At 63.9% G+C, this 67772-nt stretch overlaps 2 protein-coding genes across 4 annotated transcripts; one reads left to right on the forward strand and one right to left on the reverse strand.

The window, feature by feature from the left end:
• The first annotated feature begins 6064 nt into the window (after positions 1-6064).
• ENGASE (endo-beta-N-acetylglucosaminidase) lies at positions 6065-16201 on the forward strand. 3 transcript variants are annotated; one of them, XM_037158002.2, is made up of 14 exons: positions 6065-6291; positions 7897-7964; positions 8114-8315; positions 9043-9191; positions 9655-9812; positions 10312-10460; positions 10543-10708; positions 11204-11307; positions 11586-11694; positions 11895-12085; positions 12610-12755; positions 13179-13284; positions 13617-13731; positions 13873-16201. In XM_037158002.2, exons 1-14 carry the CDS (start codon positions 6173-6175, stop codon positions 14290-14292), a joined length of 2202 nt encoding a protein of 733 aa, XP_037013897.2. In that variant the 5' UTR covers positions 6065-6172; the 3' UTR covers positions 14293-16201. The 3 variants fall into 3 exon arrangements, with proteins under 3 accessions (XP_037013897.2, XP_037013895.2, XP_037013898.2); XM_037158000.2 differs by having other exon boundaries at positions 13176-13284; positions 13873-16200; XM_037158003.2 differs by lacking the exon at positions 6065-6291 and having other exon boundaries at positions 7894-7964; positions 8118-8315; positions 13176-13284.
• A 1487-nt stretch (positions 16202-17688) lies between these two features.
• On the reverse strand, positions 17689-35038 carry RBFOX3 (RNA binding fox-1 homolog 3). The gene is made up of 13 exons (XM_037158055.2): positions 34817-35038; positions 29347-29484; positions 27748-27801; positions 26880-26972; positions 25346-25406; positions 23520-23573; positions 23217-23349; positions 22641-22680; positions 22209-22273; positions 21082-21160; positions 20060-20248; positions 19116-19409; positions 17689-17923 (listed from the first exon to the last, which is right to left on the reverse strand). Exons 1-11 carry the CDS (start codon positions 35036-35038, stop codon positions 20210-20212), a joined length of 978 nt encoding a protein of 325 aa, XP_037013950.1. The 3' UTR covers positions 17689-17923; positions 19116-19409; positions 20060-20209.
• Between the last annotated feature and the right edge of the window lie 32734 nt (positions 35039-67772).

Consider the following 67772-nt stretch of genomic DNA (forward strand, 5'->3'; position numbering starts at 1 on the left):
CGTTAAGCCATTCTGAAAAGAAAGGAGAGAAACCAGAGTACAGACTAAGGAACAAAACCAGAAAACACTGAGGAAAACAATACATTTAAAACCCAATCTACCAGCGATTGCATTCAGTGTAAATGGATGGACTAACTGCTCCAATTAAAAGGCAAAGACTATTATACAAAAGTAAAAACAGCCCTGGCTGGTGTGGCTCAGTGGATTGAGCGCGGGCCTGCGAACCAGAGGATCGCGGTTCGATTCCCAGTCGGGGCACATGCCTGGGTTGCAGGCCAGTTCTCGCCAGGGTAGCATGAGAGGCAACCATTGATATTTCTCAATGGTTAAAATACATTGAGAAATGGAGGTGAAATACCTTGATGTTTCTCTCCCTCTCTCCTTCCCTTCCCCTCTAAAGATAAATAAGTAAAATCTTAAAAAAAAAACAAACAAAACCCAATGGTCGCACATAGAACACTGACCGAAGAATTCACGATCTTTAGGTGATCGTGGATTATTTCTTAAAAACTGACGACATCTTAACCATATGGAGAGTTTTACTTTCAAAGGGTGGAATGACACAGCATTTATTCTCTGAATACATGCAATTATGCTAAAAATCAGTGACAGAAATTAAATTAAGGTTTGGAAGTTAAGAAATATACTCCTCAATAACACAGGGATTAAAAAAATCAATCACAAGACACCCTGGCTGGTGGGGCTCAGTGGACTGAGTGCCAGCCTGCGAACCAAAGGGTCACAGGTTCGATTCCCAGTCAGGGCACATGCCTGGGTTGTGGGCCAGGTCCCCAGTAGGGAGCGTGAGAGGCAACCACACGTGGATGGTTCCTCTCCCTCTCTTTCTCTCTCCCTTCCCCACTCTCTAAAAATAAATAAATAAAATCGTTAAAAAAAAGACAACTTACAGTATTAATTTAGGAGGAAAGGGAGGATCCAAATAGTCTTAAAAGTATAAAATAGAATCTGGCATTAAAAAGCTTTCTGTAAAATAAACTTCCAGGCTCAGCTCATTTGATGAGTAAACTTTACCCAATATTTGTGGAAAAAATAACCCTGATCTTGTACACACTCTTCTAGAAAGAGAAAAAGGGAACATTTACCGACTTGTTTTTGCCACAATCTCATCCAACACCCGATGAGAAGATGGGAAAAAGGAAAACTGGAGGCCACCTCACTTGGGAACATGGAAAAAAGTCCTACACGCCGCATGGGCAATGACGGGAAAATCTTTCCAAAAACTACAGAATGACCGAGGTCCATGTGATCAAATAAAGCCGGACCCTGACCCTGGAAACAAAAATAACTCCGGTGAGCTGCGGATCGGAAGGCCAAAGGCACCCCAACTCTGAAGCCAGAGGACGGAATATTCCGTATTTTCCTGACTTCGCAGTAAGAAAAGACATTTTGAAAAAGATACACAAGTACTAACCCTCAGAGAAAAGGCTGGTGAATTCGACTGCAGACACACTGCGGACTGTTTGGGTTTGAGAGGAGCCAACAGCAATTACGGGCCTAGTGGAAGTGCCCCTTCTCGAAACCTGGGGGGCACAGTGGGTGATGCAGCCCCTCAGCGGCCTTCAGAACAACACAACAGAGGGTTAAATGTAAGAGCACCAAACGGCCCGCTTTTGAGACCAGGAAAAGGACAGCAAAACATTGTACATCCAAAGAAAATAAGGGGAGAGAAAATGAAAGCCATAGAAAGACACAGGAAACACACAAAACCCAACAGAGTCCGGCCCTGGTGTTTTGAAAAGGACAATAAGACAGACAGTCCTTCACCAAAAAAGCATCAAGAAGAAAAGAAAGAAGACACAAATAAACAGCTCAGAATCGAAGGGAGGCAGACTCACGAGATTAGACACAACCAAAGACCTCAACGAAACAGACACTCCTGTAGGAAAACACTCATTAGCGACTTTGGCCCTGGAAGAAAGGCAGAAAATCTGGAGGCGTCATGAGCCCAGAAGGAAGGTGGAATATTGAAGATCTACCCTCAAATGGCCTCTGGAAGTTGTATAGGTAAAAACAACAGGGAAATAAAAGAAAGAAAAGCAAAGACAACTGAGCAATTCTTCGCTAGAAACACAGGCGAATAGCTTCATAACCACAAAGTGGGCACAGCTGTCGTAGACAGGCGAGAAGAGCAAACCCGGAGAGGGCGCTGTCCGTAACCTTGGCCCCGTCAGAACCTGTCTCGCCTGCACCGCCCAGGGCCTCAGGAGAGGGTCCCCAGGTGCACAGCACGCGTGCCGATTTCACGTGAGGAGGTGCGAGGCGAGACCCAGGGCGCAATCCCACACACTTCAGTGAGAACCGGCAACACCGCAGAACAAAAGCCCCGGAAGGGTTGTCGCAGAAGAAATAAGCCATTTCCACGTGGCTGAACAACACGTTCCAACAGCAGCGAGACACCTCTGTGCACCTCGCAGGCGGGGGCAAGGTCGTACAGCTTGGTGACGTCCGCACTGACGCCGAGCTGGGGAGCACATCCGGGGAGCCCCCTTGGCTGACAGTTAGTGGCAATTGAAACTGAAAATGTGGGGGTGATAACTGTTAGCCACTCTACTCCTGTCTCTCCGTAAAAGAAAAAAACATGTACCCAAAGAGGTTCATACAAAGATGTCTGCTTTAACATTTGAAAAACAAATGTTTGCTATCTAAATGTCTCCGGTAGGTCGATGGGTAAGTAGACTGTGATGTGTTAAAATGATAGCGTATTAAATAACAGTAAAAATAAACAAATTGTAGCCATATAAATCAATGTGTCATTTTTTAAAAAGTTAATTAATTTTTAAAAAAACTTCCTGGCTGGCATAGCTCAGTGGATTGAGCGCGGGCCTGCGAACCAGAGTATCACGGTTCGATTCCCAGTCAGGGCACATGCCTGGGTTGCAGGCCAGTTCCCAACAGAGGACGCATGAGAGGCAACCATACATTGATATTTCTCTCCCACTCTTTCTCCTTCCCTTCCCCTCTCTCGAAAAATAAATAAATATTAAAAAATAAATAAATAAAAAAACTTTACTCATTTATCTTTAGAGGGGAAGGGAAGGAGAGAGGGAGAGAAACATCAGTGTATGGTTGCCTCTCATGCGTCCATACACTGGATGGGAACTGGCCTGCAACCCAGGCATGTGCCCTGACTGGGAATCGAACTGCAATCTTTTGGTTCCCAGGACCGCACTCAATCCACGGAGCTACACCAGCCAGGGCTGTGTCTTCATGTTGAAAAATATTGCTGGGCAAAAAGCAAGACACAGAATAATTTGAACAATATGATACCTTTTTTTAAAACAAGTTTTTTAAAAAGATTTTATTTATTTACTTTTCAGAGAGAGTCGAAGGGAGGGAGAAAGAGAGGGAGAGAAACATCAGTGTGTGAGAGACACATCGATTGGTTGCCTCTCGCAGGCACCCATTTGGGGAACTTGGCCCGCAACCCAGGCATGTGCCCTGCCTGGGAACTACACCTGCGACCCTTTGGTTTGGAGGCCGGCACTCAGCCCACTGAGCCACACCAGGCAGGGCGATACTGTTTTTATAAAAGCAAACAAGGCCGAGCATTTCCAGGTACACACATGTGTGTAAAGCACTCTAAAACACTGGAGGGGCACAGGCCAAACCGCCGGCGTCGGGGTGATTGACTGGTCTCTGAGGACGGGGCGGAGGCAAGGAAACCAAGAGGGAGGTGGGTAAGACACCCCCTGTGTCTGTGGTGCTTTAAATAATCGAAAGGAGGAAATGAGTGTGGTGCTTGTGCAGTTAAAGCAGTAATACAGGGGCCCAGCAAGGGCGGGCATCCTGGGCTTGCCATTTGTCATGGAGGTCTGGCCTTTATCGGGAGGTTCACCAGCTGTCGTGGTGGTTTGGCATTTACTGGGGAGGTTCGCCACTTACCGTGAAGGAGCAGGTCCGCGGTCCCAGGTGGAGGCGCCAAGCAGGCCCCGGGAGGCTGCCACTGTGCAGCGGGTCGGGCAGGTGCCGGGCACAGCCTCACGTGGGTGTGCAGGGGAGGCCGCGGGAGCCCACGGCCAGCCCAGCACCCTTTCCTTCATGAGGCCTTTGCGGAGCACTTACGAAGATTCCATAAAAGGAAGCCCCATTTCAAAAGTCTTAGAAATGATGTCTGCTCACCCCCTAGCCGGTCTGAGGCATCTGTTTGAGGGAAAGAAAAGAGAGCTGTATCGAAGGAGGAATGCACCAAGAGAGAGTACGCTACGAAGATTGTGCCCCAAATGATAGCAGGCCATTGTTTGGAGAAGTTTTTCTAAACCCCCGTATTCCCCGTCATAGCTAGATGAGCACCCAGACAGCACTGGCTTAAATCAGACCAGAGGCTAGTTTCCTTACGTTAGAGGCTGCACACAGTCCAGGGCAGCACAGGGATCTGTGCTCTTGGGAACCCGGGCCTCTTCTCCCTTGTTGCCCAGTGATCTCCCCATGTGGCTTCCACCTAAGAACCTCAGATGGCTGCTGTGGTTCCCACCATCACATCCTCACTCCCACCTGGCAGCCAGCAGGAAGCAGGGAACACAAAGTGGAGGGCACGTCCTTCTGTTCTGCAGGCACACCCAGACTCACTCATGTCACTGCCATTCTTGTCTGGCACAGAAGGGCAGGCTACCACGTCAGTTCTCAGCTGCCAGGGCTGCTGGGGACGTTGTCATCTGGGCAGCCGGCAGGGGCCATAGGGCCCAACTCCTCCCCGCCCGGGAGGGTGTGCAGGGTGACCTGTGTCTCCCTGCTCTCCTAGGCCAGAGGCCAGACTTCTGAGAGGATCAAAGGACGGAGGCCCTGGCCTATTTTTCCCCTGCAGAGACCAAGCCTGCCCTGAGGGCCACTTAAGTGTAAGAACGTTTTCGTTCTGAGGACAAAATGTTTACTTATTTTTACCTCCAAGCTGCCTGCAAGTGTCCCGACCACCTGGTTGGATGCAGACCAGGTGACGATGACTCCACACCCTCTGTGCCCCACCGAGCGCCGCCGGCGTGGGCGTGGGACCCAGGTCTTCGAGACCTCTGTCCTCCCTGGTGTCACTGTCTTCTGCTCCTCCCTGACCCTGACCAGTGTTCCCGGCAGCGCGGCAGGGCGCCATTCCACAGCCTTAGTCATCTTCCCACCCTCGGGGTTTATGGAAGCTTGGGGCCTCGTAAGTCTCAAAGCCTACAACGATAATAAAGACACCCACTCCACTCAGCTTGGACGACAGCTGCAGGCCAGCTGGGACGCTCCCGGAGGCACAGAGAGGCGTTGGGTGAGGAGAGAGTGGGCTGGCCCACACTTGGCTCTGTGGGGCCCAGCCTGAGTCTGGCCTCCCAGGCCCTGTCCTCCTGGCTGCTTAGGCCACCTTCTGTCACCTTCACTGTGTCCAAGATGCCAGAGAGGTGCCATCTTTGAGACACCTCCAGGCCTGGGGCCCTTGGGGGCCCTGCAGAGCACAGGTTTGGAGGTGTAGAAAAATGGGCGCTGCAGTGGAAAGCTATGCATGGTAGACTCACCGCACACCCTTGCTGGTCTGTGTTCTGGCCACTCAGCATCGTTCTCACAGTGTGCAAACTGACCTGTCCAGGGGTTTGGGCCCCTCCGCGACCCCACCCTGTGGAAAAACGAGCTCTGCCTCTAGTTACGTAATTATTTCAATGCTTTTGATCTCTAATTGGGTCACTTTATCGATGGTCTTTTGAACAGGTTATGACACGACTGGGTTCTTTGCTAATGAATAGGATAAAATCTTCAACACTCGTCCACATGCGCACCTAAATGAGAACCATGACTTCACCTTTTCTGAGAGTGATCTGTGACTAGGGGTTGGAAGAATGAGTTTTGATCTAACTTCTAGGGCTTACAGACCTCGTGACCTTCGGGAGAACCTCGTCTGAAAACGGAAACTGGTGAGGGCTGAAGAGGTCTTAGAACAAGCTCAGCAGTACCCTGGGCTGAGACTCCGCCCCGCCACGCCCCCTCCGTCCCACTCCACGACGCCCCGCCCCTCCCCACGGCCCCGCCCCCCGATACAAAGTCCGGGCTGCGAGTGCACTGTCCCACACCGCCAGCTCCCCCACGGCCTGGGCCCAGTAGGAACCAGGCGTCCGCGCCGCGCCGTCTCATTGGCTGGTTGCAAGCGGTCCCCAGGACTGCGATTGGCTGTCGGGCGGCCGGCGGCGTCATGGAGGCGCCTGGGGCTCAGCGTGATCCCCGGCGTGAGCCTCGGCCTCGGCGTGAGCCCCGGTCCCGGGAGCCTGCGATCAGCGAGGAGCTTCGGAAAGGGCGGCGGCGGAAGAGGAGGTGTGCGGGGGCGGGGAAGGCGAGCCTGGTGGCCCTGTTTTGCCGGGACCGGAGGGCGGGTAGGGAGGCGAGGGTGCAAGACTGGGCCCCGCACCCCACACCACACCGCCTGTCCGCCGCAGTCGCCGCCTCAGCAGCCAGCCCTCCACGAGAGAGACCGCCCTGTGCAGCAGCAGGCGCCCACAGGGTCTCGGAACCCAGGCGTGACCCCCGAGGCAGCCGGACCCTCAGCGGTCTCCTCTGTGCAATGACTTGTAAAGCCAGCCTCCCCGGGCGCGGGTCTAGGCAGAGAATCCTAGTGTGGCAGTTGAAATCGGGGTGGCCGGTGCCACTAGGATTGTTGATACGGGGATGCGCACGCCGGGCTGGGAGAGGTGGTCCGGGGAGCGGGGACTGTGACCTGGATCTCTGGGGAGGAAGGGGTGGTGCCCAGAGTGGAGGCTGTGACCTGGATCTCTGGGGAGGGAGGGAGATTTCCGTGGGTGGAGAGGGAGACCGGGTGTTCTAGTTTGAGGGACTGGCACAGAGGTCCCTCAAAGGGCAAAGGCACCAAGACCTGAAACACGTGAGATGGTGGCCGTTCCCCGTTGGGGCATTCGCTTACCTGGGCTGTAAGGCGTGAGTGCGAAGGTGGCCGCCTTCTGGAAACAGCACCTGCAGCTTTGATTTTAAACCCCACGAAGTGAGACGGGTGGGTGTTTCAGATGCGACAGCGGTGGAAAGCCAGTGGTCACTGGCTGGTGGGCACGAGGAGGTCTGTGCCCTGAAACTGGAAAAGGAGCCATGTGGGCTGGTGGCATTTCCACAGGAATCTGTCCGCTGGGGGCCCGGAGCCCCGGAAGGTCCGGCTCCGTGTTCTGGCACAGCAGACCCTGGAGGGGGAGCTCCGCCCACAGAAACGGAAAGTGGAAGTGGGGTGTCCACAGACCATCCACTTCTGCTAACAGACAGGTGGCTTTGGGGGGGGGGGTTAGAGACTTGCACCTCTGCAGCCTGGGGCCAGTGAATGGCAGCTTCTTACTGCTGCTCTAAAAATAATAGCCATCACTTTTAAAAATGAAAGCGGTTTAATTTTTTATCCAGCTTTTCCCAACTTAACATCCCAAAGGCATTCTTTTTCCTAAAGGGACCCTCCACGACAGCCCCGTGTTGTGCCCACAGCCACCCTCCCCTGGGGAGTCAGGGCTCCGCAGAACACACCAGGGAAGCGAGGGCGGGGCAGGGAGGGCGCCCCTGCTCTCTTAGGCCCTTAAACTGCCTGGTTCTTTGCGTCGGGCTGCTCCTGGGCTACACCAAAGCCAGTGAGGTGTAGATCAGGTCTCTCCGGGGCAATGTTTGGGTGGCTGTTTTAGAGGCCTCAGTGTTCGTCCCCAGCGGGAGGGGTAGCAGCCATGTGACGGTCCAGGCAGAGGCCGAGCCTGTCGCTCGCACAAGCTGCCATGTGTACTTGGCCTGCCGCACATTCCCATGGTCTGCATTAAAAAGTGTAAGCCAGAGAATGTCTGCCTCCATATGTGTGGATGGGGCCTGGTCCATTTGCTTCCACCTGTTCTTTCTCTTTACCCTGTTCTTTAGAAAAAAAATTAAAACTCCCTCTTTGCTTAGAATCCAGGAGGAGCAAGAGGAAGCCATCTTTCATGAAGTAGTCAGTCTCACCCCGGATCCTTTGCCGGGTAAGAGGCCGAGGCGCTTGGCACTGTCCCGAGTTCACTCTGGGGGCTTCCTGGCTGCACTACCCACTTCCTGTCTCAAGTTCTCTCACAGCTATTGTTACAGCGTCATTCATTATCCCATACTTGTCGCCGCTTCCTTTTCTGACCAGTTAGATACTATGACAAGGACACCACCACTCCCGTCAGCTTTTACTTGTCCTCACTGGAGGAACTCTTGGCCTGGACACCCCAGGTGGAGGACGGCTTTAACGTGGCCACAGGCCCCGCCCAGTGTCGGCAGCCCCCCCTGAGCAGCCAGCGGCCCCGGACCTTGCTGTGCCATGACATGATGGGCGGGTACCTGGATGACAGGTGAGGACAAGGGGGACATCACCTGCTTTTATTTTGTGCTTGTTTTCCTTGGGTGGAGTGGGGGTGCCGCATGGCTGAAAGGGCCCTGGGTGCCTCATCTGGAAAATGAGGGGGTGAGCCCTGCCAGCTCTGAGACCCTCGGATTCCGCCTGCGCCTGAATCTGGAGGGTTCGTCAAAACACAGCAGCAGGCTCCAGAAACTCGGCTCTTCAATTTCCTGCTCCTTCTTCCTTACTGGAACTCTGATTGCACCTCAGCACGCCCGTCCCACTCCCCCGCCAGGGGCATTTCCCCCAGGGTTGCTGCTGAATCAGCTCACAGATCTCCGATGACCGGTGAACGCCCTTGGACACAGCAGCTGTAGGAAGGCTTGTGTCACATGGCTGATGAGATCTCCAAGCCCTACGTGCAGGGATGCTACCCTGCGGGAGTTGCGCACTCAGAGCACAGCCCGTTGCCCGGAGCCTGTGCAGGAGCCCTGCTCCTCTTTCTGCGGGTTCCTCTGGGCACCGGCTCCAACAGAGGGCCTGCCGGGCCAGGTGGACACATTGCCCTGGAGACTGAGCCTCCCGGTGACAGCACGGTGGTGCAGCCTGCCTCTTGCCCCAGTATCTGTGTGGCGCCTGGCGTATGCAGGCATTTGGTTGGTGTGGATGGACGGGATGTGGAGGTCACCATGGCTTCTTGCTGCTTCACGGGCCCTGACCTGGCTGTGTTTCTCCATCAGGTTCGTTCAGGGCTCCGCGGCCCCGAGTGCCTATGTCTTCTACCACTGGCAGTACATTGACATCTTTGTGTACTTCAGCCACCACATGGTCACCGTCCCCCCGGTGGGCTGGACCAATGCCGCGCACAGGCACGGGGTCTGCGTGCTGGGTAAGGGCCAAGGGTGTGTCTCTGGCCCAGCCAGACTCCTGAGTGTACCTGTCAGGTGACTCAGCAATGACAGGGCTGGGCTCCGCTTCCAGTGAGCGTTACCTGGGAGCCGCCTTGGTAGGTTAGGACGGGTGAAGGCAGCCCTGCCCTGGAAAGGACAGTGACTGTCTTCAGCTTTGTGGGCCACGTGTCGCTGCTGAGCTGCTGATAAGACAGCAGCCTCCATAGGCAACAGGGAAGCAAGCCAGCAACGGCCGTGTTGCAGGACAGTCACGTTGACACAAAGGGGTGGTGGCCGACCCCTCCAGCCTTCGCCTGCACCCGGCCCTCCGCTGGCCCCTGTGCTGCCTGCAGCTGGGCCCTGCCCCAGGGGTCTGACTCACAGCCGGTCACAGGGATGCAGCTGGCGATGCTGGTCGGAGCGGGGAGCCCACGCCGGACCTCGCCGCTGTCCCTCCCTCAGGCACTTTCATCACCGAGTGGAAGCCAGGCGGACAGCAGTGCGAAGCCTTCCTGGCCGGAGATGACCACGCGTACCAGGCAGTAGCGGACCAGCTGGTCCTGATGGCCCAGTTTTTGCACTTCGATGGCTGGCTGGTCAACATTGAGAACACTCTGAGTGTGAGCACGGCCTTTCTTGTGGTGCTAGTCATGCCCAGGCCCTGCCACTGTGGGCTGTCCCTCCACTGTGTCCTTGTCCTCCTCGCCCGCACCCTGGCCCGCTTCCTGTGGCGGCAACTGGAGCTGCCCCTCGCTGCCCGGGCAGAGCCGGCTCCTGTCTGCGTCGCTAGGGGATGGAAGCTTCCCCAGCGCTGTGTCCGGAAACAGCATGGCTGAGCTCTGCCTCTGGCTCCTTCCTCCTCCTCTGTGTTGCTTGGCTTGGGCGGCCTGTGGGGCTTCCTCTCAAGACACCTTCCCTTCTCGTGGCGAGTGATCTTTTCCTGACCACTGCGTCTGTGCCCTTCCAGCTTTAGAAAGGGCATCTGGCTGGAACTTGCCTCAGTGGCCGTGGTCGAGGGGCTTCCAGGGCCCCGGCTGTTTTGGTGGGATCGGGTGTCCTGTCCGCCCGCCAGGCACCCCTGGGCCTCACCGAGGGTCCCGTCTCTGTGTCTGTCTGCAGCCAGCCGCCGTGGGGAACATGCCCCGGTTCCTTCGGTACCTGACCACTCAGCTACACCGGCAGGTCCCGGGCGGCCTGGTGCTCTGGTACGACAGCGTGGTGACCACCGGGCAGCTCAAATGGCAGGACGAGCTGAACGAACGCAACAGGTGAGCCCACAGGGCGGGCAGCGCCGCCTCCGCGGCTGCCCCGGGTGAGGGGCAGGCCCTCACGCGCCCTTGCCGCCCGCAGGGTCTTCTTCGATTCCTGCGACGGCATCTTCACCAACTACAACTGGGGGGAGGAGCACCTGGAGCGCATGCGGGGCCAGGCCGGGGAGCGCCTGGCCGACGTCTACGTGGGTGTGGACGTGTTCGCCCGGGGGAACGTCGTGGGGGGCCGCTTTGACACCAACAAGGTGGGCGGCGGCCTCGGCGCCTCCTGCGAGGCCCTGTTTGCTGTGGGTCTTGCGTTCCCGTGGCAGCTGGAGGGAAAGGCAGGCGGCAGTTACTCTTCCCAGGGTGGGGAAACCGAGGCACCAAGCGACATCGGTGACCCGAGGCCAAGCTGCTCCCTAACGTCCTGACTTGCACCCATTTCTTCGGTCAGGCGGTACTGTCTGTGGGGGTGCTAACACTTCCTTTTACTGGCAGCTCGGGCGAAGGACTGAAGTGAAGCGCCCCCCAGCGCAGGGGCCGCTGGTATGAAATCCAGTGAGGTTTCGCCAGAGGGGTCACGTGGGAGGCGACAAGAGACGGGGGCGGGGCACCGGCTATGTAGCGCCCACTTCTGGTCGTCTGTGGCACTACAGGGCACGAACTTGAAAGCTGAGTAGGGCTGGGCGGGAGAGGACAGCTCCAGCCCCTCCCTGGCCTCCCGAAGCGCCCAGCATCCCCGCCCGCTGTCTCCCCAGTCGCTGGAGCTGATCCGGAAGCACGGGCTCTCAGTGGCCCTGTTTGCGCCCGGCTGGGTGTACGAGTGTCTGGAGAAGGCGGACTTCTTCCAGAACCAGGACCGGTGAGTCCGGCTCCGCGCAGGGCTGCGCGGCGAGGGGTCTCGGGCGCCTCTGCAGGCCTTGCTGTCCAGGGACTGGGCAAGGCCGGACGCGGGGCCCCCCGACCTTGGCTGACCCCGGGGGAGGGTCCCAGACACCAGACCCTGCCTCGCGTCCAGGGCCCAGGGGCTGCAGTTGTTCTAGAAGGGGTGTGCACGAGCCCCTCGGCTGGGGGTGAGCCCTGGGCGACAGGTGTCCCCACCCTGGACTTCAGCTGCGGCTTCCACGTGTGTCTCTGCAGGTTCTGGAGTTTGCTGGCTCGCTATCTGCCCACGCACAGCATCTGCTCCTTGCCCTTCGTCACTTCCTTCTGCCTGGGCATGGGGACTCGCAGAGTCCGCTATGGGCAGGTGTGCGTGTCCCCACACCGGGCGACTGGGGCTGTGGGGCTCCTGACAGGGCCACATGGTGGTGAAGGGCTGCCCTTTCCCTCATCTTGGGGTCTTGGCTGGGAGAGGTGGCAGGGGCCTGAGTGTCTTTGAGGGGACCGTGGTGGTTCCGCTCCTCCTGTCAGGTCGTGCTCGCCTCCAACCCGGCGTTTGTTCTCCAGGAGGAGGCCGTGGGGCCCTGGTACCACCCAGGTGCCCAGAAACTCCAGCCCTTGTTTGGAGAGCACAGGCTGGAAGGGGACGGCCGGGGCTGGGTGAAGACTCAGGTCTGCTTGGCCGATGCCTGGAATGGGGGCAGCTCCCTGCTCATCCGGGGGGCGATCCCGCCCGAGGTCGGACACGTGGCTGTGAGGTGGGTGCGTGAGCGAGGAGGAGCCGGGTGGGAGGGTCCCAGCTCCCCCCATTGTCAGAGCCGACCCGGTAACCGGGTAGAGGGGCTCAGAGACCAGAGGAGGAAGGGACGGAACCGAGGCTCGGTATTGCTGTAAAGAGCACATAACACACTTCGCCAGGTGAACCGGTTTTGCGTGTACCTTGCACGCTGGTGTGCAAACATTTTCTAGCCCTCCGTCTCGCAGGCCCGGGGCACGGCCCTGTTGGGGGCCGCCCACATCCACTTTCCGTTTCTGTGGTTCTGACGAGGGCAGCTTCCTCGTGCGGGCAGGATTTCGGAACCGAGACTTTTGGCCACGAGGGGATCAGGCCTTGGGGGAAGGCCGTCCCCAGCGCGGGCAGGACCTGGGTGGGGTTAGCCACTGCTGCCTACGCACCTTTTCCTGGAGGGAGAGCGTGGCCGTGCAGCCCGGAGCCCCCCCGCTGCCTGGGGGTTTCTCTGCAGTTTCTGTGTGGCCTCATCACGGGACCTTCCTCCTCCAGGTTATTCTCCCTGCAGGTCCCCATGCCGCCCAAAATCTTCCTGTCCCTGGTGTATAAGCTGGAGGGGACAGCCAAGGTCAGCGTTGCTCTGGAGCTCACCACAGGGGACGTGGGCAGCTGTGACGTCGGCATCTCCATGTTGAATGGTAAGGGTCGGGTGTGGCTCCTGCCTGCCTCCTAGGCCTCCCCCTTCACGGGACACCTCGTGGAGGAAGAGTCTCGACCAGGGCCCAGGGTGTGCGGGGTGATCACTGAGGCCAAAACCTCTGCCCCATGGCCCCCTTGGGGAGAGCGCCTCCTGCCGGCCATGGCATTGACAGAGAGGACATCCCCCAGGTCAGGGAGAGGCCAGGAGGCCGAGGCGGTGGCCCTTCTCGGGCATCCGTCTGCATTCTCGCGCTCCTCTCCTCCACCCCGGTCTTCTTCCCCTGAGGCCTCCGCCTGCCCTGGCAGGTCACAGTGCCTGCGGCCACAGCGAGTCTTGCCCAGACCCTGGGCCCCGGCCCCCTGCTCCCTGCCCCGCTGTGGGTTGTCCTCTCCCTCAAGTCCTGTGTCTCCTCCCCCAGCAGAAACAAGCTCCAGGCACAGTCCCCGACCTCTCCGGGTGCCCCCCGCCAAGCTGGCCAGATGGACGACCCGCTGTGGCCAGCAGCTCCCCGGGGGCTGGGTCCAGCGGTGAGTCCCTGTTCTTTGCATGGAGCCCCCCAACAGGGACAGCCATAGTGTGGTGGGGGCTTGTGGAGTGAGGGATCCTCTGCTGAGAACCCCAGAACTGGAGGATTGGAAGGGGCCCGGACTGGCCACCCAAGTTGCAGGCAGCTCCCTGAAGCAAGCCCAGGACACCCCCTGGCGGCGGTCATGGGTGTGCCTCAGGTCCAGGGTCCCCACTGACTCCGGGGCCCATTCGGGGATGGGTCTGCCTTCCCGCTGTGGCTCCGGGCCCCCGAACGCCCAGCTCGGACGGCTCGACGCCACAACGGCCCCGTGACCGGCCTGTTTGCCTCCAGCTGCTATGAGCTGAGTCTGCGGGGCTGCCTCCTGAGGGACCTCTTCATGAGCTTTGCCCGGCTTCCGGGCAGCCAGGACGAGGAGAGCTTCGTCTGCCGCCTCGGAGAGATCCAGGTCAGGCGTCCACAGGACACCTCGTGGGGGCTCAGCTGCGGCGTCCGTCCTGTCTCCTCCGGCTCAGGGAGGGGGCGGGGGTGCCAGGGCGCCACCTTGACCCCCTGTGGGCTCCTTGCCGAGCCTCCTCTCTCCCGCCAGGTGGTGGACGCGTACAGCCTGCTGAGCCCTCTGCCCCGGGTGCAGGGCGTCTCCGTGTCTCGGACCTGCTGGCAGCGGGCGGCCCCTGAGGGGACGGGCCCACGGCCCGGGCTGCGGCTCAGCTGTACTCTGCACTGGTCTTACCCCCTGACCCACGTCCAGTGCTTTCGGATCCACTGTTGCCGAGGGACAGGAGGTGGCCCCTCTGGTGGGGGGCCACCGGGACCGGAGAAGCCCACGTTCCTGGGCCTGGCTTTTGTCAACCAGTACCGCGTGGTGGACCTGGTGGTGGCAGAGGCTGGGCCTGGCCAGGAGGGCCGAGTGGAGTTCCTGGTGGAGCCTGACCCCAGGGAGGGGTTCCTGGTGCCCCAGGCCGAGTGGGGCAGGGCGGCCGTGCTATACTCCTTGCCCAGCACCTGAGCGCACATTCAGGCCGGCTCCCCCACTCGGCAGAGGCCTGGGGCTCTGGGGTGCTGTGGCTTTTGGGGCGGGGGTCACTGGGTACAGGGGAGCCGAGGAGTCAGTTTGCTGGCCGATGATCCCCCGAGGTGCGTGGACCCCCCCCCCCCCGCCTCTGTCCAGTCCCTCTCTGTAGTACACAGTTCCCAGGGAGAGGTGAAAGGGTTTGGGGAAGTTGAGTCCAGAAAATTCCATAAAGGGCATTTCCTCGTAGGCTCATGCTGAGAATGGTGACCTTTCATTCCACAGATGGAACAGTTATAGGAACAAGTTTAAATGAGTGGGGAGGCTTCGGAGCAGCCCCAGGGACATTTCTGAGGGTGCAGGCTCCCAGCAGAGGCCTGGGTGGGGTGCAGGGGCTGGGGGCGGGGGCAGGGTGCTCCCTGGAGATGGTGCCCGGGGACCCGCCTGCTTCCCCTTCGCAGTGGGGTCCCAGAGCCGGGCTGGCAGGGGGTGGGCACCACCCTCCAGACCGCCTTGTGTTGCGCCCTGTTTACTGTCCCCTGGGCCGGGCCCACGTCCCGATGGGTCTCTCTGGGCTGGTGGCAATGGGTGGAGCTGGCATGGGTCCAGGCTTGGAGAGCAGCAGGCCCAGTAAGGCCTAGGGGCACCCCAGCGCCCCTCCCCGCTCTGGGGGGCTCCCTGGGTGGGCGCTTGCAGGCGCCTCCTGTGTGCCAGCAACAGCCTCTCCAATGGCAGCCCCTCCCCTCCTCCCAGCACCTTCCTCGCTCTCTCTGAGTGCTGGGGGTGGCTTCTCCAGCCACACTGCCCCCCTGGGGACAGCTGGGCCACTGCGGTGGCCCCCTGGGGAGCCACGCCCCTCAACCTGCTTCTTTCCAGTGCCTGGGGGGGGGGGGACAAAGGCCTTGCGTCCCTTGTTCTTGGGACCTCTCACCCAGGACTTCCAGGCTAGTGACCCCTATTGTCCTGGACTTCTGCTACAAGATGGTGGGTGGTGCTAGGGGCCAGGACACTGTGGTCACCTCCCAGCGGCCATGGGTCCCCGCTCTCGGTCGGTAGACTGGACTCTGTGCTGTAGTGAGGGGGAGAGGCCACCAGGTGGCAGTGCAGTTGCCGCTCCGCCAACGGGCTTTGGAACAAGTGGCGGGTAGGCTTGCAAGATCAGCCTTGGGGACGTACGTGGAGGGGCTTCCAGGGCGACACTGGCCTCCACCTCCGCCTTCCCTACCTTCCCAGGTGCCCACGCTCCTCTTCCACAGCGCAACACGGCAACCTCAGGTTCCACGTCTTTCCTAATCGGGAACGTTGACTTTTCACGCCCCGAGTGGGTGGCCCCGCCAGCTGGGGAGCAGGGAGAGCTCCAGCAGCCCGGGGAGCTGCCGCAGCGGCAGCCCGGCTTCTGGAGGCCCTGCCGGCCCTGCCGCGCTTCCAGCCTGCCCCTGGTCCTGACCCGTCCTGGGCTCCTGGCCTGTGGGCGTCGGCACGTGGGCCGGCCAAAGTGGGCAACACAGCTGGAACTTAATTCACGAAGGCCTCCCCCCTCCTCTTTAAATTGCTGGTTGCCCCGGATATTTTATGCAGAGGAGGGGAAATTTATAGTGGCAATTATTTTCTCATAGTCTAGTGAGCAAGCAATTAGAAGGGAGCTCGGCAGAGCAGGGCGTGGCAGAGGCAGGCCAACCTGCTCCCCGGGAGTGGGGTCCCCAGTCCCACTGCCAGTCAGGGCTCGTGTGCGGCGGAATTAATACGTCGGCATTTAAGCCCGTGTCCCCTCCGCCCCGCAGGTGTAATCGCTCTGAAATAAATTACCCGACCCTGTGAAAATAAACTGAAGTCTGAGGCTCTGTCCCAGCCCCGAGCCCAAGGCTTTTATGTTTTTAGTTCGCAGTCTGCTGCTTCCCCCCCTGCTTCTCCCCCTCTGGGGCGGTGGGATGGCGGACACGCTCCTCCATGCCAGCCCTGCAGGAACGGGGCTTCCCAGCGGCTGGAGCAGAGGGCTCGCCCCGAGGCAGCTCCTCAGATCACAGCTTGGGGGTCACACCTGTGGAGCTGGTGCTGCGGGCTGGGTGGTGCCCCCAGCACAGCGACAGCGGCCCCTGCTGCCACCTACTCCCAGGTCATCCGGCGCCGAGGCCAGGCAGGGCTGTGGGAGCACAGGCCCCGCTCAGGTTCCCCGGGCCAGGCTGGCCCAGGCAGGAGAGGATGGAGCGTTAGAATCTGTCCAGAGTCCCCTCTGGTGCCCTCCACCCTCTGTGCCCAGGGGGCTACCAAATCAGAGAGCTGTCCTGGTTTGAAGAAAGAAATCTTTATTAATAATCTTAATAATACTGTCGATTTGAATGGTCACACCTGGGAAGCATACAGAATGGTAAGAAAGGAAGGCAGAGCCAGGCTGCAGTCCTGGGGGGCCGGGGTGGGGCGGAGGGGCGGCGTGGGCGGGCTCTGTACACCGGACATAGAAAAGGAGACTCGCTTCGGGAGCTGATGCAGAGTACAAAGTGAGGTGTCGGCCTTTCCTGTCTGGGTTTCCGGAGACAGTGGTGCGCCACGTCGGGAACCTGGGTTTTTCTGGTATTTTTTGCTGCTGTCCAGACTGCGGCTACGGGCCTGGCCGGGGGCTTTCCCTGTTACCTGCGGCCGCAGCCCCTCCCCCAAGGCTGTCCTGCTCTCCGCACTCAGGCCTGGCCTCCAGACCCCCAGGCTCTGACTCCCAACCCCGAGGTGCAGGGGGGCACTGGACTGCCCCCCGGCTCCCTCCCTTGCAGGCCTGGGCTCTCTGCAGGGCAGCAGCAGGGAGGGCTCAACCCAGCAGGTCCCCTGAGGTCAGCTGTCCCTCCCACAGACCAGGCTCAGGGCACCCTCCGGACAGGGAACCGGAAACCGCCAGTCAGAGACCAAGTCCTCGGCCTCGAGTCCTTCACTGTCACATTCTCCGGCCCAGGAGTTCTCAGGTCCTGGCTGGGTAGCCCGGGGCCCCCTCACATGGAGGGAGGGGTGCCTGGGGGCCCGCTAGTTCTGGAACCACATCAGCCCTTGGTGTTGGGGTCGGACCCCGGGGCTGCCGGCTGCAGTCTCAGTGGCCCGCGAAGCCTTCCCCAGGCGTGCAGGGCGCGGGCGTTGGAGGCGTGGCATGAGGGGAGCTGGGGCCCGGGGAGCGCGGCACAGGGTGACTGGGCACGGCCGAAGCCAGAGCCCCGGGAATGAGAAGCTGCCCCCTCCCCCTGCCCGCCCCGCCCCGCCGCCCTCCACTGGCACAGTTGGCTGGCAACAGAGGTCAAGTCCTGCTGGCCCGCGCTCCCCCGCGAGGCCGGCGGCCCTCCTCGGGCCCCACACTGCCTTGGGAGTGGGGGCCAGGAAAGGAAGACTGAAGAGAACACGGAGGCCCCCCCCCCCCCCGCCCGCCCCTGCCCCATCGGGAGGGGCGCGGCGGCTGTCCCAGCCGGGCGGGGGCTCCTCACTGCGGCTCCGGGCGCGTGAGACCTGGAGGTGGTGGATGCGTCTTGGTTCGGTTGGTTTTGTGTTGCTTGGATCTTAACATCTTTTTTTGTTGGGTTTTTTGTTTTGTGATTTTTTTGTTTGTTTTTTTGTTTTTGCCCTTCGCGGTCCGAGCCGGAGACGGCAGAAGCTCTCACTACGACAGAAACAGAAAAGCACGTGCAGTGTTGAGGAAGCCCCTGCAGGTGGGGGTGGCACGCACCCTGCAGTCCCAGCACGCCCCCCCTGCACTGTCCCCCCTTAGCTCTCAGGACCCATCCTCTCGAGTGAGCTGTAGTTACAGGGGATGCGTGTCCTCTAGGGCCGAGGGTGGCGGGCACAGAGGGGCCGCAGGGAGCCCGGTGGCAGACAAGGTCTGGCAGGTGGAAGGCAGAGGTCAGGACGGGGTGGAGTGAGGCTCTGGGCAGTGGGTGGATCCGCCCGCCCCAGCAGCGTGGAACCGATGCCCTGGCTGGCAGGCACCTGCCCCTGCTGGCTCTTGGCCCCTGGACGCCCAGCTCTGGCACCTGTAGTAGCCCGCTTGGGCTTCTTGGCCCATGCCACTGTTCCCTGTAACGAAGGTGCTGGTGGCCAGGGCCTGGTCTGTCTGGGCGGGCCCTTCCAGAGGCTCCCTGGGCTGCAGCCCCCCAGCCAGCACCTCCTCCCAGAGCCCGTCTGTCCTGGAAGCATGTGAGCTCCTGGGGGCCGAGCTGAGCACGGCAGCACCCTGTAGGTGAGCGGGTGACACAGGCCACTGTCCCACCCTCTCGGTCAGGGCTGGGCCTCACCCCACTCCTGCCCTGCCTGCCGTTCAGCCAGGCCTCCTCCCTGAGACAGGCCCCAGCTCCGGAGGGGAAGGAGGTGTCTTGGCTCCGGCACAAATACCAGGGCCGGGCCGGCCGGGACCCTGCCTCAGGGGGCCCCCATGGGACACTGCAGGGGGCACAGATGTCCGGCCACCAGGCCGCCTAGTGGGGACATTTCTTCCTGCACTTTGGTTTCTTACAACAGGCTGGTGTGACCCTGCAGACGGGCAGGAAACGTCAATAACATTTAATCAGCAAAGTTAGTTTCAGCGGGACTGCCAAACGGCATGGACGCCACTGCTGTGACCGGCTGTGTGACAGCAGCCCTGTGGATGCCGTGACCCTGCCTACGGCGGGGAGACCCTGGCTCCGAGCACCCCGGGGGAGGCCGGCTGGGAGGCTGGCTGGGGCCAGACTGCTTCTGTGGCTCTGCAGACCCCAGGGACGGCGGACGGGCCGCCTGCGGGAGTGCGGCCCTAGCGCTAGCTCTCGGGGAGACTCCTCTGCCCGGCCTAGCCCCTGCCCCCTAGGCGCATACCGTACCTGAAATGGCTTAGGGGTGGGGCGGGCACAACGTCAACAAAGCCAAAATGGGGACTGAGGTTTCAGACACACGGGGGTAACCAGGGTCAGAGACACGCGCGCCATCGGGAGGGGGGCCCCGCTGGCTGGAGGTAAAGCCTATGGACTTCGGCGGCGCCCTGTGCTCCTGGCCGCCGTGCCTGGCTTTGGGCTGCTGGGTTTGGTGTGTGCTAGACAGTCTGTGAATGCTGTTAGGGGCCGGGCCTCTTGCTAGTAGGGGGTGAAGCGGCTGTACCCTCCTCGGCAGAGGCTAGCCTGCAACATCAAAGTCGAAAAACAGCCAATCAGTACCGCCTTTGTGCAGGGGGGAAACGCAAAAAGAAAAAAATAAGGAAAACCGAAAAGAGAAACAGCTAAGCCTGTTGTTTCTGCCCCCGCCAGGGTTTGCCCCCGGGGAGAACGGGTGTGCTGGGCGTGCCCACGGGAGGGGCCGGGTGGGCTCCGGGCTGGGCGCTGGGGTCTGCGGCCCCCCTGCTTCTGCATGACCGGCTGTCAGAGGTCTCCTGGGGCCTCTTTCGGCTCAGGCCTGGCCTGTCACCGCCCCTTTCTTCTTCCTCTGGGGAGGAGTGAGCAAGAGACCTGCCTCCTGGGCGCCCTGGGGCTGCCGTGGGGCAGGGCTGAGTGCCTCCGAGCACAGAGGTCCCCCGGCCTTGGCTCCATCAGGATGGGCTGTGCCTGCCCACCCGGCTCTGGGAGCTTTCTGTGGCCACCGGGTCCACTCCTCTGTCCCTCAGGGGGAACAGCTCCTGGGCACTCCTGCTCCCCCTCTGGCCCTGGGTCGGGGAGGCCCTGGCAGGAACCTCCCACCCCACCCACCAGTTTTGCCAGAAAAGGCAAGAGGACAGCTAGCACCAGAGAAAAAAGTTTGGGGGAAAATAGAGAATCTTAAAAATAATAAAACATACGAGGGAACCCTCTGTGCATTAAAGCAAGCCTTCAGCTATCAGCTGCGTGGACGGCGGAGCTGATCCCGGAGCCAAGGGGCCTGTAAGCCGCAGGTTTGCGGCCTCCATCTGGGAGGGGTTGTGGGGCCCCGAGAGGCCTGCTCCCTGTGGCTACCAGCGGTTACCATGGGCTGCTTGGGATATCTGAGGCTTGTTAAAAATCAAAAAAGACAGAACCAAAATTAGGAGGGAGGAAGCAAAACCAAAGGAAACGGGGATAAATCTGCATTGGCTCAGAACCTCCTCCCTGCTTATCCCCCCCCCCCCCAAACTGTTTTCATCTTTGATGCTGGATGCACAGCTAGCTAAAAACCGGTGTGAACAGCCCCTGGGGTCGGGGGGCAGGGCGGGCACAGGAAGCAGACTGCGGGGTGCAGAGTGAGCTGGGCCGGACACACACACACAGACACGCGGGGGCACCAGGGGGCCCCCACGGCTCCCGAAGCCCACCAAGGAGGCTGGGAGAGCAGCCCCACTTCCCGGAGCCGGAGCGTGGCTCAGACAGCAGGCGGCCCTCCTTCCCCACCTCCTCAGGGGAAGAGGCACGGCCAGGGGCCACAGGACACAGAGGGACCACGGCACAGACACACCCACGAGGGGGGAGTGGGCCCTGCCTGCCTCGGGAGCTCTGCCGGGACGGTTCCGCGGGTGTTCCCGGTGGGACGGGAGGGCCTGGGCAGGCTGCCGGCACTGGCTCTGAAGGCTGAGCCTTTCCAGGGTGCCGCCCAGAGGGAAGACCAGACGGCGTCCATCTGACTGAGCAGACCCGCCTCCTCCTAACTCCACAAAGGCGCACAGGGGCAAGTCCCCGTCCCCCCTGCCCCCAGCTCAAATCCAGACCTTGGTCCCTCCAGCCATCAGGCCCAAGGCCCTGGTCTGAGGTTGGGGTGGTTCCCCTGAGGGCCTGCCCACCCACCCAGGCCACAGTGTGGCGCCCTCCTCCTCCTGGCGGGGCCAAAGTCTGGCCCACCAGGCCTCCTTACCATGGTTCCGATGCTGTAGGTCGCCGCGGGGCCGAGGGTGTGGTGGTAGGGGTCGGCAGCGGCATAGACTCGGCCGTAACTGGGGAGACAGCACGGGGAGGGGTGCGGGGCCAAGGGGCAGGTGAGGGTGGCAGCAGGTCCCCCGCCTCTTCCCAGACCTTTCCCGAGCACCCTCCCTCCAGGCCCCTCCCCTGCACCTCGCCCTTGCTGCCCTTCCCGCCTGTTTGGAAGGAAGTGTCTGGAACGCAGTTGGCCACTCTCTTAATACATCCAGTGTGCTGATCTGACAGGGGCCGGGGGCGACCTGTTCTCCCAGGTGCCACGTGAAAGAGAAAAGGCCGTCACAGGGCTCATTTGGAGGGGGAAAAAACCTGATCCCCAGAAAGAATGGGGCAGAAGGGACTTCAGTGCCGAGGAGGCGGGTGGCACAGTGTCCCCTGAATGATCGTCTCAGTTTATTTTGTGTGTGAAACACCAGCTTCTCAGGGGACAGGGCCGGGCTGTGGGGCCTGCTCTGCTCCTGACAAATCCTGGGCCACCGTGGCCGTGTCGAAGGTGCGGGTCCGAGAGGGGGCATGCGGCCTGTCCCTGGGAGGGAGGGCCCAGTGTCCCCGGGCCAGAGCCAGCCCTGTGGACGAGAGCAATCGCTGCCCCCCGTGAAGTGCTCACTGTGTGCCAGGGCCAGGGCCAACAGGCTGGGCTGCTCCCGGTGGGGGGGCCCCCAGGACCCGACCACAAAACACAGCTGCTCTCCGGCGCCATGGGAGCCGGCCTCCCCAGCCTTGTCACACCCCTGGGAGGAGGCACGTGGGCACCGGGGGCCCTTCCTCTTTGGTGCCAGAGGGCCTCAGGCCTGGGGGCACCAAGAATGGCAGAGACTCCGGATTGCCTCCACCCTGGGGGCCCCCCGAGCTGCTACCTGAGAACTGGGGGAGTCCACAGCCTCCCCATCATGTAAGCAGGAAGTGATTACAGAAGGGGGGGTTGCTGTTTTGGGGTCCCCGAGCCCATTCAGACCTGCTCTCCTCTATCCAGACCCTGTACCCCACAGGAGGAGGCGGCCCCGGGCCCCAGGCTTCCTGTCCACCACTCCCTTGCCCCGCCCCGCCCACTGCCCCAGGTGGCACCTGTCACTGTAGGCTGCTGCTGCTGCCGCTGCCGGTTGAGCATATCTGTAGGCTGCGTAACCTCCCTGCAGGGTGGGGGTGGGGGAGAGATGCACAGGGGCTTAGTGGGGGAGACACAGCCTTTCAACCTGCACCCGTGGCCCCAGGGATGTGGGGGAGCCACGCACCGCCCCATCATACAACGCTTTGCAGAATGGTCGGGGGGGGGCCTGCCTTTGGCTCACTGGGCTGCTGGGAGACCCCTCTCTACTGCTCCCAGGGTGAGCTCAGATGACCCAGCTCTGGCTGTGTGGGGTCCCCAGGGGTGCAGTGCTGCCCCCCTCAACCGCCCCGGGTTCTGAGGACAGGATTTGGGGGGACCGTCGGGGAGACTCTGGCTGTTCCGGGAAACAGCGGTGCCCAGGGCCACCCCCGCCCCAGGGCCGCACTTACGTAAATCTCAGCACCGTAAAAGCCGTCCTGATACACGACCCTGGAAGCAAACGGACAAGAGAGTGGTGGGAACGCTGGGGAGGTGGGGTAGGCCGGCTCCGGCGTCTGCTGAGGAGGGAGGGGGCAGGGTGCCGGCCCTGCCCACGGGACTGGCATTTTAACGAGCGTTCGCTCCAGCGCCCTGTTTCGGTATAACAATAGAGTAACACCCTTGCCGGTCGGCTCCTTTCTCCCGCGAGCCCAGGGGCCCTTCTCACTTACCCTCCCCCCACTCTACCCCAGGCCGCGTCCCCCTGTCGGAGGAGGACGCAGCCCCAGGGAAATGGTCCAGCGAGGGCTCGGAGAAGGCCCTCACTGCACCCCGGGGCCAACCAGGGTCCCGTCAAGGCACCGGCTGGGGCTCTACATGGCCCCTAAATGCAGTGGCCTTTGGTTCCCCATGGCAGAGTGGGGGTTCCCACAGGCCCCGGCAGTTCCGGAAAGGCTGCCCGAACCCCCCGGCTGTCCCCAGGCCCCCACCCACACTCCCCAGGGCCTTCTCCATGCCCTCCGCCCCGAGCGCCCGCCCGTACTCACGCTCCGTAAGTTGGGATGGGGGGCGGGGGTGGCGCAGCCCGAAACGTGTTGTACACGGCCCGGCCCCGGCCCCGTAGGTGTGCGCCTCTGTAGGCCACGGCCGTGCCTGTGGTGGGGTAGGGGAACCCCGTCACTGCAGGAAAGGGGGAGAAAAAGGGGTCCGGTGAGTGCAGGCTGGACAGCCCGGCCTGGGAGCAGCCACACCCACCGGCCCGGCCCTGTTGGACCCCAACCGCGCTGCCTGGCCACGCCTCTCCAGGCCACGCCCCTAACCACACCCGTTTCCACCCTCCCAGCCTTTACCTGCATAGAATTCAGGCCCGTAGACGGCGCCTACCACAGGGTTGAGCTTCCAACCTGGAACAGAAGCAAAGATCCCAGTCACCGTCTTCCCCATCCTCTCCCCACGGCACGCTACACCTGTACACTGGGGAGTCCCCTCTCCCCCTGGGGGCAGGACCCCTCGCCTCTGCGAGTGGGTGCTGCTTCGCGGGGACCTAATCGAAGGGGCCGCCCACCCACCCGCCTGGGTGTCGTCTGGATTCTTTCCAGAACTGCGGCCCTCCCCAGCCTGCCCCGGGCCTCCCGTGCCTGGGCGCACCAGTCTCAGTGCGCTGGGGCTCCCTGGGGTCCCTGACGTCTGCGGGAGAGAATGAAGAAGGGAAAGTGGGCGTGTTATGCAAACGTGGGCTGCCCAACGGAAGCTCCGCCTCTGCCCGGAGCCCCCTCCCACCTCCTGCCTTGGAGCCCGTGTCCCGGGACCAGCTCCCGTGGGCCCCTCTTCTCAGGGCTGAGTCCTCTCTCGCTCTCCCACTGTGCCTGCCCCCAGAGCAGCCAGTGGAAGGTGCCTGGGGAGGAAGGGCCTTTGGATGCTGATTACAGGACAGCATCCGCTGAGCACTCTCTCTCACGCCACTCGCTCAGAGCCCACCCACTGCGGTCAGTAGGTGTCCCCCCTCCCATCGCACAGATGAGGAAGTGGGGGCTCAGAGGGGCAGCAGGCTGGCACCACAGAGCTGGTGTGTGGCAGGGCCGGACCCCAAGTCCTGGCCACTCCCTCTCCCCAGGCTGGCTGCTCGGGGGGGCCAGCCTTCCTCTCTCCTCTCCCACCAGGGGCCCCAGTGCACAGTCCAAGGCCTCTGGGGTGGACCCCAGCTGGCTTCCGGTGCCAGGGGTCCAGACAGGGTGCCCCTCCCCACTCTCTTCACGAGCCTGCGACCCACCTTCCGTCACCGGCCCCCAGGGCCCCACTGCACTGCTGAGGTTGGAAACCCACACACTCAGGGAAGGAGGGAAGAGACTCCCATCTCCTGGGACGGCCTCCACTGGTCTCGGCAAGAGGCCTCCTTGGAGCCGAGTCCGGGAGGCAGCCACCCAAGCCCACCTCCCGCGGTCCTACCCCAGCGGCTCTCCGGGTCCACACTCGGAGGTTGGGCTGCTGCCTCACTCGGCCCAGCACCTCCACCCGCCAACTCTGGGGTCCGAGGGGCCTGTCTGTCCCTCCACTTGTCAGTCTCGGCCCATTGCAACTGTCAGGGCCCCCAGGTCCGAGGCAGCCTGAGACCGGCCTGGGTGGTCCCTTCTTCCTTCTGTAAATAGTAACACTAACACCAGGGGGGGTTAAATAAACTAGGGGAGTTCACTCCCTTCAGCGAGTTTCCCTCCACTTCGGCCAGCTGCCCGTGCTCGGCGCCAGCCGTTTCATCTTCAGAGAGGACGGGCCCCATCTGCTCACGGTCAGGTAGACAGAGAGACTACTTAGCTGACACACGCAATGGGCCAGTGGGACTCCTCTGGTGGCTGCAACCTCTCAGCGTCTCCGAGACCCCGGGGGGACTGTCCCTGCCTTCGCCATCACTCACTAAATATGGAGCACCTCCCCGGAGCCCAGGTCCTGCCTTAGTGCTTAGAAATAGGAACCAACCGAGGAACGGCCACCACCCCACTGTGCCCACAGCCTGTCCACGTGGCCTCTGCGTGCCGTGCGAGCTCAGGAAAGCCCGGGAGTCTCTCCAGCTGGGGGCCTGGGTGGGGGGCACGGAGCTCAGGAAGGTCAGCCTCCAGCAGCCCGGGCTCCGTCCAGGCCTCTGTCAGCCCCTGCAGCCTCCCTGGGGTCCTGGGCCCCTTACCGTTGGTGTAGGGATTCGAAGTCTTCTTGTTGGTCATGACCCTGGCGGTGGCATTATTGACCTGCCCAGAGAGAGGGAGCGAGAGGGTGAAGGGAGCTTCGGGCCCCTGGGGGCCATGGGCTGCCCCAGTCCTGCCCTGCTCTTCTCTATGGCCCCCTGCGGGGGGCGGCTGGGGGTCGAAAGGGAGGGCCTGGGGCACTCAGGCCTAGGCGCAGGAGAGCCCCCGCCTGCTCTCCAGCCTGGCCTCCTCTCCCAGCTGTGCCGCCCGGCTCTGGGAAGCCTTGGCCGTCCCAGCTGGGAGTGGCCGTCATCACTCCCAGCTCGGGCTGCAGCCTGGCGGGCCCCGGCTCAGGCTCTACATCCAGACTCAGTGGTCCCTGACCTCCACGTGGCAGTTCCACGAACCAAGCCCCAGCCTCTCCCTGGCAACCCAACGTCACCGGAGAGGCTGCTGGTGGCCTCTCCTCAAAGTGCTCTCAGGCCGGCCACAAGAACTGCCCCCAAGACCGTCTCTGGCCCAGGCGGCTGTGGGCAGAGGCCCCCCAGCTGCAGGCACCGAACTGTAGGCCCATCTGCCCCACCCCCGAGGCCAGAGCTTTCTGAGGGGGCCCCTGTGCCCACGGGGACAGGCCAGTGAGGGAGGGCAGGTGGAGGCCGAGGGGGTGGGTCCTACTCTCCAAACCTGAGCCCAGGGGACTGGACGGGGTGGCAGGAAGGAGGAGAAGACATCTGCAGAAGGGAGCAGGAGTGGGGCGGGGGGTGGGAGCAGGGGAGGGGCCCAGCGTCAGCCCCTAGGGCCTTGAGGCTCGGCCTTGGGTGCCACTGGGTGCTGGGCTGGAGCCTGGCCAAGGTCAGTTCCTCTAGTACTTCCCCCTTTGGGAACCCTCCCCATGACCCCTCCTTGCCCTTCCTGTGTGCTGGGCCAGCTGCTGACCCTGCCCTCTGAACCACCCCTGGCTGCTCTGCTGTGGGGTAGCCCAGCCCCCAGACACCCCGAGCCACAGTCCTGGTGAGGGACAGGGAGGAGGTGGGGATGTGGGGGGGGGTCTTGCCTCCTCTTCCTGCTGCTCCCCTGGGCTGGGTCTCATTCTAGGCTCTGGCCACTTGCTGCTGGCCCCGTGGGGGTGCGGCGGAGGGGAAGCTGCAGGTTGGCAGCATGGGGGGGGGGAGGGCAGGGGCGAGGAGTGCTGGGCCCTCCCTACGGCAGGCCAGCCTCCGCTGGTCGTGGTCCTTGGAGCTGCCAGGCCTCGCACACGTGATTTCTGGGGTCCTCCCAGTGTCTGTCTGCTCCCCCAGTTGTGGGGTTCTCTTTTGGGAAGGAGAGAGGAAGCAGGGCCAGGGGGGTGGGGTCCTGGGGTGGGCTTGAAATGTAGACCCACAAGGTGGCACGTGACGGGCTGGGGCTCCGGCCTCTGTGCGGCCCTGCCCAGCCCCTGTCCCAGGGACCCCGGCCTGGCGCTCACAGGACAGCAGGGGACCTGGGGTGGGGACTGGGGTGGCAGGCGCCCCTGCCCCCGCACACTTATCTGAGCACCTCAATTTTCCGTCCCTCTACGATCGTCCCATTCAGCTTCTCCCGGGCTCGGTCAGCATCTGAGCTAGTTTCAAAAGTTACAAACCCAAAGCCCTGTGAGCAGAGAGGGACAGACACGGAGAGAAAGACACAGGATGAGAAAAAGAGGAAAAAGGAGGTACGGGTGGGGGGGAGGGGGAGAAGGGAGGAGAGAGAGAGGGGGGTGGGGGTCGAGTCAGTGGAGTTGGAGGAGAGACTCAGGCAGCCCCAAGGCCTGTCCCAGGAGGCCTGTCCCAGGAGGTTTGTCCCAGGGCCACCAGAGGGCACCCAGGGGGGGCACGGCCTGGGGCGGGGCAGCCTCTGGCTTGGCCTGGGGGGCCTGAGCTCACCAGCCGGCCTCTCCAAGGGGGACAGGCCAAAGCTACAGGAGACACTGGCCCTGCCAGGGTCCAGGGCTGTTGCCCTAAGCGAAGGCTGGGTTAGCGGACCTGAGCGGGGCAGCCTGGTTGGGGGGACAGTGTCTTCCCGAGCAGAGAGCAGGGCCCATCTCAGCTGGGGCGCCTGCCCGCCTGCCGGCCCCGCAGCCCCGCCCCCAGCCTCGGGGCTGACTCCCAGGCAGGCCCTGCCCCGAGGGACGAGGAGGAGGAACCGGGAGTCTGGGCACACACAGAGGTCCAGGCAGCTCAGAGAGAAAGAGGCGTCGGCAGCAGCAGCAACCACAACACAGACAGTGGGTCGGGGAGGGTGGAGGAGGGGAATACAAGCACCCGTGTCGCTCAGGGGTCCTCGGGCGCGCAGCTCTCCAGGAAGGAAGCGCACATGTCACGCGTTAGCCTGGCGGGACCTACAGCGGGCGCTGTAATGGTGGCGGCCTCTGGGCGGCACCCACCTTGGAGCCCCGCTCGTTAAAAATGATCTCCACGTCTAAAATTTTTCCGAATTGCTGTGGAGACAGAGAGGGGTGGGGGGACAGGAGACGGCGGCGGGTTAAGGCAGCCTGCTCCCCGGGAGACCCCGCACCGGGGCGGAGTCTGGCGCTCTGTCCTGGTCCCTCCACCAGGGCAGGGACAGGACAGGCTGTGAGGGGACAGGGGCGCCCTCCCCACCTCCTGGCCTAGAGAGCTTTCCCTGCCAGGATGCCAGGGCTCTGCCACAGGCTGCGGACAGGCACCCCAATTCACACTGTAGGGAAAAGACCTCCCCACAAGGGGGTGCTGAGGGGAGCAGGAGCCCCTGGAAGAGAAAGCGCCCAGACAGCCTCCGTGGGTCGGCAGCCTGTGCAGGACACACTGGCACTGGCCTGGGACACACAGGGTGGCCCTGTCCTTCTCACCAGCTCACAAGACTGACAACCTGTGACCAGGCCCCCCAAAATGCCAGTGAGTTCCTGAGGGGCCCGTCCCGGGGCCTCCAGAGCATACACACGTGGGGCTCCCCTCCACCCTGAAATATCCCGAGGTGGGTGTCACGGGGCAGCAAGGTGACATGCAGCCAGCCAGCAGTGCCGTCCCCACCCTGTGGGGGGGGGGGTGGACAGGCACCGTGTAGATGCTGGGTGAGGTGATGGGTCCCGCAGGGCCAGGGATACCCGCCACCCGGAGAGGCCCCAGGCTCCTGGGGTCGGGAGCCGAGATGATTCTCAATCCTGCCGGCTTCCAGCCAAGTCTAACCTCAAATCCAAAGGCCCCCAAGGAGGGGAGTGGATATCTGGGGCAAGGTCAGGCGTGGGTGCTGGGCCTGTCCCTGACAAACCCACCTGGGGTGGGGGTGGCATGGGGGGCTCAGGACCCCGGGCCCATCTCACTCGTGGCAGAGGTCAGGGGGATTCAGGGCATGCAGGAGTGATGGAGGGTGGGGGGCAGTCAACACAGGCTGGCGCATGTGTCCTCCGTGATGGGCAGTTGGGACCCAGAGGCTGCCCTGCTCAGGGCCAGGCTCCTGGCTGCTGCCCACCTGCCCGCCCACGTTGCAGCCCAGCACCCAGTGGGTGTTGGCACCTGCTAGGTGGTCAGTCAAGTGACAGGATAAAGTGATCGCAGGACTACAGGGGTCCCTCCCCACAGCCCCTCACAGTGCCTGGCTGAGGCCCTGTCCCGCCCACTGCGTGTTCTCTGGGAGCCCCCACGCTGGCACAGAGAGGCTGAGTGCCGGCCTCAAGGCACACAGCAGTGGGGGGGGGGGCTGGACGGCTGCTGGGCAGCTAGGAGGCTGGGCCGTCCCTCCAGGTGCCCTCTGAGGAGCCCGGAGGGCCTGCGCCCCTCACAGCAGATCGATGACCTGACAGGCACTGGCCTTGGCCTCCCTGTGGAGCCTGAGGGACAGGTGGGCTGATGTCTGGAGGGGGGTGGGGGGTGGCACCCTGCCACTGTGCCGCCCTCATCCCTCCCTCCTCTCCCATGGGCTCAGGCCAGAGCCGGCCGGACCGGGAGGCAGTGGGGGCATCAAACCTGGGGGAGCCACGCTGGGGGCCTGGAGGGGGCACACTCACCCCGAACATTTGCCGCAGGTCGGGGTCCCTGAACCGGAAGGGGATGTTGGAGACGTGAAGCCTCTTGGGCTGCTGCTTCTCTGTGGGGTCGGAGGGGTGGAGGGGCTGGCTGTCCGTCTGTGCCGCCTCGTCTGTCTGCTGTGGGGAGACAGGCTGGATGTGAGGGGCCCTCTCAGCTCCCACCCTGTGGAGGGGGTTGTCTACAGACCAGGCCCTCCCAGGCCCCTCCGACCCGCCTCCCTCCTGAGCAGATCTGCCAAGGTGTCTGGGCAAACAGCACACGGCACCGCAGCGCCACCTGCAGGCCCCTGCCTGAGCTGCGCCCAGGAAAACCAGCGCAGGGCCAAGGCCTCCCTGGCCAGCTGTGCCCCCACTCCTCCGCGTGGCCCAGGACGGACCACAGTCCCTTGACTCGGTGGACTGTCTGGTTCTCGAGGCCCTGGGTTTGCCCTTTTGCCTGACAGGGGCCCTTCTGGCTTTCAAGGCCTGATGAGAAAGAGGACATTTCCGAATGCGCCACCAGGCACACACACCTACAGGTGGGGGTACTGCCCCCACCCTTCGGCCACAAGGGGGCTGCCTCAAATTCTAGCCCCTCGCTGCTGCTGGGCACTTCGGCGGCCACGCCCTTCTGAGGCTCCAAGATCCGTCCTTCACAGCTGGCCCCCGTTTTGCACCCGAACGCGGTTTCAACAGAGGGGCTCTCAGAGTCTCGGGGGCCAGGAAGCAAAGCTGCTGCTAAGGAGGCCCTGCCCCCAGCAGCTCCCGGGGAGGACGGGGCTGGGATGAGGCCCCGAGGTGGCTTGGGGTCAGGATACTGAGCTGGTGGCCCGTAGCCTGAGTCCATCCCTGCCGAGTCCCAGTGCAGAAGGTGGTTAGCAGGTGCTCCATCAACGCAGGCGCGGTGACGAGTGGCTGCTGACCAAGGTGTCCCAACATGACCGGTTGCCTGAGGCCACCTGTATGCCACTCATGGGGCAGAACTGCAGACTGCCAGCCGACGATGCCCTGGAGCAGCCCTCTGGCGAGCCAGGGCGGAGCCTGTGTGTCCAGGAGCTGTGCTCAGAGGGGACAGGTAGGGCGGTGGCCAGTTGCCGGGTTCCCTGCCACGGGGCTCCTCGGCCCCCAGGCACCCCTGGTGGGCGGAGAACGTGGCACAGTGAGGACAATGAGATGAGAACGCCATGTTTATTCCTCCTTCCCTTTCCCGTCTCCATTCTGGCTCCTCTCCCGGGTCCCCTTGGGACCTTGTCCCCAGCACACTGCTCAGACCTGCCCCCTTGTTGCAGGGCCGGCGTCCAGGCCAGGACCCCCGAGGAGGGCCACGCGGAGCCTTCCTGCTCTCTGGAGGGAGGGAAGGGCAGGTCCTCCAGCCTGTGCTGGAACTTGCAGGAGTGGGTGGCTGTGGTCTCCCGAGTCTCCTGAGGGGCAGAGGTGGTGGGCTGGAAGCGAGAGGTGGGAGGCCGTTTTCTGGTGGGCGTCTGTCACAGGCAACCAGAGGAGTGCTGACCAGTACAAGCCCCGCCCCCTTGGCGCAGGGCGGGGTGAGGCCGCGGTGCTTGAGGCCCAGGAAATGGAGCCCCAGGGGCGGAGGCTGGCCCAGGGCCGCCCGCTGGCTAGTGGCCAGGGTCCCTCTCTGAACTCCAGAGCGGCTGTCCTCAGAGGCCATCCTTTCCAGTGCTCAGCCACGAGACCTCTGCCCAGGCTCCAGGGCAGCAGGTGCCACAGGAGAGGGCTGCCGAGCGGGACCGAGGACATGCGCCCAGGGACCAGCGGGAGAGGCCCGGAGGGCTGCAGGAGCTTCTTGTCCTCACGCCTCCTAGACTCTGCGTTCCTGTGGAGAAGCGAGTGCCCAGCATGGGGTTGAAGCCGCCATCCCTTGGAGGCCGGTGTCACCCAGGTGGCCACCCCGTGCAGCAGCCCAGGTGCCAGCACGTAGGTGGGTGTCCTCGGAGCCCTCTGTTGGACTGTGGGACGGACGTGTGCCCAGGGGTGGGCTGCTGGAGATCCAGGCCCTGTTCTGTGGGGATCAGCAAGGGCCGCCGCGGGGGGCCATCAGCGGGGGGCATCTCCTGACCCGCCCTCCGCCCGCCCCCCCCCCCCGCCCCAGGTCCCCTGCTGTCCTGCTTGGTGCTGCTCTTCCTTGCAGAAAGCAAGCCTGCGCTAAGCCCCCAGAGGACTCATCCGGGCATCAGCGATCCCTGCCGAGGTCTGGGGCCCACCCTCTGGCTACCCCAAGGTGTGGCTTTCCACGCAGCACTCAGGGTGGGCCGGGTGCCCTCTGTCACACCCCCACGGCCCCTGCATTCCACAGGCCTGCACCCTCTCCGCTGCTCCTGGGCACCGGATGGGGAATCCAGGTGGGAGAGGGACATGCAATGCTGACTTCAGGCCAGCAGAGGGCAGTGGCTAACCCAGCCTGGAGGCCCGGCTGGTACTCAGAGGAGAGAGGGGAGCCCTACGTAGGGAGTGGGGGGAGGGCCAGAGGAGACTGAGCCCACCAGGTGTCAACAAGATTCAGATCCCCCCCCCCAAACCCTAAGGGGAGCCGCCGAGGCTCGGGGTGGCGGAGTGCTGTGCAGACGGAGCCACGGGTGGGGCCAGGACACCAGTGAGGAGGGCGCCCTTGGCCCGAAGCGCAGCTGCGCGGAGGCAGATAAATGGGCTCAATGACTGTAAAACTGCGAGATGCGCCGAGAAGCCCCCGAGTGTGACGGCACGCCGGCCGCCGGGGGCAGACAGAGGCCTTCCCACCATTTATCAGACTGGCCCAGGCAGCCCCGGCCGCCCTTCCGGGGGCTCTGCGCACTGCACGCCCTCGCCATTTTTTAAGCCTTCCGCCTTCAGTGCGTGAACGCAGGCAAACGCTCCCTTCCCTCCGAGGCGGCTTTGCTTCCGCGTCCTTCCGCGTCCCTGTCACCTTAGCCTTCACCCCCATACCCACCCTTCCAAGGCTGGGTGCCGCGGTGGTGGCCTTGGATGGACCCCAGATACTGCCCTCCCATCCTCCAGGAGCCTGAAGCCCCTTTTGCCCAGCAACTGGCCCCCGCAGCAGATGAGGAGCTGCGCCCTGTTGCGGGCATGGCCCCCAGGCTTGCTGGTGGGAGACAAGCTGAAGCAGGCCTTGCGAACCTCCTTTCTCTGCAGCAGCGCGCCCCCCGTCCCCCCAGCCCCCACTCCTTCAAAAGCCCCTGAGTTCTTGTGCAATGGCCGTCAGCGGCTTGCCGGACACGCTCACCCGCCCCCCAGTGGGCGGGGCGCCAGCCTCAGAGGAGGCCTTTCCTGCCCGCAGCCTCCAGCCCTCAGTTGAGGAGGGCTTGTCCTACATGGGGCACTGGGCGGCCCCCTCCGTGGGCAGAGTGTGCGTCCACTGTGGGCTCTTTCTGAACGATGCCACCTGCTGTGTCTCAGCTGCCACCGCACTGGTTCCATGGGCGCCGCTGGTGTCTTCTGCTTGCACCCCAAAAGCCGGAGGCGGCATGGCAGGGCCTCCCCAGGGCCTGGGAGCAGGGGCGGACTCATCACCTCCTCTGCCCTTCCGCCCGGAGCTCCAACCCGGAGCTCAGGGCTGCCATCTACGCGGAGGCGGAAGGCACCACAGGAGTCAGTGCTCCAGGGTGGGGCACTCACACCCTCAGCCTCAGCTGATGTCTCACGGGACAGCTACTGGCCTTGGCTGCCTGGTGACTTCCATCTGCACTGCTCATCGGCCCAGGGCCTGGAGAAGAGCATCCTGTCCTGGTCCCCAGATGGGGGCCTGCAGACCCTGACCCTGAGCAGAACCTGAGGAGCCCCCAGCAGAAAGAAGGTTGCTCAGGCTGCCGACCCCCCGGGGCTGGTGCTCGGTCAGAGCAGTGAGCCTCTCACCCCCTCGGTGGGGATTGCTCTTGGGGACGCTGGGTCCCCTCAGGGGCCATGGGCTCTCAAAGTCACAGAGTCCGCGACTGGCCCCTTCAACTTTAGTGTCCTTGGCTGGTGGGACCCGGTGGCCGTCTCAGGGCAGGGCTGGTCACTGCTTCATGTACTCGGTGCCCAGTGCACAGCCGGTGTCCCCCAAACACCTGGTGATTGAAGGCAGGGACCCTGCTGTGGAGGAGGCCTCGGGCTCCTTCTGTGGCGCCCGCACTTGCTGTCGTGCATCTGACCCCCTTGTCTCCTGGTGGCAAATCCCAGGCTCACTTGAGTCCGCGTGCAATCGTGAGGCCTGACCAGATGCCCCCTGACTGCTGCCGTCCCTCCGACAGAGACCAGCTGGCCCAGACGCGCTCACCTCTTCTCCGAGCAGGCACAGGCCACGACTGGCGAATCAAACCATATGCAAAGCAGTGGAGGTCTGCCTGTTCCCGGGTCTCTGACCCACACACCCGGCTTTGTCCATCTGTAGGAGCTCTGGGGGCGTCTCCAGGAGAGGCCACACCAGGGACAGCAGCCCACCGGAGTCTCATGGCTTCCTGCAGACTCGGGCCGGGAGGAAAGGCCTGGCCGCACCCCGGATGAGGGTCTGTCCAGTCCGGCCCCAGGGCTGGCTGGGCTCTCGCCCTAGAGGGCACACATGATGCTGTCCACACAGGGAGGGTGGGGATATGTGGATCCCTGCAGCACCCTGGGAGCCAGGCTGGATTGGGGGAGGGCAGGGGGGGGCACGGTTGGGGTGCACCCATCAGGAGCCGCCAGGGCACTGCCTCTCCTGTGCAGCTTGGAGCTGCTGGCCCCTTGCCCAGCTTGGCCAGCCAGCGCTGGGGCTGAGCCAGCAGGACGGTTGCATGACCCCGAGGCCCCAGCGTAGCGGTGGTGGCCGGCACCTCATGAATGCATCAGGGAGTGCAGGGAGGGTCGGGGCAGGCCGGTCTCCCGGAGGGCTGGCCCAGGGCACAGCCACTCCTCACCACACTCCTTCCGATCGGGAAAGTGCAGGGCTCAGCCCATTCCCCTCAGAGCTGCATTATTACAACCACATAATTGAAGCTATCTGATTGGAGGGCAGCCAAGCAGGTAGGTTACAAGTGATTAGAAGTGATAGGAATGGCTGCCACAGAGACGGCTCTGCGGCCCTGCCCCCTCCCCCGCTGCCAGCCCTGCCGCTTGCCCCCGGGACACCGGGTGAACCAGGCTGTCGGCCCGGCTTTGGCCATTTCCCTCGCTTCCCTGGCAGCCCGGGACACGCTCTGTCTCCCAGGTGAGGTGAGAGCTGGGTTGAAGTCTGGCTCAGGGAGCAGAGGTGGGGGGGCAGCTGCAGGTGGTGGGCCTGCTTCGGGCTTGGTGGCTGCCCACCCCGCTGTGCCTGGCTGAGCAGGTGTCACCAGAAAGATGCTTGGTGACGGGGGGTGAGCAGCTGCAGGTGGGTGGGACGATGGCTGGGACCCCCACTGTGGACCCTGACTCTCCACCCACCGGCTTGCCTTGCCACCCTCCTGAGCCGTCCCTGGGGGGGCCCTGCTTCCTGAAGCCTCGGGTCTCGGGGGCCCCTTACCGGCACGGTCTGGGCCCCGGTGATGGGCTGCGGGCTGGCCTCGGGGCCCGGCTGCTCAGGGTGGGTCTGTGCTGGTGTGTACAGGGTCATGCCGTGCTCCGGGGCGACGGGGGTCTGGCCTGAGTAGTCCTGCGTGGGGTGCGGCGGGGGTGGGGCATACTCGGCGGGGATGCCGTTCTGCGGTGGCGGGGGGTACTGGGCGGGGGGGTAGGGCTGGGCCATCGCTTCGGGCGGAGCCGTGGCGTCCTGACTGCCCTGTGGAGGGAGAGAGAGAGAGAGAAGGCCGGTCAGACTCCCGGGGAGGCCCAGCCCTGGCCCCCATCCCCAGCCACCCCCTGCAGTCTGGGTGCTGTGGGGACCAACAGTGAAGGGCATGGAAAGCAGTCCTGGGGGACGTTCCCTCAGTCCCAGGGGAGGGGCTGGGCCCCCTGTGGTGTTGGGGGAAGGTGGGCTGGGGTGCCTTCTGGCTTTTCCCGCTGGGTGTCCTCTCTGTAGACGCACACCGAGGGCTGGCTGGCAGCAGCCTCTCTGGGCCGACAAGGCACTCGCTAGCCTTCTGAGCGTGTCTGCAGGGGACAGACAGGTGCCAGCCCTCACTGGATGGAAGGGCCCTTTGCAGGCGTGGGCAATCTGACACGCAGGACTGCTCTCCCCCAGCCCCGTGGAGTGGTGCTCCGAGTGTGCTCCCCCACTCCCCCGCCACGCTGACCGGGCACGCTGGGTGTCTGTGTCCTGGTCTGTCTCCCCTGCCCCAAGACAGGCGCTCCTTCTGGAGAGCATGCTGGACCTGCTCTCGGCACAGCCTCCATCTGGCCACTGCTTACCCACCTAACGACCGTGCACTGGGGGCCAGGGGTGGGGACAGGCAGCCCCTGCCTCTGCGGGGTCTGCAGTCCAGTGGGGGAGGGGAGAGCCCTTCAGGCAGTGACCTCAAAGTCAGGTCAGTTGTTAGAGTAAAAGGTGCCCGGAGAGGCCTGGCCACAGGGGGCGACGGTGAGTCAAAGACCCTGCCAGGCCCTCTGCCTCCGGCCCCAGCCTTGCCCCCATGTCGGGCCGCCTGACCCCTCCATGTAGATAGGGGTCTGAGGTCAACGCTGTGTCCAGGGCCCAGCCCCCCATTCCCCAAACCCCCAAAGCCAGCCTCCGCGGTCTCACCCCTGACACCCCTAACTTCTCCTATCCTTCTCCTCCTTGGCAAGGTCACCGGGTCCCCTCCCTCTCTGCAGAAACTGGGGCAGCGTCTGTGCTGACAGTGGGAGGGAAACACGCGTGTGCATGCACACACGAAGACACGCCCAGAGCACCCAGGTGTGGGAGTGAGGCAGGCTCAGGGTGCAGGAGGACTCGGCCCAGAGGGTGGGAGGGTGGTGAGGAGGGAGGGGCAGGAGAACCAGGAGGGAACTGTGGGATGGCCGGGGACGGGGAGCGGCGGCTCAGGGGATCAATTAACAGATAAATATTTGATTAGAACCTTCGCTAACTCCCGTCTTCCCGGTGCGCCTCCTCCTCCCCTCCTCCACGGCTTGGAGAAAGGGAGGTTCTCCCCTGGCCCCCTTCCCACCCCACCCCACCTTTCCCAGGCCCCCCTTCCCCAGGGCCCATCTGGGCCAAGTGATGACTGCCAATCACTCCCACGGCAGTGAGTCCCGGCTGCAGCCCAGAGCCCCACCCTGTCAGGGAGCCGGTGGCACAAAGGTGGGGGTCGCTCGGTGCTGTGAGGGGAACTGAGTGCGTGCGTCTGCAGGGGCCTGGGGTGTGCAGGTGGGACAGCGAGGGCCACCAGTGACATGACGGTCGGCACCTCTGAGCACAGAGCCTTCTCTGCTGTGCAGACACAAGCTCCCTCCATCCCTCCAGCCCACAGGGCGGACGTTGCTCCTGCCTCGTTTCTCAGCTAACAAGACCTCAGTGACTTATCAGGCCAGGCCCGGAGCAGCTGGGAACCTGGCCCTCTTCACACCAGGGTCCTGAGAGGGGGTGGGGTGCGCGGGGAGTGTCCAACCCCCCCCTGGAGCCAGCGGGTGGTCCTAGGTGCCCATTTATGCTCCGAATGGGTTTCCCCAATGGCAAGTAGCTGTGTACAATGGACAGTGGAATGGGCGAGCGAACGAAAGGTGGGTGGACAGATGGATGAATGGACAAATGGATGGATGGATGGATGGACAGATGGACAGGTAGGTAGATGGATGAATGAAGAGATAGACAAATGGACAGGTGGATGGACGGACGGATGGATGGAGAGATGGATGAACAGATGGAGGGATGGACAAATGGATGGAGAAGTAGATGAACGGAGAGGTAAAGCTGAAAGGCCAAGCCCGAGTCGCACACCCACCACCCTCTGCACACCTGTCCCCCTCCTGCCATCCTGTTCACCTGGCAGAACCACTGAGACCCAGTCCTGCACTAGAGACCTCCCTCCACAGCCCACGCAGCTGGAGAAAAGCACGGCCACCCTGAACGACCCCCGAGGACCTCTGCGCACGGGCCCTCGGCCCTCACACCCAGATGACGGCTCCCGCTCCGCCACCCTCGCCCTCTCCGACTGCCCGGCCTCCTGCGGCTGTAGGAACCGGGAGGAGTGTCTGGCTCACCAGCTCGCCTGCCTGCCTCCCTCCCTCGTCGCCTGTCCTCTGCCTTCCCTCTTGTCCCTGGAGATGAGTGTCCCTGTTCCTGTCTGTGGCCAGTCACTTCCACTGCAGAACGGGGACCAGTCAGACCTTCCCGCCCATGCTCAGAGCTTGCACCTTGGCTGCCGTCTGTCCCGTCGGAGGAAAAGGAGGCCCTCCGGGTCCCCGCCACTCCGCGGCCCCCAAACCCGGAGCACGCACGCCCCTTGGAGCCACGCTTCCCGCCCGAGCATCCTGGAACCGCGGCCCCCAACCTCCCAGCTCCTGTCCTCTCCCTCCCACTGGGGCCGAGGTCCCGGGCACCCTTCGCTCGGTCAAGGCCTCCACCTACCTTGCTGCCCCCGCAGGAGATTCTGGCTCAGCTGGGCAGCTACGGTGGTTGAAAGGTGACCGTTCCGAAAGGGAGCTGAGGGCCGTGGACACAGAAGGGGGGCCTGACTAGAGTGTGGGGACGAGAGAAGACGTCCCCAGGGACGTGTGTGAGTGGCTGGCCACAGTGCTGTGGGTGCCTCTGCCCGGTGTCTGCCATGGGCTGGGCCAGCCCCGAGCTGCCCTGAGCCTGAGGGGTGACTCTCAGCGGGGCTCCCTGTGCGCACCCGGCAGAGGCGCCAACAGGAAAGCGACGGTCACAGCAGAGTTCTCGAGGACCCACTGGGGCCACCCAGGGGGAGGTCCTGGCGGGGAGGCCGGGGGCGGCAGCTATGGCGTGGCCCCCCAGCCCCCCTCACTGGGCTCTGGCCTGCTGACTCGGCTGCTTCCTCAGCCCAGAAACAAGGCACCTGCATAGCTCAGTCTGCAGGTCCCACGTGCGGTGGGAGACCATCGCCGCCCGGCGCCCTGAAGAGGCCGGTCCTAACCAGTGGAGGGCGAGTCCAGAGGCAGGCCTGGCCCCCTGAGCTCCCCGCAAGACCCTCCCTGACTGATGCCAGCCTGCGCCCCAGAAAGATGGGCAGGAAGACTCCCCGCTGCTGGACAATCAGGCCCCCCTTACAGGTTCTTCATGACATCATCCAGAAGGTGTGCAGGGTTGGCGGGGGGGGGGGGGACCCCCTGCAGGTGAGCACTTCCAGGAGGAGACTGGGGCGTGGTCTTTGGAAGCAGGGGCCCTGGTCCAAATGCCTCAGGGCAGAGCCTGGCTGCTGTTACCAAGCAGGGAACTGGGGTGTGAAGGCCTCAGCACCGGAGCCTGCTGGGACATTCCGGAGCCTCAGCAGTACGGGTGGCGCTGGGACCACGACAGCCCCAAGGGCAGGGGGCTCGCCACTGAGTCGGGGCACCTGATGTGGCTCAGACACACAGCAGCTGCTCAGGAAATGCTGACTGTCGCTGTGGCCGCCACAGGCTGACGGCTCCCAAGAGCCCATGTCCCGCAGTACAGATGTGCTACTTCTTGTTGGTGTCAACCCCGAGGACTGCATTCTGCCGGCCCCCCCCACCCTCCAGTCCCCGGAAAGCAGCTCGGTGGGCGGTCCCTGCCCACCTGCACTCGGTGGCATGCGGCTGACCTGGGCTGGGAGGCTGCCCGCCAACTGCAACCACCAGATGCTGACTGGAGCTGGGGTCGCCCCAGCTGCAGGGAGGGAAGGTCGGGGACAGGGGACAGGGGGTGGCGGGAGAGACCAGATCTGCGGGGCAGCCGGCTGCTCCAGGAAGGGAGGCCCCAGAGCGGGGGGCGAGAGCTGGCCCCTCCTGTCCCATCCTGTGCGGACATTCTGTCCCTGGCAGCCAGTTTAATGTCTGTTGTTGATTAGGGCTGTCCGACGGCTCGTCAACCCCACGGGACTTCGTGAGGGGACTGGTAGGTCAAGTGTTCCACAGCCGTCAGCTCTCAGGCCCCGCCCCTCCTGTGTGAGGCCCTGGGGCCAGGCCTGCCCCGGGGACCAGGGGTGACGCCTGCTCCCGTCTGAGACCTAGAGGGGCGTCAGGGGACATCCGGGAGTTCCTGATCCCACACTGAGTCCGGGAGTTCCTGATCCCACACTGAGTCCCAGGCTCTGCCGCTCCTGGAGGTGACGAGGAGCTAGGTCCCTGCCCCCATCGCGTCCCTCCGCCCGCGACTCGGGTGTCCGCCCACCTCTTCTCCCTGGGCCGCAGCCTCTCGCCTCCCCCACAGGACCTCACGCCTCCCCCACGTCTGCGTGGGGCACTCAGGTGATGGCGGGCATGCGCACAGTGCATGGAGCCCCGACGTGTGACCAGTCTCTTGACAGCTTCCCCCCGCAAGACCCCAGGGTGAGAGGACCATCCAAGACCCTGCTACCAGCAGAGACCTCGCAGACCCAGCCCTGGGCCTGGTCACGCCCCGAGTGAGTGAAGAAGTCCCAGGTGTTTCACAAGCTTTCTCCCCTGACAGGTGTGCGTCCACGGGAATGGCTTTCTCTGTGTCTCTGGGTAGTTTACGCTCTGCATGCAGTGCCTTTTGCTGAGAAGGGGTCCCTGTGCCTCAGCAGATGCTAAGGGGTTCAAAGCACAGGACACAGTAAGAACCTCGGTCCCCTAGGGCCTTCCGGCTCTAGCCACCAACCTATGGATTAATGTCCCCCCCAAAACACAGCCCCGCCAGAGCCCATTCCTCCCAGACTTGGCCCTTTCCTGAGTCGGGAGAGGGGCACAGATTGCTGCCGAAAGCCCCAGAAGAGGGACCGGACTTCACGCCATGGAGCCCCGCCCCCGCCCCCCACGCTTGCTGGGCACACAGAAGTGCTGAGGCGCGCAAACCCTGTTTTCCCGCCAGCCTGGCCTCCACCTGGCTCTCCGTCCTGCCTGGGGGAGTCAGCGAGGAGCTGCCTGGCTGGTGGGGCTGGGGTGCTGGCGAGCTGTTTGCTGAGCACCTACTCTGTCCCGGGCACCACAGGGCAAAGCCCGGCCAGGCTCTATGCACAGATTCACTGTGGGAAGGGGCCTCTCCCCTCCTCCCACCGAACCTCGTCCTGGGGGTGCCAGACACCTCCTCTGGGAAGCCTTCCGGGCTCTGGCCACCCCCCACGGATGGCCGCTTTGCTGGACTCCCCCCCCCCTCCCCGAGGCTCTCGGAGACTCGGCTGTGTTTGTAAGCAGGTGTGTGCATGTGCGCACGCGGCCCCTGGAGGACCCGGGGCCCCACTCAGTGGGGGGGCGGAGGGAACATCGTCGGCGCCAAAGCTGCCTCCCAGGGCCTGGCGAGGACATGCTGGGGGACCGCGGTCAGGGTGACCTGCAGGGGAGGAGTGCTGAGGACCGCCCCTCCCAGCGCCGTCCTGACAGCGAGCACTGGACAGTGGCCCCCCCCCCCGCCCCCCAGGCGGCCCTCATGCCCCAGGACCCACCTCTGCCACCCAGGGCCTGCTGCGGCACATTCATTAAGGAACGTCAGCACCACTAATGGCTCGTGACCTCCATTTGGCAAATGGAGCAGGGGATTAAGCTCGGTGCCCAGGACAGGAGGTGGGGCGGTGGGGGAGGGGGCTGGGGGAGGGCGGGCACCGGGACGCACCCTTGGGTGCAGCCCACGGTCTGCGCCCCATGGCCTCAGGCCCCAGACGTCCCGTCTCCCTCCCACGGTGCCCTGTGGCTGCGGCTGTGGGAAGCAGACTCTCATGAAAATCCGTGGAATGTAATTAGGGAGGTGAATTTCCTGGCAGAGAAGATTACATAAGGGTTCTGCAGGCAGCGCCGGGGCTGTTCCGGAGCCGGTGGTTGGGGCGCCGTCCTCACCCAGAGCCCCCCGGTGGGAACAGTCACAGGGGGCTTCCCTGCAGTTGGGCACAGCAGGGTTTGGACATGGGGCCCACGGGCCAGCAGCACCCACGCCCCGGGAGCGTTAGGAACGCAGGTTCCAGGGCCCTCCTGACCTGCTGCCCAGAGTCTGCGACACTGAGAACATCCCCTGCAGATCGCCAGCCAGAGACGCCCCAGAAGGGGACCTGTGTGCCTGCTGGCGCCTGACGGAGTGGGAGTGAGAGTGAGACCCCTGGGCCTGGGGCCCTCCCTGGCTGGGTTTGCCCACACCAGCAGGGCAGAGCCTCCATGGGGTGGGGGCACCAGGGGGCTCCCCTTGGGCCTGCAGGAGCTCTGGGGAGGGGCCGTTCTGTCCAGAGCCTGCAAGATGGGCAGTGAGGGCCCAGTGACCAGGAGCTGGGAGGAGTAGTCCTACTGTGGGCCTGGGCTTGGCCTGGGATGACGACGGCTCAGGGGTGTCAGGAGGTAGCGGCCATGGGCAAGCCTGCCAGGACTGAGGGTGGGCTGCACGGGGGAGCCCAAGAGACAGCATGGAGGGGCTTGCCCCGGAGTCCACAGGATGGTACCCAGGGCAGCTCCAGTAATGGGGCTGAGCTGAGCCTTTGGCCCATGCCAGTGGGACTCTGAGTGCCTGCCTGAGAACTATGCGGGGTGACCCTGTCCAGCCCTGCAGACAGAGAGGTGGGGACACCTGGTGTGCCCAGCGGGGAACACCCTGCTGCCCACAGCCCCAGCTGCTGCCTCTCCTCCCACGGGGACCCACCTGCCCTGGGCCACCCCACATCCATCCCAGGACGTGCAGGACGCTACCTGGAAGGCCGGACCCCCAGTCTCACAGAAGGCCCCTCCCACAGCAGCAGTGCCGCCAACAGGGGCATCCAGGCAACTGGGTCCCCCATTACCCTAGTGCCCTGGGGCAGGGGGGCCCCCTTGCCTGTCTCCATCCCCCCAGAAGGTCCCTTGCTTGTGACCCTCTCCCCAGGATCAGGACCAGTTTCACATGTATCCCCAAACCCCCGAGGTCTGGCATCAGCCCCTGCTCTGTCCCTGTGGCTGAAGCAGGAGTGACGCAGGCAGGCAGGGAGGCTTGGGGCTGGAGGACGTGCCGGACCGACCGGAGGGCACCAATGCCTGCTGAGAGCTGGGGGCAGGTGGGTCTACACCCTTGGTCACTGGGGTCCAGCCCAGGGCCCCTGCACGGGCCTGCCAGGCACCCCTGCTTTGCTTCCTCCTAGTGACGGCGGTGTGGGTGTTCTGCCGCCATCAGGGCACCTCTGGAGCCAAGAGCGGCCCCCCACCGGGGACCCGCCTGCCGCCTGCTTCTGCGCCCCCTCTTCCCTGCCTGTGTTGCCCCAGAGGGTAACTCTGTCTTTGCCCCACTGTGTCTGCTCTGCCCAGCGCCCTCCGACAGTCCCTGCAGTCGGTACATGGCCAGTGGCCTGCCATTGTCCCCCCGATCCGAGCCACCTCCTCTGGGCCTTGCCCAGACAGCGAGCCATCCCGGCCCAGTGGGGGTGTCCCCCCTGCACCCCCGCACCAGGGGGCGGCTGACGAGGCCAACTCAGGAACTGGACAGATGCAACGAAGCCCCGTTAAGGTGCTGGGGGCTGCTGCCGGGGAGAAGAGAGGACAAGGATGGAGCAAACGGGGACAGGCCCTGGGCCGAGAGGCGGGAAGCCTGCGGGTGGTCAGGCCTCGGTCACGGGGCAGAGCCTGTACTGAGGAGGCCGGTCCTTCCGGACCGCTGGTCCGGGACGTCCTAGGCAGCCTCTGCCAGGCTCACCCAGCCCTGCTCACCCGGCAGACGGAGCAGGGGGATGGGAGACGGGACCGTGTGATGGGACCCTCAGCACCACCGCTGGGGGGCGGTGCTCTCGGCCAGGGCCCCTGAAGCCGCGGTGTGAGCAGCCGGCCCACATGTGTCCTGGCAGCCGGTTTCACGCCAGAGTCACCGGGGCTGGTACTGTGGATCAAGGGCGTGCACTCGGGGCCCACGGCCTCTTCTTGGGAGACAGCAGGCAGGGCTGTCCTTCTGGCAGCCCTGAACCCCAAGTGAACGGTTCTCTAACACACTGAAAAGCAGAGGCCCACGGGTGTCCTTGAGTGGCCCCAGGGACCCTGCCCCTCACCAGCAGGCTACTGAGCTCCACCCCGGGGCCTCCTGCTGGTTTAACAGGGACTCCTCCCCCTCGTCACCAAAGGCACCACAGACTCTGCTCTGAACACCAGCTGCCTGGCCCAGGATGTGCTGAGATGTTTGCACATGTGTGCACACCCACTGCCTGTGCACACGCTCGCACACCCACTCCCTGTGCGCACACATGTACTTGTGCACACACATGCATTCCCTGTGCACATGTGTTCACACACAGGCTTTTGCACACGCCCACAGCCACACGTGTTCACCCCTGTCCCAGGCACATCTGCACATCTCGCCCAGCACGGAGCAGCCTCAGCCCTTTGGGGACCGGGGCAGGTCGTTCTCTCTGTGGGGACACCTGGGCTCTGCCTGCTCCTGCTGGCAGCGCCCCCTGGAGCCGTGGCAGCCAAAACCGTCCCCCTGCACTGCCATGCGTCCTGTGGTCCAGCAGCTTTGCCCAGCCGCCCCTCGCCCCACCCCCGTCACTGGACCCTGCCTCCACGGACCCAGCACTCAGCCCCCCGAAACACAGGCCTCGTGTCCCCCCAGCCTGCCCGCCACCCCGGCCTCAGCACCTTCTCCTCTCGCCCAGGCTGCTGGCTCTGGGCCCGTGGGCACCAGAGGGGAGGGCTGGGCCGGCGGAGGAGGCAGGCCGGCTTTGCTTCCCATTTGGCGCCGCCTGGCTCATGGAAGAGGCGGGCGTGGATGTAATCTTCAGCTGATTAAATGTCCCTCATTAATGAGTTTCTTTAATTAATGAAGTTTTTGGGTCTGCTCCACTTGCTTTATTCCCGCCACACTCTGCCTCCTCAGCACAAAGTGGGCCGTTTCCTCCCGGGCGAGCGAGGGCGCCGTGGCCCTTCCTGCCGACGCTGCACTTTGCTGATGGTGCCTGTCAACCGGGGGCTGACAGCTCCATTTTTAAACACTTCTTCTCCAGGAGCCGTGTGCACACGCGTGCTCGCACACGCGTGCTCGCACACGCAGATGGGGCCGTGGCCCAGGCCCCCCGCTGCCTGGGTCACGGCCGGCACACGAGCACACTCAGGGCACACTCACATGGCCCTGTGTCATCTCTGGGGGACCAGGGTGCACGTGGCCGAGCACACGCTTTCACATGTAGGACCCTCGCAGGCAGGCAACACACCTGCACACCTGGGTGCAACACATCGCACTCACACACTCCGTGCACGCTCACTCCTGAGGCCCCGCACGCCCACACACCGCGTCACACATGTGCAGCTGCAGTGCACACCCCATGCAACCCTCGCCCACGTGTGCACAGCCCACGCCTTCACAACCCCGCCCCGCCACACGCTCACACCACGTCCACATTCTCGCCACCCACGAGCTGCACACACGCACCCGAACACACACGGCCAGGCAACCCAGGCGAGGAGGGCGCAGCTAGAAACCCACGTCAGGCGGGCCCTCCGGCCGCGCCGCAGAGGAACACGGGAGACTGGCCCCCAGGTCCACCTGTAGCCCAGGGCACGTGCTGGCTGCCCCGCCCCCGCCGGCCCACCCTGCTGTGACCAGGTGCCCGCTGGGGGCTCCAGGGCCTGGGGGGGTGATTTACTCCCTTTCATAGGCTCATGAAAACCTCCCTGAATTAAAACCATTTATCTTCCTTCTCCTGCTGACCAGGGCCAGTCTGCATCCCTGAGGCAGGGCGGGCGGGGCCCCTACGCCACAGCCAGGCAGGGGGACCAGCCACCCTCCCGGACCCTTGGGCGGGACTGGGACTCGGCGGCGACAACCAGGTGAAAACAGCTGACCGTCCCCTATGACAGAGATGGGACCTCCGGGGGCCAGGCACCAGCTGCAGAGGCTGCGGCCTGGGTGGGGCCAGTGCCCTGCAGTAACGATGCCCATGTGCCCTGAGGACATCGTAGTGACTCCTTGTCCTAGTCGGACGAGGTGGCTGTCACTGTCCCCATGTACTGAGGGGGAAACTGGGGCCTGGAGGAGCAGAATGAGGGCCTCCCAGCCGCCTGCTGGCAGGTGAGGCCAGGCTCTGACCCTGGCGCTGCCTGAGTCCTCTGCCCAGCTCTCCAGCTCCTGCCGATGGCCCCCCAGGCACCTCCCCACTGTTGTGGGTGCCCCTGGGGGCGGCTCTGCCCGCCCAGCTCAGACGGCCACACGGGTCCATGAACCAGAAGCTCCGGCCCCTTGTCCCCATAGACTCCTCACCACCCCTGAGGCCCTGCCGGGCACCAGCTGCCCGCCTGTGTCTCTGGTGCCAGAGTGGAGTGTGACGCTCTCAGTGACCATCCTTGGTTTCTGCAGTTGGGGAAACTGAGGCCCAGAGACCGGGCTCAGTTCCCACAGCTCACAGAGGCACAGCCCACCCCCAGCTCAGGCCGTTCTGCCGGACCAGCGCTTCCCAAGGTACAGGCTATGGGGCTCCAGCCTTCTGGAATGTTCTGAGAAAGGCCCCAAGAAGTTCTGCAGCGAAGAGAGACGTGTTTAACTATGTTGAGCTGGCCATTCCCTGCACTTCTTCTTTTTTTAAATACTAATTCTTTTTAAAAGTTTTAAATATTTTTTTTATTTTAGAGAGAGGAAGGAAGGCAGGGAGGGAGAGGAGGAAAGAGAGTGACAGCGATTTGCTGTTCCACTGACTGATGCGTTCATTGGCTGACGCTTGTACGCGCCCTGACGGGGATCAAACCTGCAACCTCCGGGCATCAGGACGATGCTCTGACCACCTGAGCGACCCAGCCAGGGCTCCCCACACTTCTCAGACCCGGCATTCTTTTTTTTTTTTTTTGAGTTTTACCAGGAGGAGAGGTCTTAGGGAGATGGAGCCAGACACCATGCCGGTGGCAGGCCAGTGGGCTGAGAGAGGGGCCTGAGGCCGAGTGGGGAGGCTCTGAGTGGGTGACTGGCTTCCTAGCAGGGGTTCTGGGACACTGCCTGCAGTGACTGGCTTGAAGGCCACCGGGGACAAAGGTCTGTACTTGGGACTGTGGGGGAACCCCGGCACCCTGCAGGTGGCTTAGGCGAAAATGGGCCACCAGGCCAGGGAGGACTTGACAGATGGCCATGGAGTGGCAGCCACTGTGGGCTGGGAGTCGGGTCAGGAGGGTCAACGACACCCTGTTCTGTACTAAATGAGGGGAATTTTTGAGCTGACGATCGGTGCAATGAAATCAGCTGGAAAACCCCCAACAACACAGGGAGCCAGAGTCGGGGCCGGTGAGACCATCTGTGGCCCAGGAGGACCTGGGGACCCATCTGCGACTGAGAGCCACCCGAGGGTGGGGCTGGGGGACCCAAGAGCTGGTGGCAGAAGACTGAGTGCCTGCCTGGGGGCCCGAGGGGCCCTCCCCGCCAACTGATCGCGAAACCACAGTGAGGAGATGAGCAGCCATGGTTGGTTTTCTCATTTTACAGAGACTCAGAGAGGCCTGAGGTCACAGGGCCAACCGGCAGGGTGGGGGGCAGGGGGCGGGGTTGGGGGGGGCTGTACACTGGCCTGAGCTCCAGTCGCCTGTCGCTCAGGGTCCTTCAGAAGACCCCTCACCTTCCTGACCTCCTGTTCCCTGTCTGTAAGGCAGGTGTTGGAGCAGAGCCCACCTGGACGGGAGGGTGAGACGAGAGGTGTCATCGTGGGTGAGCCCGGAGCAGGCACCCTGTGGCGCAAATGTCCTGAACTGGGAGCGCTCGGCCCAAACCCCGCATATTCATAACAACTGCGCTGCCCAGACAGGCCTGGGGGCCCTGGGGGGTCAGCGCGCCTGCCTCGGAGGAAGGGCGGGGACTCGCACAGGACTCCCCTGGGGGCGGGGTCGGCAGGCCTGGGGGCGGGGTCGGCAGGCCTGGGGGCGGGGTCGGCAGGCCTGGGGGCGGGGTCGGCAGGCTTGGCGACTCCGAGCGCTTGGGGAGCAGGGAGGAGAAAAAAACCGCGGCGGTGTTTTCCTTTTATGATGCTTTTGAAATACCGCCTGGACCCAGGGAAATTAAATATCGCAGCTTTTAACTGGAGCCACACTGAAAACACAACCTGGCAGTAAATAAAAAAATTCGGTTCACCACCCTGACACTTTCATTTAAGAACCCTCCGCGCGCGCACCTCGTTTGTAATTATTCCCCAACACGGGGAAGGACGGGCCCTCCCCTCCGCGGCCCCTCACTCTATCACTTCCCCCAGGGCTGGGCCGGCGGGTGACAGTGGCCCTGTCCAGGAGGCAGGAGGGTCTGAATGTGGCTCATTATGATTGAGATTAAACTGAAAAATCAATTTTTAATTGAATGTATTCTTTGAGCAGGCTCTGTTGCCCTTGGCTGAGCACTAATGGAATTTCCATCCCCGGCCGCCCCTTCTCTGTGGACACCCCTCCCCGCCCTGTGGACCACCGCAGGGCTGACCAGGCTGCTGGCCACCCCCCACTGGGTCACCCCCCCCCCCGCCTCAGCCCCGCCCCTGGGCTTTGGGCAGCGAGGTGGCCGAGACCACCCTTGAAAGGATGGACGGGTGGGGGGGTGAGCTGGCTGAGAGTTTGCCTCCCCCACCCAGACTGGCCAACAGGGTGCCTGGGGTCTTTTGAAGAGAACAAGGGTGGCCACTTCCTGACTCAGCCAGGGGCCCTCACAGAGCGAGGTCTGCACTTGTGGGTGAAGGGGCAGGTTCCCATGGGGCTCCGGACCCTCACCAAGGGGCAAGTGTGAGGACAGGGGACATGAGGCTCCCAGGGACCTGCAGGCCGGCCCCCTTTCCTGCATCTGTGCGAGAGGCCCCTCCGGGTGTCCCACGGAGTCTGGACCCCGAGACAAGCACTCGAAATCGAGGGGCCAGGAGCAGGGCTGGCGGGCAGACCTGGAGGGAAGCTGTCCGTGGCCGTGTCTACAGGGGAATTGACATGGTGCCTCTTGGGACCCGCTACCATCAGAGGGACGAGACCCTTTTGCTCTTTTAGGGCAGCTGGCTGGGTCTGAGATGGCCGGAGCCCCGAGACACGGTCCCTGTGCCTGCATCTTGGCGAGTCCCCCCTCTGAGTTGCTCTGAGGCTCCAAGTCTGAGGAGTGAGCCCGCCCATGTTCTCGAACCCTGTCTCCTGTGTGAGGCTGGGCAAATCCACACTCAGCTCTCCAGTCTCAGCGGAAGGTCACCGAGCCAAGGCCTAGGTACCACCTGGCGCCAGAGAGCCAGGGAAACACGTGGACTCCCGAGGAAAACAGCCCAGAAACCCCAGCAGGGGCTGGGGCACAGACCGCTGTCCCACTGGGTCACCGAGCTTGGGTGGGGCCCCAGTGCAAGGCTGTGCAATTCACCCATGACAGGGCACCCACTGTTCCTGGGGCCCGGCCGAGATTCCGATTCGTCAGAGCAGGGCAGACCTGACTTTCCCCACTTCGCAAGAGTCCCCAGGGACTTGGCGGTCACCGCTCATTAGATGGACGGCGGGTCTCCACCGTGGCCGCACCCTGAGTTAACCAGGGAAGTTCTCAAAAGGCCCGTGCCTGCGTCCCATCTCTGAGGGTGTGACGCCATTGCAGTGAGGCCCGGGAGCTGTCCAGAGGGTCACAATGTGTGACCGAGTCTGAGGCCTGGACAAGGGTCCCTGGTGGCATCAGGGGCCCGGCTCCCTGGCGCTCTGCGACGCTGGGCCTGTGCTCCCTGAGCTGGCCATTCTCACTGGGGACAGCTCTGCCCGCTCTGGGCCTGCTCAGCACTGGCCCTTCATGGGGTGATGGCCGGGGACGCCCCTCCCACTTCCCTGGGGCCAGTTCCGGTTCGGGCAGCCGGTGCCCGCCCCTGTCATCTCCTGTCATTGAGCTCAGTCACTGCTGACACGTGGGCTGGGCCGTCCCGTGGGGCTGTCCTGGCTGTCGCTGCAGCAGGGGGAATGAAAGCCCCGGCCCCCACCCACCAGCTGCCAGCAGCACCTCCAGGCTGTGGTGATCAAAACTGTCTCCCAACACTGTCCAGTGTCCCTGGGACACTCAGGGAGTTCTCTCGCTGCCCAGGGCCCCACGCCAAAACCACAGAGTGGCTCCCATGGTGGCCTCAGCGGACGAGCAGAGAGTGAGTTTCCCCCCTTACAGCTGCACTGAACTTTGGGGATGCTCTGTGACTGTCCTCCGCTGCACTGGCTGCACTTGAACTCACACCCAGGGCGTCCGCAGCCCCATGGCCGCCCCCTCCGGCAAAGCACGGTTGGAGCAAGCCCCAATCAGAGGGGCCAGACCCTTGAGGGGGAGACCTGGCCCCACCAGGGCCACCCTGGACCCAGAACCCCGTGGGTCCCCACCCTCCGTGTGACCGTGGACATGGGTGCCAGCACCTGTCTGAGCCTAACAAAGGCCCAGGGCCAGTCTTCGTCCGTGGTCATGGAGGGCGTGGCCATGGTTTTGGTGGAAAGGGTGAAGCGCACGGGGGCATCTGGGGACCCAGGGGTAAGAGGGGCAGGGCGCCTGGGGAGCGGGAGGAATCGGTGCAGCGCCCACACCTGCAGGTGCCGGAGCGGGTGCATTTCGGCTCTCCGGGGACTCACACCAGCCCCGGGGAGGCGTTTACAGAAGCCAAAACCGAGGCGTGGAGACCATATGTGGCTTGGGGACGTCACAGCTGGGACTGGAGCCCAAAGTGCTGGAAGCGGCGGTCGAGGTGCTCAGGCCCGTCCGGCCCTGAGAGCCCTTCCCTCGCAGTGCGCTCTGCGCTGGGACAGGGAGAGCTCCCTGGGGAGGGCCGGCCCCGCCTCTCCAGTGGGAGTGTCCTGGGGGGCCCCTTCTGCCCCCCCCACCCAGGAGGGCAGCACATCGGTGAGACTCGGCGGGAGGGGCACTGGGGGCCACCAGCCAGCCCTTGGCACGACCCCAGCTCTGCGTCTGCCAGGGGCCGCGCCGGCCACCCATGTGGGTGCCTGGGCCGCGCTCCGCGCCCCTGGCCTGTGACGAGGCAGCAGCCCGTCCTGGGCTCCGACAAGCCCTTGGACGCAGCCCCCCTCTCGTGCTGACAGTTGTCAACACGAGACTCGACTGCAGAGGGGAGGGAAATGACTCCCTGAAAAGGGACTGACTGGTCCCCATCATTTCTCAAGGAATCACTGACCTGTGAATATTTCATTACCCCAAATGCTGTGCCGTCCATACAAAGCAGGCGCCGCTGCAGTGCAGCCCAAGAGCCTGGCGGGGGTGGGGCTGGGGCTGGCCTGGCGGGGGGACCGACCCCTGCCTGGGCCCCAGTCGGACAGCCCCTCCAGCTGTGACCCTCAGGCAGTCCTAAGCACCAAAAGGGACGGGGGCCCGAGGCCTGGTCACAGCCAGGGTGGCCGCTGTCCATCAGGGAGCGCTGACCATTGAGGGCCCTGGCCCCATGCCCCTGACTTCCATCTCCCGAGCCCCCCCAGCCCAGACTGGGAGCACAGTTCTGGCTGGGGTCCCTCCCAAGCCTCCCGTGGGCGGCCTCGGCTCTCTCTGGTCTCAGGCGGGGCTGGTCTAGACCTTGCTAGAAGCTCATGCTGCCCTGTTCTCTGTCTCCGAGGCCCGGGGGTGGGGGAGGAGGGCTTGGCCACGTGACTGCCAAGCCGTCTCACTCCCCCCAGAGGCCGGCTGGACCTGCGGCAGGAAAAGAGCCCCGGCGCAGTGGACGCCTACTGTGGCCATCTTAACCTCACTAGGCTACGACTTCCTCGTCCCTAAAAGAGGCCCAAACCCGGAGCTACTGGACAGGTGGCCGAGGGTGACATGACGGGAAATCTGATCCCCGTGCCTGGAGGTGGCCAACTGGAAGTGATCTCAGTGGAACACACTTACTTTCCCAGGGACCCAGAGGATGGGGTGGGGGCCCCGCAGGCTGGGATCCCTGGAGGACGGGAAAGATGGGGACCACCAGCTCCTGGATTTACAAGACCCTGGTGGGCGGCGGGGACGGCTTGGGGCTTTCTCCAGGAATTTCAAGGGGGTGAAAAAACATTCCTTTCAGAAGCACTAACAAGAACCCCCCCCCCCCCGCCCATGCTGCTCTGGGTTCATGGAGGGTGGGCCCCGAAGCTGGCCTGCAGATACCAGCGGGTGACAGGGCACTGCCACACTTAAAGCACCAAAAGAGACCCTTCAGGGCCTCGAGGCTCCCCAGCCCCTAACAGGCTGCCAGGGTGCGAGAGAGCTTTGCTGTCGTACAATGCCGAGGCACCCTGGGGCTGGTGTTTCCAAACTGGCGGGCGCTAGGAGGGAGATACAGCCCTCCTGCCGGGGTTCCTGCAGCAGGGAGTCAGGGCACCGTCCTTCCCAGAGTGGGGGCGGGGGACGGGATGCGGGGTGGGGCCTGAGCTCAGGGGCCTGGCCCCGCCCCCTTCCTGGTGGGTCCCCGCTCAGACGCCGTCCCTCCGTCCCTCCCGGGGCGTGGGGGAGCAGGGCTGGAGGACCGCGGCAGCGGGGACCCAGGGCGTTTGCCTCAGGAGCCGGGGGCAGCGAGGCGTGTGAGGCACTGGGAGGCACGACCTGGGGGCGTCGGTGGAAAATTCCTGCAGCAGAACCTCGCACGAGCCTCTTTCCCTGCCGGCAGCCCCCGCACTCGCGGAGGGCTGCGGTGCCCTCCCGCTCCTGGAGCTTTCTCCGGCCCTGCGGGACGCCCAGCCCCAGCCACCTCCCTGGGGCAGTGAGAGGGGTCCGGGGTCCGGAGTCGCGGGTCCTGCAGGGCGAACGCGGCAGGACAGCTGCCGTGTCACTGTGCCCTGAGCTCCCACCGCGCATCTCTGCAGGCCTGGCCACCGCAGGACGGGGGCGCCGCGGTGGTGGGAGCCCACTTTCTCAGGGAGGGCACACACAGCAGGGGAGGCAATCCCAGGTGCTGGGGACCCCGCCCCCCATTTGGGATGAGGGCGCTCCTTCTGTGTTTCACATCCCACGAGGGCCTGCACGCCTCTGCCCACTGCTCACAGGGGAGCCACCCCCAGACGGAGGCCTGGGAGACGGGAGAGGCAGGAGACCCGGAAGGAGGCGGAGGGGGAGGAAGGGGACGGAAGCCCTCGAAGGCCGGATGGGCTGCAAGGTGGAGGGGAGGCAGGGGGCTGCGGGAGCAGCTATGGAACTGGGGGAAAGTGTGTGGAGTAGTGAAGGGGGGGCGCAAGGCAGAGGCGGCAGAGCCCAAGGCCGTGATCTGGGGCGCAGACTCCTGGCTCACCGTCTGTGGGAGAGACTGGGTCCCACTTCCTGGGCAGCCACCCGGGCCCTGAACTATTGAGTGTGCACAGAGCTCTCACTGCCAGCCTGTGCCCACTAGGGACAGTCCTGCCCTGCTCTGGTGAGGAGGGAGGGGCGTGAGGGCGTCCCCTCGGGGCTGGGGGGCTGCTGTCCCACGCCACACCCCTGCTCACACTGTCCTGGGGAGGCTGACTCAGCATCCCACCTTCACTTCCCTCCCTTGCCCTGAGCCCCTCCCATTATGCAGGATGGAGCTCACCCCAATTCTGGAGCAGGCTGGGGTGGGGGACACAGCAGGTGATGAAGGACCAGAAACAGCAGACACCCCATTTTCTTGCACTCAGTCCGGCTTCGAGGTGCCAAGGGTGAGGTCAGGGAGGCAAGAGGTGTGGGGCCTTCTAGAATGTGGAAGGAGCCCCGTGCCTAGTTGAAAGAATTTCCGAGTTCCCCCAGCTGGGAAATTTTCTCCACAAGAAGCACGTTTTCAAAGCCCCCGGGATCCCTGTGAGTGAGTGCTTCTCAGGAGCAGAGCCCAGAGAAGCACGGGGGCTTGCCTGAAGACACACAGCAAATACAAGCACAGCGACCAGGCTCCTGCATTTCCTGGGGCTACGTAAAACTGCCCAACGGTTTCACCTCAGTCTTTGAAGAAAACACGACTGTTGCCTCCGGCCAGCGAGGCTCTGCTGGCCACATCCCTGCCCCCTTGCCAACCCTGCTTGGTGCTGCAGGCTCCAGGGTCTCCTTCTGGTTCTCTGAACACACCAAGCTCCCTTTGCCTCAGGGCCTCCGTACATGCCATTCCTTGGGTCAGCAATGCTGTTCCCCTCACTCCAGGCCCAGCTCCTGCCAGGCCTTCCGCTGGAAAGCCACATGCACACCCACACTCACACACAGGTGGGTGGCATTTCCAGCCTCCCTTCTCCCAGGCCCAGGGTGTCCTGTCCGTGCCCCCTGGCCCCTGGGACAGCCCCCGTGGCCTCGGAATTTGTGGGAGAGGAGGCCTCTGGGCCAGGTTCTCAGAGGGCCAGGAGTGGAGGTGTGGTACACGGGCATGAACCTTGGCTCCCCTCCCTGGGGCCCTCTGCCGCATGGAGATTTCACTCTGAATACTCAGCCCATAATGCGGGGTGTGGCTGCCCCAGAGGAGCTGAGGACCCACCTCAAGCCCCCAAACCCCCATGATTCACCCCAACAACCACTGGACCCCCAAGGCAGCGGTCTGATCCCTCTTCCTCGGCAGGCCCGGCTCAGCAGAGGGGCCGACTCAGCCCGCCCTCTCGCAGGAGGTCCCGGGCAGTGGGCTCCCAGCCCCATCAGATGGACACCTCGGAGAGAAGCCAGCATGAAATATTCATGCAGTAAATGGTGCAGTTTTGTCTGCATTCAGCCAACTTCATGTATATTTCAGAGTATTATGAAATGATAATGTGTGCTGGGGCCCGGGCCAGGTGGGGGGTGGGGCCGGGGTGCGTGTGTGGGAGAGACAAGGGCAGGGGCACGGGGCGTTCTGGGGTGCAGAAGAAGGCTGGGGAAAGGACACCCCCAGGCCCCATCCTTCGGGAGAGCAGAGGCAAAGATGACCGACTTGGAACGGGGTGCAGAAGAGAATGGGGTGGGAGAGGGAATGCGCCCCAGCTCCAAGGCGGGGGCCATGGGAGCCCCTGAGGGCTGCAGAACTGCAGGGAGCCAGCTCCCCACCCCTGGGCAGAGGCTCTCAAGCACCCTCTTGTCCTGCCCCTCGCCTCTCCCCTCCACCAGCCAGAAAGCTCGGGTTTCAGCCGATTCAGCACTGGCTGCTCCCGGGTGCAGAGAAGCTGGCACCTCTGGGGGATTTCAAGCCGCTCCCGCAAAGAGGCCCCCGCAGCCCCTGTGGGCTCACATCACTCTGCGCTGCCCCCATCCTGGCGAGCGACACCAAGCCCAGCCCGGCCCTCCTCTGGCCACGGGTCTGAGGTGGCGGCTGCTCTGGCGGCTGGCCTGCTGGGGGTAGGAGCTGCGGGCCAGGCGTCTCAGGAGGGCGCGCCTGGTTCTGAGCCGCCTCCTGGGGTCTCAGGCGAGCTGCGGAGTTCACCGAGGGAGAGAACCAAGTGTTTCTCTGGCCTCTGGTGCCCAGGCGTCTGTCCCCTGGGCCAGGGCTAAGGTTCAGGGTCCTGCCGAGGCTGCCCTGGTCTCTGTTCTTCATCCAGCCAGGGCCGGTCTCCCTGGGTCACTGGCCAGAGGAGGAGCCCCTGGCTGGGAGACTCCCATTGCAAGGGACAGGAACCCCAGAGGTCTGGTGTCCTGTGCCCAGGAGGCCCACCCCTGAGCCACCTCAGCTGGTGACTGGGTTTCCATGCCACCCCCCCACTGCATCCCCACTCCTTTCCCGCTTCCACAGCTGGGCAGGCCTAGGGCACCGAGGTCCGCTGGACCTGGGGTTGACAAACTGGAGCCCACAGGACAAGGCTGGCCCACTGCTCGTTTGTGTAAATAAAGTTTTATTGGCACCCGGCCCCACCCGTGCACTTGCCCACTCTCTATGGCTGCGTCCCCGCTGGGGAGCCAGGCACTGAGACAGAAACTGGCGGGGGCTTGGCCTGACCTGTGCGCCACCTGACCTTTCACCAGGCCGATCAGATGCCCGGCCCCACCTGGGCCAGTGGATCTAATGGATTTGCTGGCCCCCTGAGCTGGACCACAGGACTGGGCACACTGGCTTGCTGGACCCTCTGCTTCTGTGGATGGGAACGGGCCCTCCGGTGGGAGTTGGGGAGAACTCGGTGCATGCGGAGCGAGTGGGGACTCTGTGCCCTTGGCTGGTGGCACCTGCATGCACCATGGGCACCAGGTGAGAACGAGGTTCAGTCCTGGCGAGACACAGAGCCACACTGGCCGGCAGCCTCCCTGTGAGGGTGGCCTCGTCCCCTTCTATGTGGGCTGCAGAGGGGAGGGGAGGGAGGGGTGGAGGGGCACCAGCCCCTGCAGGGCCTCGGGGACCTGGGGAGACCCCACCCTGCCATGGACAGTCCCCTCCCCCACCCCGTGTGCCTGACCTCACGCTCTTCCTCTGCTCCGTCCTGGGCTGGACGGGCTGCTGCCCATCAGCACCTGGGCCCTGTCCAGTCTGCAGTCGGCCCTTGCGGCTTGAGAGTCGACGGAGCCCAGACCAGGAGCCTTTCCTCTGGCCCTCGGCCCACGGCATCCCTCCCCTGTGCCACCAGCAGGCCCCTTCTCCTCTACAGGCTCTGAGAGGGCCACCAAGCCCCCGTTCGCCCACGCCCAGGGACAGCAAGGTTCCCCCCGGGGACCAGAGGAGCTTGCATCAGGTGCCCCGAGGCGACCCGATTCAAGTGCAGATGCTGACTCCACCTGAGCTGACAAATCAAACTCAGACTGAGAACTGGCTGGTGGTCATTTAACGCAGCACGGTGACTTCTGTAGACCCTGTGACTGAGGCTGTGCTGGGGTCAGAGAGCCCCACGAGAGCCACCCCCCAAGGGAGGCCGCCCGGCGGCAGGGCAGAGGCCGGGCAGCAGCGGTCCCAGCCAGGCGGCGTCCTGGGTGCAGACTGTCCGCCTCTCGTCCCACCAGAGGCCGAGGGCGGCTGGCTGGGCTCGCTCTGGCCCCGATGGCCAAGGGCACCGCCACCCAGCCCTGGACTGCTGTTATTGCTGTTACATGATCACATGACAGAGGACCTCATTTCCGGGGGTGGCCCTGAACTCAGGTGGCACTGGAGCTGCCTCTGCCCCTCTCTGGGAGGGACCGAGTCCCCTGCAATTCCCGGTGTCAGCGCCTGGACGTCCAGCACCCCGGACAGTGGCCGTGCTGGCAGCCGCCTCTGAGGAGGCCTTGGGGTCAGTGGGCCCGTCGGGTGGGCTCCGATGCAATCCGACTGGCATCCTTATGGGAACAGATTAGGCCACAGGACAAAGCGACCATCCCCGTGCCAAGGAGAGAGGCCTGGGAACAGCCCTGCCAGCCCCTCGACCTCAGACTTCCCGCCTCCTGGTCAGTGGCTGAGTCCCAGGCAACCCAGGGCAGCCCCCACCCTCCATCTCCATGGCCGCAAAGGGGACCAAGAGGTGTCCGCCTCGAGGTGTTGTGGGAGCGTGAGTGGAAAGGGGTGGCGAGCCCCGTGCAGGCTGGCACGAAGGCACTGTGCACTCGTTTGTTCTTGCTGCCCCCACCCGCCCCATGCCCCTGGGCGGGAGGCCCCAGCGCCGGCCCAAGGCTCGCACCCCCCTGCCGGAGCCCCACAGGGCCCCTCTTCCCCGCACCTCTGGCACTGAGGCTGGGTGTCCAGCGGGAGGGGTGAACCAAAAGTGAATCGAGGCCTCTGGGGTGGGGCTGGGGGTGGGCACTGGCTTTGCATTCAGTAGGCTCGGGCAGGAAGGGGGCTGGGGATCCCCGCTGGGCTCCCGGGGCGGCACCCACACTCCTGGGGGACTGTGACTGTGGGCAGCAGGGTGGTGGGAGGCTGCTCCGCCCAAGACAGTGGCGCGGTGGCCTGGTGAGTGTTCGTGTCCTCGGGCCGGGGCGTCCCGGGACGGTGGTCAGGGGCAGACAAGCACAGGAGGCCGGTGTGGAGAGGGGGCAGTGGAAGTCCTCGCCCAGTGACAGCGGGGGATGCTGAGAGCAAGCCTGACTCGGGGCCGGTGAAGGGGCGGGGGCGTCCCTGCAAACGCTGGCCCAGGACAGTGGGAAGGAGCCGCACTTCCCATGCAGGCTCCGGGGGGGGGTGGGGTGTTTGCTCCAGGCAAAGGGAACACAGGGTGAAGTGGACGTCCCCCCAGCCCCCCAAGGCAAGGCTGGCGTGGGGAGGGTTTGCACGCCTGTGTGGCGCTGGAACTGCCCCTGGTGGACACCAGTCCACGGCCTTCTGTGGAACGAAAACACAGAGGGACCAGTGAGCCGACGGCACGGACGCTCCCTGCCCCCGCTGGGAGCTCACCGAAGCCCACACTGCCCCGCTGGGCAGCCTGGGCGTGCCGTACACGGACACGTTCTCTCACACTCGTGTGCGTGCGAATCGCTGGCATCCACACACTCACCTACCCACCACACAGCCGGATGCACTCCCAGGTGTACTCACACCTGACCTCTCACCTGACCCTCACACCTGCACTCCAGCTGGGGCTGGATGGTCAGCCCCAGCACACACCCCCACGTGTGCACCCCCACACCCCCCTCGCACACTCGCACACCCTGCCAGTGAGAACTAACGGGCACTGGTTCTGCAGAGGGCTGTGTGTGTGTTCACACGTGTGCACGCTTCTGCGTGTCCACCCGGCGGCGCGGTCCCCGAGCCCTCTCTGAAGTCCGAGGAAACACACAGCTTATCCGGGGCAGCCCCTGGCCCAGCCGTGGGGCCGCCTCTTGGGACACTGGGACTGGTAACTGAGTGTCTGGCCCCGGCCCCGGGGGACTGTCCATGACCCACGGCGAGCAGGTAAAGCTGGGGGTTAGGAAGCACAACGCAGCGCCAGGTGGGGGGAAACTGTGTGCCTCCCTCGGCCACGGTGGCCCCAGCACACGTGAGGGACAGACCCCGGCACGTCAGCACCCGAGACCCACAGATGGCACGTGAGCAGGTGGTGGGCACGCGGACCTCCGGCCGCCAGGCTCAGCGCCAGACAAACCCTCCTCCATCTCCCGGGTGAGCCTAGCGTCTGCCTGGACAGCCCCCAGAGGCAGTGACCCCGGAGCCAGGCTGCCCACTGACCCTCACAGCCTGCGGACTGCCCCTCTCGGCACAGAGACCTATCTGGTCTGAGAAGGGTGACAAGGGGCCCTCAGAGGGGCCGGCAGGGCTGGGGCTGAGATGCCCCCCCCCCCCCGTCATCCTTTTGTAGGGCCTCCCGGGCTGGGCCCGCAGCAGACGTGTCAGGCCGTGCCCTGCAGGGGTCCCTGCTCTGTCGCACAGGCAGGTGCTTCTGCAGACGACCTGATGCTATGAAAAGACAGAGGATGCATCCTGACCGGCGTGGGGTCACCCAGCCTGGGGCACTCAGGGTGGCTGCCTGGAGGAGGTGGCTCAGCCAGAGCCTTGAAGTGAGGTGAGAAAGGGTCAACACAGGGGCCCGAGAGAGTCCAGTCATGACGGAGGCAAGACCCGCCGATGCTGTGCTCCTGGACTCGGAGTGCAGGGCCAGAGTAGGGGGCACCCCGAGGAGCCCCAAGAAGCCCTGGCTGCCGATGAACACAGGAGAACCGGACAGAGGCCTGGACACGCCTGGTAGCCTGGTTTGTGCCCCACGCCTGTTCCACGTCCCTTTGGGACAGGGGTCCTTCTGAACCTGACACCTCTCTGGGAGTGCGAGGGGGACACGTGGTTCCCCCCAAAGCCTGAGCTTGCTCCTGCATCTGCAGGGACAACCCCTCCCCGACCCTCCATGGGGGTGAGAGGCCGGGGCCTCCTGCAGGGTGGGCAATGGTTGCAGCATCACAACCCACAGCTGCCCAAGGACACCAAGCTGCCACACGGCCAAGGACCCTTTCTGGCTGGAGAGGAGAGGACATTCCCGGGACCAGGCAGACTGTAGTGAGCTCCCAGCCTCCTCCCCACAGGCGGCTCCCCGCCCAGAACCGGGCGCCGGCAGGACCAGGGCCCCCCTCCCACTGCGCCTGCTGCCCGTCACCTCCAGGCCCCTTAGACCAGCTGCGCAAACCCGGCTTCACCTCGAAGAGCCCGGCATAATGGGGCATTAGAACGGAATTGAATTTCCCTTTAATTACAACGGCACACAGGCATTGTTTAATTTGTAACCGGGAGTTAATGTGGTTTCCCCCTCCGGCCATCGGAGGGCTGTCCGCCCATGCACGTTCTTACCACAGGCACAGGACGGGCACAGGGGCGGGGCCCCGCCTCCCGCCTGCCCCCCGCCAAGCCCACCGCACGCGGATGTCCGTGTGGCCGTCACATGTCGCTCAGCTCACACACGCATGAACTGTCCTAATAGGCAGACAGGGGCATAATTTTTCCTCTAGTTACATATTCAGCACTTCTGAGAAAATGAGATTTTAGTAATTCAATTGGACTGAGAAGAAGGGCTATAATAAAATGAAATTTGTAACAATCGTGCAGTTAAATTAGTTAAATGGAGAGGAAGGAGCTGTGGAAAATTGACCCCGCGATCTCCTAAGGACCAATCAGACATTTGAACTGAGTTGTGCTAACAAAGCCCTGGGTGTTGAGGGTGGTGAGGTGCGGGGGCTGGGGGTCTACAGGCCTGGTGGGGACCTGGGGACAGGCAGGCAGAGAGCAGGCTGGGAGGACCGTGCAAGGCTGCTGCGCGGAGGGAGGGGGAGCGGAGCCGGGAAATGCAGGTGGCGGGGATGGAAAATCCCAGAAGCGCACTCTCTGGGTCTGGCGGATCCCAAACTGCAGTGCCTGAGAGCGTCCCCTGGTGTCACCTGCGGCAGGAGTCGCCAAGGGGACCTAGGTTTGTGCAGGAGAGCTGGTGGTGCCCCCATGCAAGGGGCTGGCTGGGGGACGGCAACCCCTGCACCCAGCAGCTGCGGCTGGGCTGTGCCAGAGAAGCACCTTCCCCTCCTGCCCAGCCCACCCCGCCTTCCCGCCCCCTCGGAGCCCCTGTGCTGCCTGGTCGGGAGTCAGAGGCGTCTTGGACGCAGGTGGTGGCGAGCTGCTTCTGTTACACAGAGCTGCCGCCTGTCCCTAACCCGGGGACACGGAGTTTCAAGGGGGCAGCAGCAGACCGGGCCTTCCTGGGGGAAGGCCACCTGGCTCGGCCCTCTGGGCGGGAGCTGGGTGTCACTGCCGGGTGCTGACACAGGGCTTTAGGGGACCTCAGGCCCCTGAAGCAGGGCTGTGAGTCTGTGCGGCAGGATGGGGCGTCCTGCCGACCCTCCTTCTGCCTGGGACCAGAGCTCTCTGTCATCAGAAATGCCACCACCCAGGGAAACATCCGACTTGGAGGGCCCCAGGTGGAACGACCAGTCGCTGGCCCCCCCCCAGAGCAACGGCAGGGAGTTTGAGGAGGGGGGCTCCGCTGGCCAGCCGGTGGGGTCTGCCTCCCGTCCAGACGGGGTGCCCCACTTCCGCCGGCGCCCACCAGATGCAGGCCCGTCTCCCGAGTTCCCTGTTCCCTGCCCAGGTTCTGTGAGCGACTCCCAGACAGATGGCGTCCAGACAGGCTGGCCGCGGCCCACTCTGCCCAGGCCTTCTCTGGGCCTCTGTGGAAGTCGGACCCTTGTGCTGAGCCGTGCAAACGGGCGGGGGTGCACCAGTCTGACCTGCCCCCTGCCCTGGGCCTGAGCATGTTCTGTTCTAGAATGTCAGCAGCAGCAGCTTCCTGGTCCCCTCTGCGGACAGGGCCACTGTGAGGCCATCGTCCCTGCAGCTGGGATCTATGAGGAGGTGTGGGCATCAGGAATTCTCCCATCGGGCTCTGGTGGGGAGGGGCAGATGAGGAAAGGGACAGAGCGGGCCGGGCGTGGGGGCTTGGCCTGCAACCCTCAGGTGGCCCGGGCCCTGCAGGTGTGGGGGGGCGTGGGGGATGTCCAAGGGAGGTCTGGTGGGGAGGGCGGACAGGACAGCTCTGGCCTCAGGACCTCCTGTGCAGCCCCAGGCCCAGCTCCGGTGGGGCCATCCGTGTACCCAAGACCTATGAACCGGCCGGCCCTGGGACCACAGAAGGGAAGGCAGGTGGCTGGGGCATGCCCACTGCAGGACAGCGGGCAGGGGCCCCCTCAGCTGCCAGACGCCCTCCTGGGGGTGGGCGTGTTTCCTCTACCAGTCTGGGGGTGGGGGTCTCCGGTCCCGGTGCGGGAGGAAGGAGCTTCGGAGTAAACCTCTTGGCTGCCTGTGGGAATGGCCACCTTTGCAGAGGAAAACGGTACCACCGGTGGCCTGCAGGGCAGGGGTCAAAACACAGATGGTGCCTCAGCCAAGGGATGGGAGCTGCGGTAGTGGGGGTGGGGGAGGGGAATTTGTGGGGTCAGGGTTCCACGGGGTTGGGGGCTGGAGCCAGCAGACAGAGTGAGCCGGGCACACCCTAGTGCTCTGGTTCCTCCTCTCCTGCCTCCGCCCCCCTCCAGGGACCCAGCGCCCCTACTCATCTTCCACGCTTGGCGCCAGGAGCTAAACGAGCATCATCGGCTGAGGGAAAGGCTGGCCGCACCCTCCTCTTCCTGGAGACAGAACCAAGTGTGTCTCCGACGTGGGCCCCGGGGCCCCCCCACGGCAGCTGCAGCCAGACCGGGGGCGCGGCGGCTCCCGCCTCCCAGGCTGCAGCGGACCACTCAAATCTCTCTCCTCGTTTCATCCTCCGAAAGGGGGGCGAAGAGAAAGCCACAGAAAGAGAAGGAGGGGGACAGAAATCCAAGTTTCTCATTCGAAAGTTAATTAGTCTAATTAGGTCCTAATTAAGAGCCCCCAACACAATGCAGCTCACAAATGAACTGCGGTCTCCCGTCCCCTGTGGTTCTTGTTGCAGATGGCGTGGGGAGGCCTGGTGGGGGCTCTGAAGGCAGTGGGGGGCATGGGGGGTCCCCTGTCTCGGGGAGCAGGTGCCTGCAGCCCACTGAGGCAGAGCTGGGGGGGCAGGCACGATTCCCTGATGCGGGCCTTCCCAGGGTGCAATGGGTGCATCTTCGCGCCCCATCCCCACCAGGTCCATTCGCCGGCTCCGAGTGCTGCCGGAATTTCAGTTTGCTCAGTGGGTCTCCACCCCTCCTTCAGCAGCAGCTGGGAGACTGCAGGAACCCTGCCCTCCTGCATGGCTCATGGTTTGCACTCAGGTTACCTCCTGCCCCTTCCAGGTTCTGTGGGCTTCCAGAAGATAGCAGAAGTCAGAGGTCACTAGGGGCTGGGTCCTGGCTTGGGGAGGAATCGCACCCTGCAGGCCCCAGGTTTACAGGCAGGGAAACCGAGGCCAGGAGAGATGGGGAAGCGTTGGTCTCCGTACCCACCTTGCCCAGAGCTGCAGTGGGACTCGGGCACCATGGGTCACAGGCCTGAGCTTTGTCCCCGTCCCTGTCCTGTTCCTCACAGACAGGAGCCACACCAAGACTGAATCCAGACAGGACGCAGGGGACCCAGCCCCAAGCAGACGCTCCAGTGGGGCCTGCCTTTCTGCATTCTTGGCGTCTCTCGCCCCAGCCGCCCCCAGACAGGGTGCCTTACAGGCCTGCAGAGGGGGCCGCACTCAGAAAAGGGGGCCAAGGCAGGTGCCCAGGGGGGCCTGCCAGGAGGTGCTGGCCACCCCGGGCTGAGGTGTCACTGCAGGCCCAGCAAAGTGGCTGCGGATATGGCTGGACGGAACGATTTCTGAACGAAGGTCAAAAGCACTCAGTAGGCTTAGCTCCCGGCCATAGATTGTGGGTGGGGGACCCCGAAGCCACCCACAGGGAGCAGAGCCAGGCTGCGGAAGGGGCGAAGGGCGCTCCCAGGGGCAACTGGAAAGTCGCTGTGCACTGCGCCTTCCAGTGGGTGGATTTCACGGCATGCAAATTACGCCTCGATAATGCTGTTAAAAATAGTAAGGAGAAGAGACTGCAGTATCTGCCCTGTGGGGGCCTGGAAACACCCTGGGAAAGTGACCACAGGGACACCCAAGGAACGGCGCTTCGGGTGGTGGCATGAGCGGGTCCCCTGGCCCGGCTGCCCATGAGGGTGGGTCTGACCATGGCCACCTGGACGAGATGGGCAGGTTGCTCCCCATCTTAACCTGTCGGTGCCTCAGTTTTCCCCTTCTGCAAAATGGGCTGGTGGCCCACATCTGGAGACGCCGGGGGACTCACGTAGGAGAGAACAGTGCCAAGCACAAGGTGGCGCCTCCTCCTGTCCGCTCTTGGGGTCTCCAGCAAGTGCCCTCTGGGGAGGTGCCGACCTGCAGGGCCACCGTGCACAGGTGGGGCAGCTGCTAGCCAGGCAGGACCCCAGCAGCCTCCCGTGGGCCAGCTGGCACTTTCACGGCCACCGCAGGCGTGACAGGGCCCTGAGTCCCCCTTATAAACAACTGCACAGGCCCCTAAGCCCAAGCTTCCTGCCCTCTTCTGAATCCTGCGTGGTGCCCCCCCCCAAATCTGCTCACAGCCCGGGCCAGGGGCCGCCTGCCTGCCACGGGAAGGCCCCTCAGCAGGTGCCTCTCTCCTCACACTGTCTCCTGCCTGGTTTCTGATTCTAGATTCTCCCGCTCACCCCTGGGGGCCTCACCCAGGGTCCAGGCCACCCTGGAGCCAGGGCCTGGGTGGTGGGGCACAGGGGCCTTGTGGAGTTGCCTCCTGGCTGCCTGGTCCCCAGAAGGTCTGTTGCAGCACCCCACTGCCCTGCCCGGGGATGACACGGAGCCCCCAAAGGCCCCAGCGATTTCCAAGGGGGAGAGAGGAGGGAGGAGACGCACAGGTGACCGCCATCTGACTGAGGGGGGTGGGGTCCCTGCCTGGATGTGAGCCACAGGGCCACTCACTGGGGGTGGATGTGAGGGTGGAGGTCAGAGCTGGACGCCCCGGTGGCATCCAACCCCGAGGGGCACTGACCGCTCTGCCCCCTGACCCTCTGTCCGGGCCCCAAGGAGCGTGCAGGGCAGGGCACGTTCGGTCAGGGCCTCCGTGTACACACTTGATTCTGAATACTTGGGAATCGTTTGTTACACCCATTTGCATGAGCGTGGCTTCACATTGTTAGTTTGCTAAGGAGGGTATTTAAGATACGCTGTGCATCGAGTGACCTTGTTTTGGCGATTCCCTCCCTGGATTTAATGTGTCTGGTGCCTTAACCAACGGGAGAGGCAGCCTCCACTGGGCTGACCCCACCCCAGGCCTGGGCGGGACCCCACACTGCCATTCACACCCCAAAACGAGGCACTGCTGTCCCCATGGACCGGTGGGGACGCCAAGGCTCGGGATGGAGAAGTGCCAGGTCCCTGAGCAAGTGAGGGCCAGGCACGGCCTGCCTGCTCCCTACACCCTGCCCGCCACGGCCAGGGCACCGGTGTGCGAGAGGGTGGAGGACGGGCCTGCCCACCTCCAGCCCCGGGGAACAGGGCCGCGGAGCCGGCCCGGCAGGGACACACTGCTGTGGCTTCCTCTGCCGCCCGCCTGGTGGGAACACAGGCCGTCGGCTAGCTCACCCTCCCAACTTCCTGGTCCCAGTCCCAGGTCACACGGGTGCTGTGGGCAGACACACCAGCCTGGAGGCCACCCCCTCTGTGCCCACAGTCCCCAGCTCTTAGCCACAATGTGCAGGGTTGGACGCGCAGCCAAACAGACGCACGTGCCCCTTGAGAACCCACTGCCCGGGACACTCTTGCCAGGCTGCCTGCTGGGCCCTGGGACCCCGGTGCGTGGAGCTGGGCCACCCAGTGTCACTTTCTGCTTGGGGACGTGAGCCCAGAGGAGCTGGGCTCTGCAGGAGGGGTGGAGGCAGCGGTTGCCTGCTGGCCTCGGGGGTCAGGGAGGGGTGCCCCCTCTGCTCGGGACCGGGTGCTGGGTGGGCAGCCTCCCCTCACCGGCAGCCCGGGCTTTGTCGGGAGAAACCTTGGCGTGGGGTCTGGGAGCTTCTCTCCACACCCTTGGCCGGGCGGGGCGTGGAGGGAGGTGCCGGGGGTCCTTCTCCTCCTCCCCGGCCCACCCCCGTCACCATACCCAGGGCAGGCAAACCTCTCCCACGAGGCCCCCGCACATCACACCAGCCCAGGACCAAGAAACACTGGAGGCCGAGTGTGGTATGAGTCCACGTTCGTGGAACGTCTGGGACGGCTGAGTCCACAGAGAAGGACCAGGTCGGCCGGGGCCAGGAGGGGGAGCGACGGCTTCCTGACTGTGGAGCTTTTTGGGGGGTGTTGGGGGGATGAAACCGTTCTGGAATAGATAGCGGAGGTGGTCTGTCGCACAGTGCTGTGGACAGACTAAAACCCAGGAGCCGTACACCTGACAAGGGTGTCTTCTACGGTTTGTGAGTTACATTTCAATTAAAAACCCCACGGCCATAAACTATGTAGTTAGGAAGGAGAGAAGGAAGGGAGGCAGAAACCGGGTCACAGCCGACGGACTCGTCACCCGCCCCCGCACCCTGAGCCCCTTTCTTCTGGATCCGCTTCCCTGCCTGACCCCGCCCCTCCTCCGTGAGGCCTGTCCAGGTGAGCGGATGCTCTCCCTGCCTGCGACCTCCCCTTGCTCCCGTGGATGCTCCTGGTCCCCTCGCCCAGCACCCATCGGGAGGCACATGCGGAGGGCCACCCGCCTCTGCCCTGGTCCCCTCCGCCAGGCACCCCTCTGGCCAGGTGTTTCTGAGAACGGCTTGGGGACACCAGGGCTGGGGGGCAGTGCCCATGTGTGGGGGGGAGGAGCTCCTATCCCATCTACCTTGCAAATGAGCTTCCAGTGCTTTTATTTCAGGGACAGCAGGATCCAGGAGGGGTTGCCTCCGGCCACGGTTGAGCTTAGACCAGATGTTAAGGGAGAACAAGAGGTGAAGGGGTTAAGTCTCCAGAAGGGTACAGCCAGATGGACACATCTGTCCGGGCGCTCACCCTGGCCCAGCAGACAGGCCGGGAAGGAGGCTGGAGGAGGGACTGGGACCCGAGGTGCTGGGCGTGCAGCCAGGCCCGGTGCCTGCAGGGAGCTCCGGGCCAGCAGGGAAGGGGAGGCCTTTCTCTGCCAAGGAGCCGGGGCCTGGGGCTTCCAAGAGCCCTGCGCATGATGCTGGGGTCAGGGCCGTGGCCACAAGAGCCACTCACCCATCGAGAGTCAGCCCCCGCCACAAGCTGGAGATCACCGATTCCATAGAGACCCCTTCCCATCCGGGGGGACCGCTCTCCTGCCAAAGCTTCCCCATGTACCCCACCTTATCCCCACTGCCCGCCCCGGGTCAGGCCCTTTTACCCCCCACCCAGGCCCCCCGCCCTGGCCGTTCCCTGGTCGGGAGCCCCCTTTTCCATCCAGGTGAATCTTCCTGACCTACAGAGCTGGTCACGGCCCTGCTCCGAGGCCCTGCAGGGTCCCCGCTGCCTACTGAAAAAAGTCCAAATTCCTTAGCTCAGACCCTGAAACATCCCGGCCAGCACCCTCCCTCACGCCCCAGGTGCCAGGCAGTCCAGGAATCTGCCCTGAGCCCACTCAGCTCTGTCTCCCCGCGGACTGTCCTGCCCACTGACCCCCTGCCCACACCAGGCAGCGCTGGCTCCCCCGCTGCCCTCCCGACAGCCCCATGGGAACCGGCCTCATTCCTCCCAGACCGAGCTGTCCCTGCAGCAGCCGCCGGCCCCGTGGGACCCTGGGCGTCTGAAACGCGGCCGGTCAGCCGGACGTGGGATGTGCCGCGGGTGGAAGGTGCAGGGTGGATTTCAGAGACTCGGCAGGAAAAAAGAAAGACAGATGTCCCCCTCTGTGCCTCGCACGATTAAGGGTAGCTCTGACAACGTTCTGGGTGGAATAACGTGTCCGTGACATGAATTTCCTCTGTTTCCTTTCACTTCCGGAAGCGCAGCTGCTGGGGCAGCCGGTGTCACCTGCGGTCCCCGACACCTGGACAAACAGGGCTGCTCTGGGGTGGGGGCGGGCCCACTTTTCCCGGGATATTTGGGCTTTGGGGGTCTCTGTCGCCGAGGTGGCGAGGAGGCCACCACAGAGGGCACATGAGTGAGCGAGTGTGGCCACATGCCAAGAAAACTTTTTGTAAAAACAGACGGTTCAGCCTAATGATCTCGTCAGATCCCCGGTTTCCAGACTTCGGTCAAATGTATTTTTACAAAGGGGGAGGGTGGAGACCGACCCCAGGCGCCGACCTTTAACGTCACCAAATACAGACAGGAAAGGGGGACGGCAGTTACCGCTTCCTCGAGGTCAACCGCGCATTCAATACGCAGAACCGCAGTGGTTTACCTTCCTGACGGAGACGCCCCCATTTACGTTCTGAGTGTCCCCACTGCACCGTGGGGCCGGCCCCTGCAGTCCAAGGCCGTGTCGGGGCTCTGAGACCCTCACCACAGGCGGGGCCGCAAGGCCACCCCGTCCACAGCTCCCTGAAGCACAGCAGGTCCTAGAGTGGGTGACTCGCCCCCCTGCCCCCCGCTGGTCCGTGCTGACCTGGACGCGGCAGTTTGGGGGGCCCCGAGCACCCGTGAACTCGCTGGCTCCAGTCTGCAGATGCTGCTCTGTCCGCAGAATTGTCTGCGGTGATGGGAATGTTCTAGATCTCCCCAGCTTGTTTCTCAGGACCCCAGTGAGCCCCGGGCCCTGGCACCGGGGCACAGCGGGAAAACTCAGGCGGGTGGCAGGCATAGAATCTATACCAGACTTCAAAGACTTAGCACGAAGCCAAGACTGTGAACTGACGGAGTAATAATTTGCTACCGACCACACGCAGAGACGG

The sequence above is a fragment of the Artibeus jamaicensis genome, unplaced genomic scaffold (genome assembly GCF_021234435.1).
Source record: "Artibeus jamaicensis isolate MK-2021 breed Jamaican fruit bat unplaced genomic scaffold, CSHL_Jam_final contig_2259, whole genome shotgun sequence".
Lineage (NCBI taxonomy): Eukaryota > Metazoa > Chordata > Mammalia > Chiroptera > Phyllostomidae > Artibeus > Artibeus jamaicensis.

Bases quoted from the DNA above. Each gene is read 5' to 3' on its own strand.
- RBFOX3 (XM_037158055.2), bottom strand. From the start codon at position 35,038: ATGGCCCAGCCCTACCCCCCCGCCCAGTACCCCCCGCCACCGCAGAAC. The intron at 23,350-23,519 runs GTAAAGGCTGGG...CCTTTCCTGCAG, and splicing joins CGGGCCTGAATTCTATGCAG to TGACGGGGTTCCCCTACCCC. The intron at 22,681-23,216 runs GTGAGTACGGGC...GTTTGCTTCCAG, and splicing joins CCCATCCCAACTTACGGAGC to GGTCGTGTATCAGGACGGCT.
- ENGASE (XM_037158000.2), top strand. From the start codon at position 6,173: ATGGAGGCGCCTGGGGCTCAGCGTGATCCCCGGCGTGAGCCTCGGCCT. The intron at 8,316-9,042 runs GTGAGGACAAGG...TTTCTCCATCAG, and splicing joins GGCGGGTACCTGGATGACAG to GTTCGTTCAGGGCTCCGCGG. The intron at 11,695-11,894 runs GTGTGCGTGTCC...TTTGTTCTCCAG, and splicing joins GCAGAGTCCGCTATGGGCAG to GAGGAGGCCGTGGGGCCCTG.